The following is a 67,977-nucleotide window of genomic DNA, read 5'->3' as shown; positions in this document are numbered from 1 at the left end:
AAAAAAAAAAAAAAAAAAAAAAAAAAAAAGTAAAAGCTAACGTAGTAATGGGGGTTCCCTCATTGAAGGACTGGGTGACTCATGAATATATGCTATAGATTAAATTTTGACAGAAGAAAAGCAAGAAGGTTGCAATGGTTCAAACATTGTGTGATCACAATTGTGCTCTTAAAAAATATTTTATAGGACTGGTGTGGTGGCTTATACCTGTAATCTCAGCACTTTGGGAGGCTGAGGCATGAGGACCATTTGAGCCCAGGAGTGCAAGACCAGCTTGGGCAACATAGCAAGAACTTGTCTCTACAAAAAAATAAAAATTAAAAAAATAGCCTGTTGTGATGGTGCACACATGTAGTCCCAGTTATTTGGGATGCTGAGGCAGAAGGATAACTTGAGCCCAGACAGTCGAGGTTGTGGTGAGTCATAATCATGCCACTGCACTCCAGCTTGTGTGACAGAGTGAGACCCCAACCCAGTACATATATGCATGTATTCTAATTGTCTCAATAAAGCTAGGACATCAATTATAATTCAAATCTGGAGTTCCCTGGTGGTCTAGTGGTTAGGATTTGGCACTCTTGAATCCATTAAATAGAAATGTATTGGGTGATCTGCTGTCTGATCTACTTATAAATAGCTTGATCCCCCTCACCACAGGTTAGCCCACATGAAGACCTGAATCTGAATGAATTTGGTTGTGAACACTACTCCTTAAACTTAATAGGTGCCTGCTGTGGAGCATCCATTGCTCTAAGAATTCAACAAACATTCATACAGTGTTTTGCTTTTCCTTTGTGGCATTTTGGAAACGTGTGTGGAGATTTTGTATTGACCACTGATGGGAGGGCATTGCATGGAATGGGTGAGGGCCAAGGTGTTTTCAAACACATGCCAGGACACTACAAAGACAGAATATCTACTTTATAATAATCTGAGCCCAGAATCTGACTTTAATTTTTGTTTTGTTTTTAATTTCTTCATTTTTGTTTTTTAGTTGGGATCTTACTCTGTCAGCCAGGCTGGAGTGCAGTGGCACAATCATGGCTCATCGCTGCCTCAACTTCCTGGGCTCAGGTGATCCTTCTTCCTCAGGCCAACACCACCACACCCAGACATTCTTTTGATTTTTTTGTAGAGGTGAGGTCTCGCTATGCTGTCCAGGCTGCTCTTGAATACCTACGCTCAGGCAGTCCTCCTGCCTCGGCCTCCTAAAGTGCTGGGATTACAAGTGTGAGCCATCACTCCTGGTCCCTGACTTCAATGTTTATGTGGACAGAGAATTCTCTTGCACAATTCTTGAAAATTTTTATTCATTTTTAATAGATATATCATAGTTGTATATATTTGTGGGGTACATGTGATATGTTGATAGGTGTATACAATGTATAATGATTAAGTCAAAGTAATTGGAGTACTCATCACCCCAAATATTTATCCTTTCTGTGTGTTAATGTTATAATGCTTCTCTTCAAGCTATATTGAAATATACCATAAACTCTTGTTAACTATAATATCCCTATTGTACTATTGAATATTAGAATGTATTCCTTCTATCTGACTGTATTTTTGTTCCCTTCAACCAACTTGTCTTCATTTTCTTCTCTTTCTTCCCAACCTCTAGTAACTGCCTTGAGATCTATTTTTTCTTTTTTATAATTTAAGTCTCACATACAAGTGAGAATATGCAAAAATTTGTCTTCCTCTGCCTGATTTATTTCATGTAACATAATGACCTACAACTCCATCCAAGTTTGCAATTTTAATGAATCTTAGGATTCCCAAGAAAGCAAAACAGTGGCGAAAGGACAAGATAGAGTCAATGTAGCTAAAGAACAGCCATTGCAACATTGATTTTCTAGCAATTCACTTTATTTTATTTTGTTGAGTTGCAGTCTCACTCTGTATCTCAGACTGGAGTGCAGTGGCACGTTCATGGCCACCATATCCTCGACCTATTGGGCTCAGGTGATCCTTCTGCCTCAGCCTTCCAAGTAGATGGAACAACAGGCATGCACCACCACACCTGGCTAATTTTTTGTTTTATTGTAGATGAGGTCTCACCAAGTTGCCCAGGCTGGTCTCAAACCCCTAGGCTCAGGCAATCCTCTCATCTCAGCCTCCCAAAGTGCTGGGATTATAGGCATAAGCCACCATGCCCAGCCACTATTTACTTTAATTTACCCTCTAATCACTAGCCAAGGACAAAACCGACTTCCTGGAGGTAGCTATTGATAATTGCTTTTCAATCTCCTCCCCAACTTTTTTATATTGATTAGCTTTTCTATTCCAAGTAATTGCCTTAAGTCATAAGGAAAAAATTAACCTAATTAGCCCCTCCTGGCTTTCACGGATTTTTCAGATCAGCCTGGGCTTCAGGAGTATCAGCTCAACTGGTTGGCCAACCAAGCTCCTGAGAGGATCATCTCAGGGGCTGGTAAGCCTAGCCCTGGAAATGTTGGCTCTAATAGGCTGGAAAGCCAAGCACTGAGAGTGTTGCTGGGTTTAGTTGACTGTCAAGCCTAGCCCCCAGAGTGTCTCAGCTTCGCAGTCTCACCTTCTTCCAGCAGCTCTCCTGGTTCAGCTGGCTCCATTAGCTGGCAAACCAGCCTCTGACTTGCATGGCTCTTTGGCTCCTATGATCTTGTGCAGCTTTTCAGATGATCTTCTGCAGCTCTTAAGGTTGAAATTCTTGTCTCATGCCCAGGAAGAATGTGGGACACGGGCAACCATAAAATGAGAAAGCAGAATTAATTGAGAGGACAGAAAAACTCCCCAAAGTGGAAGGAGAACTGTAGGGGTTGCCAGTTTGAGGTGGAAATCTGGTGCTTACATAGCCCTAAGACTGAGCCAACTGGCTAGCACTAGCTGTGAGCTGATTGGTCAGCACTAGCTGTTCTGATTGGTCAGCACTAAGGACCAATCGGCAGGAGGTAGGGGTCTAATGGTAAGCTGAACTTGTCAGTGAGCTGATTGGTTGCTTTTCAATCCCAGCAGTGAGTACTTAAGCTCTAGCTTGAAAGACTCACACGGAGCTTGTTTACCAACGCTGAGACTGAGAGACCTGTCAAAAGTTTGCTATCCTACATTGCTCCAGAGGCCCTGCCCTATCTACCTATCTAGCCTTTCTCTAGCTATCTTCTGTCTCATTCCTCCCTCTAGAGTAGTAACCCTAGCTGCCTTTAGGGAGTGAGGACAATGACTGGCCTGGCTATTTCCTGCTGATTATGGGCATCATATGGGAATAGCAGCTAGGGATCCTCCAGAGGGTGATCTACAAGTCTTCAGTAGAAAGAAGCTTCCATACAAATTTCCATTTGCATCACCATTTGTAGTTTGATGGCCTCTAAGTGAGAAGAAGCAAACTTTACAAGGAGGTTAACTATATGTGAACCAAACACAAGCAACATAACAAAAGGAGCCATCGAGAAAAACCCATGTCCATATACTGGAAATCCCTAGAAAGGATAAAAAGGATCGTATCCAACTGTGTCCTAAAACTGCCTGTTCTTGTAAAGAGTCACTGATTTTATTATTGTTTTATAACCTGTAAAGTCTCTTCTATTTGGGAGGAAGTGTTAATACAGAAACAACAAGTTTCATTTAATAATGCACATGTTCCTCCACATTCCGCCATGATCATATCCAACGTTTGAATAATTATCCTGTTGAGTCACATATGTAATGGAGGGTGAGAGAGGGTGCTTATAAGTAGCTAGGACTAATGACACTAAAAACAGGAAGTCAAATAGAGTACGCATTTTGCCTGTTCCTGTGAGGCAAACTTCTAGGGAAGAAAACGATCCAATGGGTGCTCAGGATTAAGGAGTCCTTGATAGAGATGTCTAATGGTGCAAATCAAGATAAAAACAAAGGCAGCAAGAATAGGTAGATCTATCAGAAAGAAATTCATAGGCAGTTAATTAGTGGCACTTGCCTTTTACGATCTTTAGTTTGATTCTGTATGCTCTTCTGGGTCAGCTGAGGCAAAATTTCCTGGACTCCACGCTTTCACTCTAATGTGATGGATCCACAAGTTTATTCCGGTAACCTTTACTGAAGACAGCTTTTGGTTAGTTGGAAAGTTTTATCTCTTCTGAGGTGAAAGTTCTGGTGGAGTGTTTTAAGTAGCTTCTGGTAAGACTCCGTGGCTCAGCCTGTAATCTCAGCACTTTGGGAGGCTGAGGCGAGTGGATTGCCTGAGCCTGTGAGTTTGAGACCAGCCTGGGCAACTTGGCGAGACTTTGTCTCTACAATGAATCAAAAAAATTAGCCGGGAGTGGTAGTGCACACTTGTAGTTCTGGTTACTTGGAAGGCTGAGCCAGAAGGATTGCTGGAACCCAACAGGTCGACATTGGGGTGCCCGTGAGTGTGCCACTGCACTCCAGCCTGAGCGATGGAGTGAGATTCCAACTCAAAAAAAAAACCCTTCCATTGGCAGGAAGTTGGCAGATGAAGTTTGCCAACCTCTGATTGCAGCCATCCTGAAGGCTGAAAAATCTATCTCCAAGATGTAGCCCATTCTATCAGGAGAATATTGTGGTTTTATATCTTTTGAGAGGCCCTTCCAAATCAGAGAGGCCTCAAATGCATCAGAAATCTGGGTTTTTGCCAGGAGCCACAATCACTAGTAAAAGTAAGGTAAAAGGGACCTGAAAACAGGAAAAACGCCGGCTGGGAGCAAGGCCCTAGTAAGATGCGGCCATGACAGAGGCAAAGCCCCATGGATCCTGTTGATGGACCTTCCCTAACTTTGAAGGATTGTGTGCATAGGCTTGAGAATATTCCCTCTTTAATTGAGATAATAGATGCACAAATGGATGATGGCATTTGACAGCAAAAATTATACATAGGCATAATGGAGGTGAGATTGCAGCAAAAAGGGTGCCCTTAGAATGTGCAAGGATGTGGAATTAGCAATAAACCTATGTATAAAAATGTAAAAAGGGCTCAACAGCAAAACATTTCCCCCCTGAAGGGACAAGGGAATGCAAATTTTGCAACCTTTAGCTAAAAAGGAAAAACAAGTACTTCCTCACACCCTTTAAAAGTAACAACATTGACAGTTGTGATTGATGAGGGAGTGAGAAACTGAGACAGAGTATCTCCACAAACAGGCGTTTTTGGGAAAAACAAGTCACAGACATGCCTTTTGATTTAAGAAATATTATAGTTTAATTAGAAAGAAGGTTAAAATTAAAGTAAGGATTAGAATTAAATAGATAGCAGTTATAATTAAAAGATAAATGTTTATTATAGATGTAGGTATTAGTTAAAAATAAGGAATAGGAAATAATTAAGTTTTAAGGTAAACTTAAAATTATATACACTTAATGTAGGTTTAAAATTAAATATATTTAGGATTAGAAGTAAGATTAGTTTCATATATAAGTGTAGATTTAGACATGTTTCATTAGAAATATAAAATGTAAAATAGGTGATAAGAAAACAGCAAGTAATATAGATAAGGCAATTAGAATTAAGAAAGTTAAATTTTTAAATTAATAGTATTAAGAATTCATAGTAGGTAAGATAAGGGTGGTTATATAAAAGAGAAAAAGCAAGTCAATATATTGCCACTAAAAGTATATATAAGGGTAGAATTAAGAAAATAGATTAGTAAAGGAAAAGAAATAGAATAGCGAAGGGAAGAGATTCAGGTGACCTAGGGGTCACAGGACGTGGCTGATAAATTGGCAGCTGGTATTTTGTTACACCACCTGGTAGCAGGAAGAAACAAAATGAAACTTGTAAAGGTCAACTTTACCATAAACAAAAGAGAAAAAAACATGATGTAAACCTTAATGTGTAACATGGGATACATTTTGTGGGTAGAGGGGTCAGTGAAAAACTATATAAGCTTGTAAGAATTGAATAAAAATTGGCAGAGTCTTGAGCTCTCCCCAGGAAGAGGATTCCTGTCGTCTTTGTCTTTTCTTTTTCGCCGCTTCCCAATTCTCCCCAGTCAGGCCCTGACTCTCTTGTTGGAGCTGGTCTCTGGCAGATTTTCCTTGCTGCTAACTTGGCTGTTCAATCTGCTCGTCTATTTCCTTCAGCTCTTTCATCTGTTCCCTTTTGATGACCCTTACTATGTATTACTGCCACTTCCCAAGGGAGTAAGACTGAAGACAATGGGTTGCCAATCTCTCAATGGTATTTAGTAGAGGATCTATTAGCTGTAATAAACTGTCCTTCTTTCCAAATGGTGGAAGGGACATGAAGGATTAAAAAAGTATATTTGGAGTCAGTATCGGTGTTTACTGACTTCCCTTTGCTTAATTCAAGGGACTTTATAAGAGCAATTAATTCAGCTAGCTGAGCACTTGTATTTGAGGAAAGAGGTACACCTTCAATGCTATCATTGACAGTGACTACTGTGTACCCTGCCTTACAGATCCCTTACTCTGGCTTATTCTGTTATCTTTCTATATAACCTTCTACATTTACACTTTGAATTAACCCCTAGCAACTTGAATTAAAACAAGGCTATATTCCAACATGGATGGCCAGAGCCAAATGGCTGGCACCTGTGTTAATTCAGATATTAATTTGGGTTCCAGTGCCCTAATATTCACTTGGAGATGGTTGGGGTGATGATGAGCTATGCCAGGCACTGTAGCAGGTTTCCAGGTCTCCTCAGTGGCCATCATTCCTGAGCTAGATGTTCTCTCCTTCCTTCAGAAGAACGCATACCTGCTTTCCAACGGCTCTTTCTTGCCTGTACAGTGGACAAGGTCGTGGAGGTTTAGGCCTCTTTGGGGCAACCAGGCTTCTAGTGCCCCTGCAGATTATACCTATGGCAATAGACACCATCCCCTTAGCAGGTCCATTGTTGCCACATCTCTGTTGGGCTGTTATAGTTTTGTCACTAAAGACGACTACCAATTGAGATGCTTATTTTGTCCCTCTGGTTCTGCGGCCTTCTATGTTGGTATCCTATTACTTTTTTAATGTCTTGACTTGCATCCATGACAGTTAGCAGGTACACCTTGGAAATTCTGGGATGTAAATGCCCAAAGCTACTAGAGTTCTTGCCTTTATCTTGTGTCTCCTCTCTTTTTTGTGTGCTTCCTCCTAATCCTGTTATAAAAGACTGATGTGGCCGATTCCAGGAGATTTTCTAAAGTACTATCTTGTCCTTTGGCCGGCTTCTGCAGTTTTCTTCTGATATCTGGTGCTGCCTGAGTAATGAACTTGTCTTTTAAGATTAGTTGCCCCTTGACTGATTCAGGGTCTAGGGATGTGTGTTTAATCAAAGCTTCTCTCAACCTTTCCAGAAAAGCTGAGGGAGTCTCATCAACACCTCGGTCTATCATGGCTAACTTGGAATAATTGAGAGGTTTAATTCTGGTTTTTCTCAAACCTTCCAATATGCAAATCAGGAAATATTTCCTCTTCCATTCTCCCAACTTGCTATCAGGGTCCCATTTAGGGTCTTCCAATGGTAAAGCAGACATTGACTATTGAATAGGGCTCCTCCCCTTCTCTGGCACTATGTGAAATGCAAAGCTCATCTCCAAACCTCTCTGCCACTTGCAGACCTGCTTGTTTCTCAGTGGTGGTTAGGGTCTGGCCTAAGATCAGCATAACATCCTTCCAGGAGAGCTCAAATACTTACATTAAATTCTGGAAAGTATCTATATACTTGTCAGGGTCATCTAAAAATCTTCCAAGATCTTCCTTGGTTTGTTTCAAGTCTCGTAGGGGAAAGGGTTCCTGTACTTTACTAGGACCATATTCATCAAGCATCACTTGTGGAGCCATAAGCAATGCTGAAATTCTAGAATGAGAGTTTTTAGAGTGGGAATGGTTTGAAGTACAAGAAGGACCTTAATAAGGAAAGCAAGATGGACCAGGTGGAGTGACCTCATGAGATGATGCCTTCCCCAGTGGTGCCTTTGGGGTTAGCATCCCCAGTCCATTGGGACTATCCCTTGAGATGACTGCAAGGAGGGCTGAATTTATTCTACAGCATTGACAAAGTTCTGGATGTTCTCAATACAAAGAAAACCTGTACATATGGGACCTTGGACCACTTGCCCTGGCATATACAGAAACTATCTAGCTGCATGATTGCATTATGATTGATATTTTCCTCTGGAGGTCAGGTTTCTCCATCCTGCAACGTATAATTCAGCCACTCTTGGATGAAAAAATTTTAAGATGCTGTTTAAAGTCTGAGGATCAAAGGAGTCCCATGTCCCAGGATGCACACTTGAGTGCACACTGCAGATAGCCAGATGGCCTGTTACTCATCTGAAGGAGAGAAGCGAAAGAAAGGCGTCTCTAAATTTTCCCTCCTCCAACCAACATGCATGAATAAGGATCAAAGGAGAGTGCTCCCTCACTTTCCTGTCCTTCTCTTCTCATGGCTTCCCCTTGGATGTGTGCCTGGCCTCCACACAAGTATAGCAGCAGGGACCCTGATAGCAGGAATAGTCATGCGCACCTACACATTAATACCTGTCTTCTGTGCTGTTGACTCTGCCTCTGGCATTCCCCCTTACCAGACTAGGTCTTCAAAAAGACCTTGGAACAATTGGGTTTAAGAGCAGTATTCTGACAAAGAGGGGGCTATTTTCCATAGAGGTTCTGTGAACCTCTGGTCAGATCACAGTTTGAGCCCGGTTACAATGTTCAGATTGCTTTCCTAACAAGGCCCACATATATGGAGACATAAAAGTGCCAGCACAGGATCTTTGAGACAGTCCCTGACATCTTCTGAAAATCTTAAACCCAGTCAGCCAGGCATTTCAACATAAGGACTGCATAGCCAGCATGTGAAGTATCTAAGTTCTTAGGACAAAGCTGACAGTGTCCTCAAAGGGGAGTCTATCCATAGAGTCCCCAAATGTATGGACCTACCTTTACAAGACTTGAATTCCTCATACAAAGCAGTTTTTCATTCTTGTCAATTACTATACTTCCTAACATGAAAAAATGAAACCAAAGCTTCCTACCCTTTACCTCTTGGACCAATGGACACACCTTATCCTGAGCTCTTATTCGATAAGAATCAACTCAGTTGCCAACACTGTCTAGTAATTCCAGCTCCCTAAACTACAAAAATACCCACATCACCAAACACCAAGTGGGGACAGTACCCATGGCAATCTCAAAGAGAAGAAAGTGTGATAGGAAAGACTGGAAGCTTTCTTCTGACACCCAGTTGGTCTGTCGGGAATTGGAGTCAGCCTGGGAGCCTTTGGGTAACACCAAGGTGTAGCCTTGGCCAGATGCTTTCAATTACTTGCAAACTTCTTCCAATTCCACATGACAGTTAAACATCCATGAAAAGAAACTATATGAGAACAGGGCCAACATTCCCAAATCCTGAGGGTGATGGGGGATTAACCAAGTCCTCTCCAGCAAGCCTGACCTCTGCGTATTGTAGACTGGCAGCCACACTATTCAGCTGTCAGAGTCCCAGTAACTTGTTCTTTAGAGAGATTTAAAAAAACTTGAGGACAGAGATCCTCGGAAATGAAAGTAAAAAGATAGGTCTGCTTGGGCTGAGCTGAAAAGTCTGTATCAGTTTTGGCACCCAACATGGGGCTCAACAGAAGGGTGAGTTAAAGCAGACCTGTCAAGCCCCATGTTGGGTGCCAAAACTGATACAGACTTTTCAGGTCAGCCTGAGCTTCGAGAGTGTCAGTTCAGTGGGTTGACCAGCCAAACCCCAGAGAGGATCGCTGAGGGGTTGGTAAGCCTAGCCCCAGCAAGATCGGATGAATAGGAAGGGTGGGGCATGGGGATCGCATCATTTTTGGCCAAATACTCCTGAACACTCAGCATGGTGTTCCCAGGTGCGCTCGTCAATCACCTATTACGAAATAGGCAAACTCATTGAAAAAAATCTCAAAAAAAAATTCACTGAAGCCAAATGCAAATGTAACTTCAAAAGGAGTTTCCAAGGAAGAATTTGAGCACCTGCCTTTCTGACCATTACCTCTTCTTCTTCATGCAGTTGGTTTTTGCCTAAGTCTTATACTGATACTGTTCTTTCAATTTTATTAATTTTTTTGTTATACTCATTCATTTATTCATTTTTAGAAACAGGGTCTTATTCTGTCGTCCAGACTGGAGTGCAATGGCACAATCACAGCCGACTGTAGGCTCAATCTCCTGGGCTCATGCAATCCTCCTGCCTCAGCCTCCAGAGTAGCTGGGATTGTGGCCATGCACCACCATGCCTGGCTGTTTTTTAAAAAAACATTTAAGTCTCACTGTGTTGTCCAGCCTGTCTCAAATTTCTGGCCTCAGGTGATCCTTTTGCTTCTTCTTCCCAAAGTACTAGGACTACAGGGATGAGCCACTGCACACTTGGCCTAGTTTTTGTTGTTGTTGTTTTTGTTGTTTTGTAGAGAAAGTGTCTTGCTATGTCACTCGGGTTTGTCATAAACTCCTAGCCTCAGAGATCCTCCCACCTCAGCCTCCCAAAATACTGGGATTACAGGTGTGAGCCACTGCACCTGGCCTTAGATGATCTAATAGCCTAGAAACATTAACTGTCTGACCTTAAATTGTAAAGTTTCCATTTTGTAAAGTCACTGTGTGGGTTCTATTTGCAACCCCACCATACTACTTTAAACCCTTTCCGCGTCATCACAAACTTGCTTCTCCTCTTTGAATTCTACTGACGTCATCTGGGAGACACAAAATGCCCTGTATATGTAGGAAAAAGGCAGATGGGGCCAGCCATGGTTCAAGGTCTCACTTACAATTAGGTCACAATCTGAAGGGATTTGAGAGGAAGATTACAGTCCTGAGCAGTGACTTTGCATGCCAAATGAGAGTCAGAGTCCTCCGGAGGGCGTGTTAAAACACGGATTGCAGGGACTCATTCTTTTCCTTTGTAGTGGATTCAGAGACTCTAGAATTTGCAAGACTAGCAAATTCCCCAGTGGTGCTGACAATGCTGGTTCAGGGACCCTGCGTTGAGGACCACCAATGTGGGATTTCTTCAGACAGATTTTCTTTGTTGCTAATGAAAAAAAATCCCGCCTGCTATGGTCTGTCCATCTTTCCTAAGCTTTAGCCCCCTACTCTGCCTTGGAGAGGTGAATCCCCCCCCCACTCTCTCTCTCTCTCTCTCTCTGCAATTTACTTTCTAAATAAACTGTATTTTCTAATCTAAAAAAAACAAAAGAAAAAATCTCACAGCCTTCTAGTACTTGAATCTTTGAGCACAATTGAGCAGGTTATGGAAGATGTAAGCTCTGTTTATTCAGAAGAGCCAGAAGAAAGACATTTTAGAAACCTGGAGAGTACAGTCTTTATACTTTATTCTTCTTGGAAAAGAAGTAACTTTTCCCCTTTGTTTCAACATACAAAGAGATGACATTGCATTTCTTTTGGGAAGAGGAATATTTTATATTTAACAAGATTTAGTTTTGCTTTATAATTTAGCTTCATTTGTCCATTTCTGTCTTGGACTGATATGTATATCTATATTGAAACATGTAAAACATATATATGAATCTATCAATCATCTATGTGTATCTATCAATCATGTATCTATCATCTATTTATCTATCTATTTATGTATCTACCTATGTATCTATGTATCTATCTATCCATCTATTCATCCATCTATCCATCTGTCTCTCTCTTTATCTCTCTCTATATATATGTCTATCTATTTATCTGTCTATCTCTATCTCTCAATCTAATCTATCCATCCATTCATCTCTATTTATCTATATCTATCTATATCTATGCCTGTCAGCTATTTATATCTATGTCTCTATCATGTATCTATTTATCATCTATGTCTATCTCCATCTGTCTATATATCTATGTCTCTATTTCTGTATCCATTAATCCTTCCATCCACTTATTTATCTCTCTATATCTACCTATCCATTTATCTGTCTCTATCTATCTATCTGTCATCTATGTATCTATTTCTGTATCCATCCATCTCGCTATATTTATCTATTCATCCATTTCTATCTATGTATTTCTGTATCCATCACCCATCCATCTCTCTATATTTATCTATCCATGCATTTATAACTATCTATCTATCTATCTATCTATCTATCTATCTATCATCTATCTATTCCTATTAGTTACATACAAGTTTAGACCATTTTTCATGCATACCTGCTATGGTTTGAATGTATCCTCCAGACAGTATGTGTTGGAAACTTAATCCCCAGTGTGACAATGTTGGGGTAAGTGGCCTATTGGGAAGTGTTTAGATCACAGGAACCCCAGTCTCATGAGTGAATTAATGCTTATTATCAAAGAGCTTGAGGCTGCAAGTTTGATCTCTGTCTTTTTCACTATGATGCCCTCTCCCATGTTACAATGCAGCAAGAAGGCCCTCACCAGATACAGACCCTTAAACTTCTCAGACTCCAGAACCGTGAGCCAAATACATTTCTGTTCATTATAAGTTACGCAGTCTTCCGTTACAGCAACACAAAATGGACTAAGACAATATCTGTTGATTGACAAGTCCCTCAATCATTGTTCTCATCTTTTCCAGCAAAGGGAAATGGTTTCTGTCTGTTGTAGCCAGGTAAAATTGGGCATTCAGAGTACCTCACCTGGAGGGTCACACAAGCTGTTATTGTTATTGTTTTTCACTATGATGGACATTCTAAGAGCTACACCAGAAGTTCTCAAGGCCATGATAATTATCATTCACAGCACATTGTAGAGATTTGTTGTCTACACACCTGAGTTCAAAGTTCAGCTCTGCCTCTTCCTAGCCATGTATCCTAAAATTAGTCTTTTCTCTCCCTGAACTTGGGCTCTGAGCCATGTAGAGCATGCATGTCTTCAGGGTTTTCTGGAGGATTATAAACTTTAGTGCAAAACATCCTACCCAGTGCCCTGCCCAAGATTCTTAGTCAAGAGTCATTAATAATATTGTTAGTAACATAAAGGAAAAAAATCAGAAAATGCATATTATAATGTAAATATTAAGGACAATTCCAGAATGGAAAATTCGATTTAACCCAACAGAGACGTGACATATTTAGAAGCCTTCTTCTGCATGCATGCATGGACTCTTGAAAAACCAAGTACAAGTGATGTTAGATGTTGCTCAGATGCTAAAGTACTTATCCTAATGCTTCTGATTTTGTGTCAGACTTTGTGCAGGAGGATCAAAAGCTGCAAAGGAGCAGTGTACCCGCAGCTACCAAGACTTCTGCACTGATTCTGGTTCTGTAGCCCACAACTTACACCAGGGACAAGAATTAACCCATGACAGCAGTTTGGGAAACTGAACAGTACCCAGAACACCAGCTTCAACAGCTACGCCTATCACCTGGTCTTCTGTGACTTCCAATCCTCACCTGGAAAATGGGTGAATAAGTTCTCTTTTACCAGGTGTCCCTAAGCACCTAGTTAAAGCACTGGTTGGTATTCAACCAGTATCAGTCCCTCTGCACACCAGAGTTATTTTTCCACCTTCTTTAAAAAAAAACAACTATTTTAGGTTCAGAGGTACACATGCATGTTTGTTACATGGACGTATTGTAGAACAGTGAGGATTTAGTCTCAGGTGGGCCATTTCCCAGATAGCGAACACTGTGCCCCATAGGCAGTCTCTGAACCCTTTACCAACGCCCCCCGCCTCCTTATTGGTGTTCCCAGTGTCCATTATTTCCATCTTTGTGACTGTTTAGCTCCCACATATAAGTGAGAATATGCGGTGTTTGGTTTTCTGTTTCTGTGTCAGTTCGCTTAGGATGATGATCTCCAGCCCCCCCATCCATGTTGCTGCAAAGGGCATGAGTTCATTCTTTTTCATGGCTGCATACTAGTCCATGGTGTACACACACACACACACACACACACACACACACACACACACACATTTTCCTTTTTCAGTCAATTGTTGGTGGGCACTTAGGTTGGTTCCATGATTTTGCTGTTGTGAATAGCGCTGCAATGAACATATGAGGACAGGTATCTTTTTTATATATTGATTTCTTTTTAATTCAAAGAACTTCTTCTTCTTGTTAACTATTCTGGTAGTTTTTCAGTGACCTTTGACCAACAGCAATATATTTTGTGGCCTTATCTTTTGCAGTAATCATCTCTTACAAGTTGATCAATGCAACATTAAACCAAAACAAAGTTTATTTCTGCATTGTTCAAAGAATATATTATTTCACTTGCTGTAAAATATTATAGCATTCAGCAATGTCTCAAACATTGCTTTAAAGTTGACACTGTACACTGCAACACTATTTTCATATATATATATATATATATATATATATATATATAATTTTTTATTATCTTTTCTCTTTTTTTGTCAGTGTCTCACTGTGTCTCCCAAGCTGGAGTGCAGTGGCATGATCACAGTTCACTGCAGCCTTGACCTCCTGGGCTCAGGCAATCCTCCTGCCTCAGTCTCCCAGGTAACTGGAACTAAAGACATGCACCACTATGCCTAGCAAACATTTTTTTTAAAAATAGAGACGAGGTCTTGCCATGTTGCCCAGGCTGGTTTTGATCTCCTTGCCTCCAATGATCCTCCTGCTTTGGCCTCCTAAAGTGCTGGGATTGCAGGTATGATGGCTATCTTTTGTCTTAACAACACTGCATGAGCACTTCAATCTTAGGATTCCCTCCTGTCTTTCTGAACCGTTTCCTCACCCTCGCTTTGTCTGTTCATGCCCTGCTGCATGTCTTTTGATTCAACCCTTTTTGCATCCCCTGTCTATGTAGCTTCTGTTATTACACAGAGTTTTCCTCTCCTAATAAAATGAGAAAATCATAATTGAGGATTTTCCAAGGCTTATGGCAGTACTCTTCGTTCTGCCTGACCCTTCCTCTATGCTCCCATGGTGACGACTGCTGGAAAAATAAAATAAAAATCCGACTGGCTACAACTGCCTACGAGTATAATTCACCCCTTTCCCTTCCTTGACAGGGGCGGTCATTGGGATTTTGTCTTTAGTGTGATTCATCCTATAAGCATGTGGAAAGAGCTTTAGAGAGATTTGGGAGAAGTACAAGCTTTAGTGGGCTCCACCCCCAGCACCGAAGCCATCCACCAAGCCCCAACGAGCCCAGCTTGCTTTATTTATCCTGGCAAATTTAACTGCCGAGAGCGGTGGTGTTTTCGGACATGAAGTCTCTATCAAGATCAATTAAACTTTGGGACCAGTGAGAGGACCCTTCATCACATTGCGCATAAACCACTTGTGATGATAAAAGCGTACCCCCCAGGTCTCTTGTCTCTTGCCCACGTTCTTAATTTTGCAAAGTAAATACGTGAATTTCGCCTTCTCCCCACTTTTTCCCATGCTAGTTTTTGTGTCTGACAGCAGTAGCTGCAGGCTGAGTCACGTTCCTCAGCTCAAATTCAAATCTGAGTCCATCCCGAAGTTGCCTTTAGGAATATGTAAAGCTTTCTGGTGAAGGCCTGGGGAGAGGCAGGGTTTCAGGGCTTTCCTTGCGGTGGGCCGCTACCTTTAAGGATGTCCTCTTGCAGGCCAGTTAGGATTGTACGCAGATTGTAGCAGGATTCTTGACAATGGGCAGATTTTCTTCTTTGAGGTTGGATTGCCTGAGCTTGGGCTCAGTAAGGAAGGTTTTATAGGAAGCTAATACACCTTTCACCATATTTTTTAAAAATCTAATTAAAATCTCAATGGCATTTTGCTAGAAAAGATTAACAAATGAAATTTATCTTGAAGAAAAATGAGTAGGAATATATATGACACTATGGAAAATATTTTTTAAATATTCATTATTATATTAAAATGTTATAAAACACCCTACAATAAAAGAGAACAGAAACTGACATATTTAATGTGAGTGAAATTTTTGATCACTGAAGCAATGAAAGAATTAATATGTGGTGTTAGAATAATCTGTTTAATATTCAGGTAGAAAAAAATTGACCTTTGTCTCATATCACATACTCAAATGAGTGTCAAATGCATTGTTTTAATATTTAAAGATAAAAAATTATAAAAGCATGTAAAGAATACTTCATGTCAGAATGAAGAGGGGCTTTCTAACATAAAAAGGGTGAAAAAAAGACAGCTACAATTTTAAAATCACGATACTTCCAAAAAATGGAGCTCTATAAACAAAATTCAAAGAAAAATGATAGCTATACAAAAGCATTTACTATATTTAGAATAGGTATTATGCCTTATGTATTTGCTATACTTAGAACTATTTTATTTTATTTTGAATCAAGGTCTCACACTGTTACCCAGGCTGGACTGCAGTGGCACAGTCATGACTCACTTCAGACGGTTGGGGCTCAGGTTCTCCTCCCACCTCAGCCTACAAACATGCACCACTAAAATAGGTTAATTTTTTCAGGAGAAGAGGTTTTGCTATGTTGCCCATGCCAATCTCAAGCAATCCTCCTGCCTCGGCCCCCCAAAATGCTGGGATTGCAGTCATGAGCTACCGTACCTGACATTTTAAAATATGATTGCAGACTTTATTGTGTAGTTTCCATGTTGCTGAGTAAATTACTCTTGCTACTCAATAACAAAGCTAAACAGCTTGGTAGATAAAGAGTATATAATTTAGCCACACTGAGATACCTAGTAAGCATGGCCATCATTAGTAAACCAAAAAACAATAAATGCTGACACAGGTGCAGAGAAAAGGGAATGCTTCTACACTGTTGGTGAGAATGCAAACTAGTTCAACCTCTATGGAAAACAGTGGCAATATCTAAAGGAACTAGAAATTGGCCTTCCGTATGATTCAGCAATGCCCCTCCTGGAAATATATCCAAAGGAGAATCAGAAAAGACAACTGTACATGCACGTTTATTGACACACTATTCAAAACAGTAACAACATGGAACCAACACTTATGCCCATTGAAAGTATCAACATTTAGCCAGAAGTGGTGGCATACTCCTGCAGTCCCAGTTAATCAAAATACTGAGGCAGGAGGATTGCCTGAGCCCAGGAGATCAAAGCTGGGGTGAGCCGTGATCGTGCCACTGTACTCCAGCTTGGGCAACAGCGTGAAACCCTGACTCAGAAAACTAAAAATAGATACATAAATAAATGTAAGGCTCACAGTCTCCACTGTCAACATTCCCCATCTCAGAATTTCAGAGATTTAAAAGGGATTATACAATCAAGTTCACGAACTCATTCTAGAAAAAGTGCTACATACCTCATTGCTGAATATCACTAAAGTAACCTTCAAAGTACTCCCCTTTGGAAGCTATGCACTGACACCAGGACCTAGTCCACCAGTCAAAGCAGTTTTGGAACTCTATTTCTGGAATGGCCATAACAGAGTTGTCATCGTATGACCCTTGATATCTTGAATGTCATCAGATGTCTTGCTTTCAATATTTCCTTTATCTTTGGATAAAGGAAAAAGTTATTGGGGGCCAGATCAGGTGAGTAGGGAAGGTGTTCCAATATGGTTATTTGTACAGTGCTGCCTGCATAAGTGCACAATGGCAAGTTAATGAACTTAATTGTCACTCCTCAACAAATAATGATGTGTGGGGGATAAATGAACTTTAAACTTTAAACCACCTGGTTTGACTCATAAACCAAACTGAAATTACATAGTGTTGCACACACACTTAGCAAAGTCTGAGTGTCTTCAGAGCATTTCTCTTTGAATCATTTTCATATATTTATTTTTCTTATATTTCTACATGCAGTGATGTGTAAAAGATATAAAATGAAATAAAAGCTTTTTACAAAGACTCAGTATATTCCAGCTATTGTGTAAAAATGTTGGAAACTTGATCTTCTTCTACAAGCAGTGTCCAATTTATTTTATTATTGTGTGTGTGTGTGTGTGTGTGTGTGTGTGTGTGTGTGTGTGTGTGGCTACTATGTTGTCCCTTCAGCTATCTGGCACCAGGGTGGGTGGGCTTTTGTGCACAGGTCTGGTTTCAGCAGGGAGAATGTCCAGAAAGATGATTTTTTTCTTCTCCATTTTGGAATGTACTAAATGTAGTATTTTCTGTAAGAAAAATATCAGTAGCTATTTTTTTTTCTATCAATTGAAACCTTGGCTTTGCAAAAGTCTCACTTTTCCAGAATCAACAATAAGAAAATAAAACTGCATTGAATCTTAATCTGATCCTCTGAAAAATCCTTTTTATCTCTTTATTTATTTAAAATAGATCTCAACTTCTTACTATCATCCAGAAAGAAAAATATAAAAAGTTTATATGCGTAAGCTATTTTTGTAATCCTTCAGTGCCAAATCTTGAGGAAAAACTATAAACTCCAATTCCTTCATCCAAGCCCAGAAAATGTATTATTGTGTTATGTTGATATGTTTTACAAAAGCTTATGTAACATACAATAATGAAAAGGGACTGTGTGAGCCTTCTGTTATACATGGAAACAGTTAGGGTTTTATTTGCTTGTTTTTTTTTATTATTGACTTTAAATTCATGTTTCTGGACATTAATGAAAAATACCCTTGCTTTTTCCTTCCAAAAGCCGCATGTCCATATTTCATTTTTTGAATAGAAAGTTGAATTAAGTTTCCACTAACAACGCATGACTATTCTCAAACTTTTAAATGGCTATTTAAAAAAATTAAAATATACACATAAAACATGTTCTTAAAAGATAAAGAGGTCCTAAGAGTCTGAAGATTGTGAGTGGGACTTTATAGAAAATATTACAGTATGCTGTGATTAATAATCCAATTGAATTATGTCAGGGACTCTTGCCTTGGCTGCAGATGGCCTGTCTGTATCCTCACAGATGGGTGAACTTGAGTTGGGTCATGCAATCCCAATAGCCCTGGTCCTCTGATCTCAAATAAAGAAATAATGCTTAGCTTAAAGTATTGCTATACCATTTACATGGAAGTATAAGTTAACATGTTTAAATGTTACAATCCACTGCATAAGTCTGAGTTATCCTTCCATCAAAAAATAATAATAAAAATAATCACCTTAATAGATGATACTTATGGGAGAAGGCAAAAAACAAAGTTTATTTATAAAAAATTGCATATTGGTTCTCACACGTTTACACTTCAGTCACCTTCAAAGTACTCTCCATTAGATACAATACACCTATCAAGACGCTTTTGCCACAGTTCAAAACAGTTTTTGAATTCATCCATGTTGATGCCTTTCAGGACTTCTGCTGTTTTATGTTTCACCTCTTCCACATCGGCAAAGGTTTCCTTGGAGGACATTTTTCATCCAGGAAAACAACAAAAAATCACTCAGGCAAGATCAGGTGAATGGGGAGATTGGGACATGAGGGTCATGCTCTGTTTGGTCAAAAACTGCTGAACACTCAGTGTGGTGTGGGCAGATATGCTCATCGTGAAATGGGCAAATGCATTGAAATAATATCCAAAAAAATTCACTGAAGCCAAACGCAGCCTCTCACAACAACACTAGCTGGTACACGGATGCCGAGGGGTTCCTAAGACGCTTATCTAGTGGGGGAAGCCTGTACTACAAGGAACATGTCCTCCAAAAGATAATTCTGGGTTTTTTGGGTCCCCTTCATACTAAGGGTAAAATAAACCTCAGACTAACAGCGGCATATCTTGATAAGCATTGCTTTCTACTTTCAAGAGCAAGAGTAGTTTTCAAGGCTGTAGGATTATATCTCTACTATCCTATAATATCTCTATTTAGCCTATGTGATGTCCTTTGCAGGTGCCATGATTTCATGGGATTTTGGAACTCAGTTTCCTCCCACCTTGTCCATGTCCATCTTTGTGATTTGCAAGCCCTTTATTCACTGGGGGATGGGAGTAGAGACGTGGAAAAGCATCTTAGCTTTTTTACCTCCTGAGTATGGAAGGGACACACACCATTGGTGGAAATTTATCACATTTCCCCATCTTGATGTAAAGGAGCCTGGGAACTGTAGTCTTTGTCCGGGGAGTGACACCCTGCAACATTTTGCAATAAAACAGAATATGCTTGCAACTTGATGGGCAGTTGCCCCAAGATATTTGCATCATTACTAACACTTTAACAACATTTAGATGGTTCAGTAACTGGGAGTCAGATTTAGACCCCAGCTACAATGTGGCAAAATTGTTCTGTTGTCATATGTTTATTTGTGCGCTTGGGGTTGAAAATGTCCCTCAAGGTATGTTTTCCCTCCTGCGTGTGTGACTTTCATTTCATTTGTTGTTTTGAGGCAGAATCTCACTATATTGTCCAGGTTGGATTGCAGTGGTATGATCACAGTTCACCTGTGACCTCGACCTGCTGGGCTCAGGAGATCCTCCTGCCTTAGCCTCCCAATTAGCTGGGACTACAGGGGCCACCAGGCCCAGCTAATTTTTTAATAGAGATGGGGATCTCGTTTTGCTGCCCAGGCTGATCTTGAGCTCTTGACCTTAAGTGATCCTCCTGCTTCAGCCTCCCAAAGTGCTGGGATTACAGGCCTGAGTCACCACACCCACTTACATATAACTTCATCCAACTTTACATTTGGAATCTCATTTGCTCACTTCTCCATCTGTTATTATGTAACCTCCAAAGAGAAATGGAAAAAGACGTTCAAAGAACTACTCAGGCTTCATTAAGATATATGAAAAGAGTTGGATAATATTCAGGTGTATGGTCTTTTCTTTTATAGATGGAAGGCTTTTTATAAACAGATAAGAATCATGCTCAGATAAGATACTTGAACTGTGTCTAACAGATCCTGAAAGATACAAGGTGTGATGTGTTTATGGCATGGACTAAGTCTAGTCTGGCAGCAGTAAGTACAGTGTGAGATATGAGTGACTATTTTGTGTAATAAAGGATTCAACAGGTTATTTTAAATTTGCTGTAGTCATAAGCTCAAAAAACAAGTTTCTGAATCTTGAATTATATATGAAGTTATATATTATTTTTGCATTTACTATTTTATATTAATATAAAATATATTTATATGAATATATATTATAACATATTTATATAAATATGTTATAATATATATTTATAGACACACACCATTGGTGGAAATTTCCATTGGTGGAAATTCATGACATGACTCCACCTCAACACAAGAGAGCCCTGGAACTGTAGTCTTTGTCTGGGGAGTGAATGACAACTATTTTTATGAATATTTATATTTATATATAAATATATAAATATATATTTTGATATTATAAATTATAAAGATAAATATATAAATATGTATTTATTTATATATTATATATGTATATACTGTATCTATGTATCATCTATCTATTAATCATAGCTATTTGTCAGCTATCTATCAATCACCTATCCTATCTGTCATCTATCTACTTGTCCAAGACTAATTATTATTTTTAAAGTGACTCAAACAAATAATAAAATAATTTTCTAAGGTTAGTGTTTCTTTAGAAGAGGAAAATACTATATCAAGCACTGTGCTAAAGTGCCAAAGAGTTCCATTTAGGAAGAAAACTATTTCAAAAGCAAAATATTAATGATCCTTTTTGACTTTGCAGAGGGTGGGATGTGTCCCAAGGCTGATGTGCATGAGAGAGGTTGAAGCAAAGTCAGAATGTTGATGGCTCAACTCAGCAGAGTGGTTGAAATCTGGAGATTCACTGCTACCAGCTGAGGAAACAAGACGTTGCAACTTTGAATAAAAGTGGATCTAAAGTTTTCAAAGGCTGGGCATGGTGAATCACATCTGCAATCCCAGCACTTTGTGAGGCCAAGACAGGAGGATCGCTTGAGGCCAGGAGTCCTAGATCAGCTCTGGCAACATAGCAAGATCCCGTTTCTACAAAAAATATAAAAGTTATCCAAGTGTGGTGATGTGCCCCTGTAGTCCCAGTTGCTCAGGGGGCTGAGGTGGGAGGATTGCCTGAGCCCAAGAGGTTGAGGCTGTGATGAGTTGTGATCATGCTACTGCACTCCAGCCTGTGGGACAGAGTGAGACCATGACTCAAAATAAATAGTTCTCAAAGAGAAGGTAGGAGGCTGGAGTGAATCTTACAGAGAGAAGCTAGCACAGCAGTTTTCAATCTTGGTTGCAGATCAGACTCACCAGGACGCTTGCACAAAGAGCCACACCCAAGGCATTCCCCAGACTGATTAAATCTGAATTGCCAGCAGCAGCAGCAGGGGAAGGAAGAGAGGAACCCAGACATCAGATTTATCACATTCTTCAGATGATTTAAATGGAGAGCCAAGATTAAGAACCATGGAGGAGGAGCTAAAATTAACCTCATGGAGCTAAATTCCAAAGAAAGATGGTTTATGCATCAGTTTCTACTGCAGTAACAGATAACCCCGGTTTCAAAATAAGCATGCTCATATTACAGGTGAACTCAGTGGCATTCAGCAGGGCTGGTATCCATATCAGTCTTGTTCTGGAGTCTGGGTCACAGGGGCATTTCCTGCTACCCTCATGGTTGGAGGGCAGGAGACAGGGGGTGAAGGAATATTCCAAGACTCCTGCTTGGGTGGAGCTGATGTCATGTCCAGTCAAGTTCCGTTGGTCGACACATGTCACATGGCTGTGGGTGGAGTTGGAGATTCCATTGTCTCAGGCCAGCAGCTCAGTGGAAATGTGATCTAATCCACCTCAGATGGTGAGGCAGTTTGGGACAGACTTGAAGATCCTGATGAGTGCTTACACATACACACACACACACACAGCGAGAGAGAGAGAGAGAGAGAGAGAGAGAGAGAGAGAAAGAGAGAGAGAGAGAGTCAGAGACAGACACATACACACGGAGACATAGAGAGAGAAATAGAGACAAAGAGCAATAGAGATAAAGACAGAGAAAGACATACACACAGAGAAAGAGAGACAGAGACACACATACACAGAGTCAGAAACAGACACAAAAACACAGAGATAATCAGATATAGACACACAGAGAGACACAAATAGAGAAAGAGACAGGGAGAGAGACAGAGAGAGAAAGACACACAGAGAGACAGAGAAAAAGAGAGAGACAGAGATACACACAGAAAAGAGAGACAGAGAAAGACACAAGACACAGATAGAGACAGAAAGAGAAACAAAGAAAGAGAGAGATAGAGACAGAGCAGGAAGAGGTGGGAAGGATCCTCCCCCGAAGCCTCCTGAGGGATCTGGCAACAATTGCAGAGAGATAGAGACAGAGCGCCCGCGCGCACACACACACACACGCACACACACACAGAGAGAGAGACAGACAGACAGACACACACACAGAGAAAGAGGACAGAGAGGCACACACAGAGAAAGAGAGACAGAGAGGCACAGAGAGTCAGAGAGAGAGAGAGAGAGAGTCAGAGAGAGAGAGAGAGTCAGAGGGAGAGACAGAGAGACATACAGAGACAGAGAGAGACAGAAAGAAACAGAGAGAGAAAGAGACTGAGACAGATAGAAGACACACAGAGAGAGAGAGACAGGGAAACACACAGAGACAGAGTCATGCAGAGACAAAGAGAAACAGAGAGAGACAGAGAGACACACAGAAAGAGACAGAAAGAGAGAGACAGAAACATACATACAGAGACAGAGAGACACATACACAGAGGGAGAAAGAGAGAGACAGAGGCAGAAAAAGACAGAGAGGGAGCATGGACATCGTGCTGTTTTTGGTCAAAAACTGATGGAAACTCAACATAGTGTGGGCAGGTGCATTGTCACAGTGGAAGAACCAGTCACCTGTTTGCCACAATGTGGGACATTTCTCGACAAATTATGACGCAACCTTCCCAAAACTTCCAGATAAAAACTTTGAACATTGGATCTGGAGGAACAAATTCCTAGTATACTACCAGGGGCTGGCCCTCCAAAAGATAATTTCTGTTTTTATTTTGGTCCCCCTCATATTTTCTGTTTTTCGCAGTGACCCCATGAGTTGGACATGCCATACTCTCCTTCTTTCTCACAACTCTCAAAACAGGAGCACAGAGAGCTCAACCCCACATCAAGGTTCTAATGTACACATGGGGCGGTCTCACATAGTGTGGTAGAAATTAGCACAATGGGTCACCCCACAGAGGACTAAATCATATAATACACAGTGGGTCACAATAGATTTGCCAAAACACTTCAATAATAAGTGGATTCCAACACCAAAGACTCCACATATTCTCACACAACCTTGCTGAAGATTTTAATCATGAGGGATTCTTTCTTAGAGATTCTAATTGGTAAGAGATAGGGCCTAGTGTAGGGGGTGCACAGTTGGCCCCCAAAAGACATGTCCACATCCTAACCTCCAGAACTTATGAATGTGAACTGTTTTTTTGAATGTGAACTTATTTGAATTAAGTGTAAATGAGTTAAGGATCTCAAGATAAGCCCATCCTGGATCAGGTGACCTTAAGTCCAATGACCAGTGTCCTCATAGGAGATGGAAGAAGACACAGATACAGAGGAGGACACAGACACAGAGGCCATGTGGAGACAAGAAGCAGAGCCTGGAGTGATGCAGCCACAAGCCCAGGGATGCCTGGAGCCCCCAGGAACAGGAAGAGGTGGGAAGGATCCTCCCCCGGAGCCTCCTGAGGGATCTGGACACAATTGCAGTGGGTTAAATGGTGACCCCAAAAGATTAGTCCATGTCCTGATCCCAGAACCTGTGATGGAACCTTATTTGGAAATAGGGTCCCTGCAGATGGGATTAGTGAAGGATTTCAAGATGAGACCATCCTGGATCAGGTGGTCCTAAATCCAATGACTAGTGTCCTCACAGGAGACAGAAGAGGAGATGTGGACAAAGAGGAGGAGGCCAGGTGGAGACAGAGGCAGAGCGTGGAATGATGCAACCACAAGCCCAGGGACTCCTGGAGCCCCCAGGAGCTGGAAGAGGTGGGAACAATCCTTCTCTGGATCCTCCAGAGAGAGCACAACCCTGAGACCCATTGGCCTTAGCCTCTTTGCTTCCAAGACGGGCAGAGGATTAAATCCCTGTAGTTTTAAGCCTCCAGTTCTCTGGTCATTTCTTCCAGCATCCCCAGGAGACAAAAGTACCTGCAACTGAGGATTTTAAATCAATCCAGATGATTACCATCATGAAACCTAAAAGAGTCACAGATTTACTGTGTCCTTACAAGGCCAGATAAACTCTGTTAAAAAGGAGGCGGAACAAACAGAGACACTCAGGGTGGGAGTAAAATGAACTTTTTTTCCCCAAAATATAGTCAACTCCTGCTGGCCCTCCAGGAATTATCCTACTCCTCTGCAGTTTCACCTTGAACCTGTTCCTGAAGACATGGGTCTTCCATGATAAAGACTCTTGCAGAGTGAATTCAGTGGTGGAGTATGGGCATCTCTCAGCTAGCCCAGGGCGGAGCATGGCTTCCTTGTGATCACAACCCAGACCTCACAGAGAAGGGCTTGGCTTGGGAAAAAATTAAATAGTGACAACGAACTCTTGGCTGAGAATCTTGCTTGTGCACACAGATTCATAAGCAAATATGCCAGATGTCAGAAGTTGCCCATAGAGGAGAGGAAACAAAATCAACGATCTTCTAATTAGTGTGTTATTTACAAATAAGGATACCACCATATGTGATTCCAATTAATAATCTTCTCAAATCACATACATCCTTATTCTGAGCAAACTGGTTTAAATACCTCTTGCTATAGCTGGGTCTTGCATTGTCACAGTGGAAGAACCAGTCGCCTGTTTACCACAATGTGGGACATTCTCCTACTAGAACATTTAAATATTTGTAGTTGTTTCTTAAGGCTGGTATAACCAATCACCTCACACCGGGGCTTAAATCAATAGAAATTTATTTGCGTCTGGTTCTGGGAACCAAGAGGCTGAGGTCAAGGAGTCTCAGGGCCAAAATCCCTCCAGAGGCTCCAGGGAGAGGATCCTTCCCGCCTCTTCCAGCTCCTTTGGGCTCCTGGCATCCCGGGGCTTTTGGCCGCGTCACTCCAGGCTCTGCCTCCATCTGCACCTGGCCTCTTCCTCTGTGTCTGTGTCTCCTCTTCTGTCTCTTATAAGGACACTGATCATGGGATTTAGGGCCACCTAATCCAGAATGGTCTTATCTTGAAATCCTTCACTAATCTCATCTATAATGACCTTATTTCCAAAGGTCCCAACCACAGGTTCTGAGGGTCAGAACATGGACATATCTTTTGGGGCCACCACTCAGCCCATGGCAGTTGTGTTCAGTTCCCTCTGGAAGCTCTGAGGGAGAATTCTTCCTGCCTCTTCCAGCTCCTGGGAGTTCCAGACATCCCTAGGCTTGTGGCCACATCACTCCAGGCTCTGCCTGTGTTTCCATGTGGCCTTCTCCTCTGTATCTGTGTCTCCTCTTCTGTCTCTTATGGGGACACTGGTCATTGGATTTAGGGCCACCTTAAACCTGAGGTGATCTTGTCTTGAGACCCTTCCCTTAATTATATCTTCAATGGACTTTTTTCCAAAGAAGATCCCACTCTGAGGTCCTAGGTAAAGATGACTTTTTGCATGACATTATTCCATCAATTATAATATCGTACCACATTCAATCAAAAATGAAACACAATAGGCCACCCCACAGAGGGTTAAATCATATAAATACATGGTGGGTCTCAGAATAGGTATGCCAAATATGTCTATTACCTTTTATCTGCTGGTAAATTCCAGGTCTCCTTGCTGTAGTGTTCTTCATAACGTTTGTGCTACCAGGAGATTATGTCTTCCCTCCCATTCATCTGATTCTACCTGGCCATTCTAGTATTTAAAAATTTTATTTTTTAGTATATAGAGAGATGAGGTCTCCCTATATTGCTAAGGCTGGTCTCCAACTCCTGGGCTCAAACATTCCCCCTGTTTCGGCCTCCCATAGTGCTGGGATTACAGGTGTGAATCATTGTACCTGGCCCCATTCTATTTTTGACTCAGCCAAAATGCTATGTCTGTCATAAAAATGTGTCTTAACCTACCATCCGACTTGGTCTTTGAGTCCCCCAGGACCCAAATGATCTCTGTACAATCTTTAATGCTCCCAAGAGCCTCATTAGTCCATCATCTCACGTGAACACAAGGATATGGGTCTATAGAGTGCTTCGACCATTTCTTTTCCAAGTAAGGTTGCATCAAGATGTGTCTGCCAGAGGAATCCTCTATATCTGGTTGGCTTTACCTTTCTGGGTATCAGTTTCTTCATTGATTCACTGAGCCAGGCAGTGCAAGTGAACATGTTTCTAAAATTCCAGCAAAGTATTTCTAACCAGGTATGACACAGTTCCACAGGGAACATGTATCCATGTCGGGAGACATTTCTGGTTGTCACAAAGAGGTGGGTGCTCCTGGCATCTGGTGGGTAGGGTCCAGGAACACTGCTCAACATCCTACAGTGCACAGGACGCCCATCCCAGAATTATCTAGCACCCAATATCTACGGTGCTGGGGCTGAGAAATTCATTTTAGCATGAGAGACTCTGCCAATCTTTGTATCTATCTGTCTGTCTATCTGTCTATCTATCTATCTATCTATCTATCTATCTATCTATCTATCTATCTATCTACCTATCTATCATCTGTCTATTCATCCTATCTATTTGTCTTTGTCTATCTATGTCTATCTATCTATCCATTCAACATCCATCAGCCATCCAACTATCCATCTATCAGTCTATCTCTACCATCTATCCCTTTCTATCTATCTGTCAATCTATTGATGAATCTATCTACAGCTATCAATAATTTATATATCTATATCTATCAATAATTTATCTATCTCCTATCTATATCTATTATTTGCCTATCATGTATCTTTCTATCTACATCAATCACCTATTCATCATCTATATATTATCTATCACCTATCACTTATGTATCTATCTGTCTATCATTTATCTATCATGCATTCAACATCCATCTATCATCCATCTAGCTATTATCCATCCAACATCTATCAGTCTATCTCCTGACTATCTCTATTTATCTATCTCAATCAACAATCTATTTATATATTTATCAATCGCTTATCAATATCTATTATTTACTTATCTTCTTTCTATCTATATCAATCACTTGTCTATTCATCCTCTGTATATTATCCATCTATCTATTGCCAATCACTTATCTATCTATTTATCTATCTATCCATCTATTGACCTATCATTTCTGTATCTCCCTAATGAATTGTCTATGTCAATGGCTCTCAGCTAGGAGCAATTTTGCACCATACAGGGATGGTGGGAATTTAGCAAAGTGTAGAGACATTTTTTGTTGTTACAACCTGGAGGGAAGGGGACAGTACTGGTCTCTGATGGATGGAGCCCAGAGACACTGCTCAACACCCTACAGTGCACAGGACACCCTTCCTCAGAAAGCTATCAGCCCCAAATGTAGCTCACACCAAGACTGAGAGACCCTGCACCCGCTGAAGGGCCCATAATATGGGTGCAACCACTTCATGCACGACCTGTTTCCCAGCATCCTCAGGTCCTCTCCCAGTGCCCGGCCCACAGCAAGGACCGTGCAGCTCTATTTAAGCAGATAAGTGGGTTCATAAGTGAGATACTCCATGCTTCCCACGGAGTCACAGAAAAACCCAGTGTTCCTCAGTTTCCAAGACTGACTTCTCTAGCCACTGGTGAAATTGCGTTTCTTGAAACACCGAGAGACCTATTTCTTGCCAAATATTTATCTTAAGCTTGCTTTTTTTCTTTCTTCTCAGGGGATGCAAAAGAATGACAGCTTTGCAAATTTGAGGTATGCCAACACGTGTACCCCCAGATGTCTCTTCAAAATAAATAAATAAATAAATAAAATTGAATTAAAAAAATAAATCCTACAGCACTGTTTCCCAATCCACAAATTTTCTTGCTGTATATTAGAGTTGCCATAACATGGAACAAAGCAGCAGACCCTGCCCTCCTGTCTGACAAAGAGGTCATTGAAATCACTGTCTTTGACTCAGTTTCCTTGCCTGTCAAAAGCTTGTAGGGAATAGAATAATTAAAATAAGGTGAATACAATTATTTTTTCCGTTTTCTTCCTTACATCCTTTCCTTTATTTTCTTTCTTTTTCTTTTTCTTTTTTAGAATCAGTGTCTCACTCTGTCACCCAGGTTGGAGTGCAGTGGCACGATCATGGCTCACCACAGACTTAACCTCCTTGGCTCAGGAGATCCTCCCACCTCAGCCTCCCAAGTAGCTGGGATACAGGCACCATTACCCTGGCTAATTTTTTGGTTTTTGTAGAGATGGGACCTTGCTTTGTTGCCCAATCTCAATCTCCTGTGCTCAAGCGATCCTTCTGCCTCAGCCTCCCAAAGTGTTAGGATGACAGACATAAGCCACTGTGCCTGACTTAAATTCATTCAGTGCTCTTTGCCCTTGAAAACATTACTGTCGCCAGTGCCTGGTTACTTGGAAAATATTATTTTATTATCAAATGTACAGTATATTGACCTTGAAAATACAGTAAAGCGATCATGGAAACAACAGCTTTCCTACTGTCCACAGGTGCAGACCGACTCGTGGTTGGAGACGGAGAAGCTGGCTGAATCTGATTGACATCTCAGACCCTGCAGAGAAGTGTCTGAGCTTTTCTGGAAGACTCTGGATCAATTCTGCGGGGTCATGGCTGAGTTTTCTCCTCCTCCCCCATCTCCCCCTACTGCAGCCTTTAAGATAAACTTTGCACACAAGGAAATCCAATATTCCAGACTTTCCCAGTGTTGGACTTTCCGGTGATCACAGAATTTGAAGGAGGTTAGGGAAAAAAAAGTTTTTTTAATTGCATGTCCATGTCTGCTGTAATGTATCCAAGTCTTGTAAAGACCAATAATTTATTATTTTTAATGAGATAGAAAGCATTTATCTTTCTAGTCTCATCGTCTGATTAGAAAGAAATATATATATATATATATTATAAAACACTATATTAAAAATGAGTTCCAGGGAGAAAGAGTTGAGTTTGTTTGCTTTCTTTTTCCTATAAAATGATAGCTGTAATGTATGAAATTGGGGATTAAGAAAAAAATCACTCTGGTTCTAAACACAGAGGAAGAAGAATGGAGTTTAGAAGTGACAGATAAAAATAAGTGGCAAGTGAGTTCAGCAAACCCTATCATTTAAAAATGGCACCTGGTTAACCAGGGGAAACATCTTCCATGGGGCAGGAGACATCGTCCATCTCTGTGATTTATTTTTTAAGTGAATGCTTCTTGAGCATCCCACAAACATTCCTGAAGACAGCTAAGTGGCATTTGCCAAACAGAAATTGCAGCTGGAGCCCAGATGCCCTGAAGCCTATGGTGTGCTGTCAACACGAAAGAAAGCTCCCAGCCAGGCTGAGTCCTCCTTCTGGAACAAGCCCAGGCAAAGGTCAACCTCAAGTTGAAACCAAATGGGCATAGGAAGCCCATGCCCCGTGATGGTCCTTCAAGACATCCAATGCCCCACACCTGCTGTCCCGACAAAGGCAGCTTTGTCCTGACCTTCCTAAGCAAAAACTCCAGAACCTGCGTTCCCCAGGGGACATCTCAGAAGACATGGATGTACGTGGTCTTGGAGTCACTGCCCAGAATGTTCCTAGCCGTGCACTTGTAGAAGCCGGCATCCCTCGGGGTGGCATGCTGGATGGTCAGTGACCCTTGAGGGTGAAGGAATCTGTTTCCATAAAGACGGGCCTGGGCGCCTGCCATCAGATGTGACTTGTCAGGCAGCTCCCAGGTGATCTCAGCTTTGGGAATGCCCATGGCCATGCAGTTCATCTTCACTGTGTTCCCAGGCCGTGTGTAGATGACTGGAGTGGGCTCGCTGGTGATCCTGGGGGGATATGCTATCACAATGACTGGAATGCTGGTGACCCAAGGGCCGTAGTCTGTGTCCACCCTGCAGGCGTATGTACCCCGGTCGAACACGGAGGCCTCGCGCACTGTGAGGGTCCCGTTCTCCAGGAGGGAGAAGCGTCCCAAGGCCTGAGTGCCCTCCAGGACCACGCCGTTGGGCAGTGTCCAGGACAGATGTCCTCGCCGGGCCCCTGGGGGAGTGCAGGGCAGGTTCAGTGTCTCCCCATTGATGATGCTCACCAGGTTGCGGTACTGGTTGCTCACGTCGGGTCTCAGCCCCACCTTCAGTGACACCAACCTCTCTGTGTGGCCAGCGGCATTCCGGGCCACGCAGCGGTAAGCTCCAGCATCCCCTGAGGACAGGCCACTGATGTGCAGCCGGCCATCGGCCTTGTGGAAGAAACGATGTAGCCGCCGGCTGGGCTGAAGCTCTGTGCCATTGGGAAGGACCCACAGCAGGGTGGGTGAGGGGGCCCCAGACGCAGAGCAGTTGAGACTGATGGTGTGACCAGCTGCAGCCGTGATTTTCTCGTTCACGGGGTCATGGAACACGGGCTTCTCCATGGGGTCCAGCACGGTCAGCTGCACGATCAGCCTGGCCTCCCCACCCTCATTGCGACCGATGCACGCCAGCTGCACTGAGTCACTCTTCCTCAGGCTCCTGATGTCCAACGTGCCATTGGCATGGATAGTTACCCGGTTTCCGTAGTATGGTGCGGGCAGGACCACACCTTCCGGAAAGGCCCACAGCACCCTTGGGGGAGGAACACCCTCAACTTGGCAGTCGATGATTTTGCGACTGCCCCCAGCCGCCACCTCGCGCACTGTGGTGATGGCATTGGGGTTCCCGTTGATCTGGGGAGGCTGGACATTAACATGAACCCACACCGTTTTCCGGTCCTCCCCAGCATTGTTCCTGACCAGGCAGGTATAGTTGCCGCTGTCCGAGCGCTGGGCTTTCTGGATGAGGAGGGTGCCATCTTCATAGATCTGGTACTTCTCGGAGGATGCAGGGATCAGTCTGTTGGTCGGGGACAGCCACATCACCGTGGGCGTGGGCTCACCCTTGGCATCGCAGGTTACGGTGACCACATCACCATAGGGGACATGGACCACCAGGTATGTCTTGTTCCGGATGGCTGCAGGCTCAGTGACCACCTTGACATGCACTCGCATCTCGTCCTTGCCGACCTGGTTTTCGGCGAAGCAGGTGTAATCTCCAGCCTCCCTCATCCCCACCTCGTTGAAGTACAGTGTCCCATTGTTGAAGACCACGTAGCGCTTGGTACGGCCACCACTGTCATCCGATTGCATCAAGGAGTTGACCAGACTCCCATCCGGGAGGCTCCATGAGATCTCTGGGTTGGGCAGGCCAGTGGCCACGCAATCAACTTTCAGGTCGCCCCCATAAAAGACCCTGTGGTCATTGTCTTCTTTGTGCTCTATCTTGGCTGGTTTCATCACCACATTCACCTTGAGCATGACATAATCATCACCGACCTTATTCCGGGCCACACATAGGTAGTCTCCGGCATCTTTGTCTGTCACTGACTTCACCACCAGGGTCCCATTGGCAAACGCCTTGACTCTGCTGTCAAAGCTGCAGAGAAAAAGAGAAAATGAGGAGATGTCAGCTTCCCAAAGGCTCTGTCCTGGGTTTAAGGCCACTGGAATAAAACAGAAAACATGTGACTCTCATCAGGCCAATGTGCCGGGAAGGCAAAATGCCCAGTGGATTTTACAGCCTATGGGAGATTGTGTCCACACTTGAAAGTGATTGACTGCAAGCAAAAACCCTCTAATGGAGTCTGGCCTGGTCTGGAAATTAATAAAAGGATGTGATCCGAAAGTCAAAGGTGTCACCCTGTTCCTGGGACCGTGTGTGGGTCAAGCATTTGCATGACAGAGTTTACTGTAATGACAAAATCAGATGAAATGCCACCAGCATGGAGAGAATGGATCTGAGTTCACCTTATAAAGAAGTTAAGTTGGCTGGGTGTGGTGGATCACACCTGTAATTCCAGCATTTCGGGAGGCCAAGACAGGATGATAGCTTGAGCCCAGGAGTTTGAGACCAGCCTGGGCAATATAGTGAAATCTTGTCTCTAGGGGGAAAAAAGCATGTAGGTGTGGTGGCACATGCCTGTAGTCTCAGCTACTTGAGAGGCTGAGGCAGAAGGATCTCCTGAGACCAGCCTGGGCAACATAGTGAGACCTCGTCTCGACAATAAATCAAAAAATTAGACAAGCATGGTGACTCGCACCTGTAATCCCAGCACTTTGGGAGGCCAAGGTGGGAGGATTGCTTGAGCTCAGGAGTTTGAGGTCAGCCTGGGCAATATAGTGCAATCTCATCTCTACAAAAGAAAAAAAAGCTGGGCGTGATGGCATGCACCTATAGTCCCAGCTACTCAGGAGGTTAAGGCAGGAGGATTGCCTGAATCCGGGAGGTTGAGGCTGTACTGAGCCATGATCATGCCACTGCACTCCAGCCTGGGTGATGGAAAGAGGACCCCAACTCAAAAATAAAAATAAATAAACGAATAGAGTGGTTAAGTTCTCCTTGGGGAAAATGTTTTAGACATTATTTCTACTCTTGGCAATTAAAAAAAACAAGTATCCCAGCATCAGACAGTGAAGAAGTTCTAAAATTGATCATGTAATGATGGCTATACCTGGAGTTTCAAACTTAAGATTGGATTATTCAGAAGCTGGTATCAAGGCTTCTGCTTTAATCTATAATTAAAGTTAAAAGACACCTGAAACCCCAAGGCTGGTGTGTCATTCCTCTTCCTGAATTCCAAGCACCTCTGAGCTAATATTTTCAGTTTAAAATAGGCAATGCAGAAAGAATAATAGAAAAAAAACAACAACTTCTTAGGCATATGACAGTTTTACAAGTACTGGGGTGTCTTTGAGACATTCAGAATGAATGTTTTGAATTAACTGGTGAAAAAACTCAAGAGGTTCTACCTTTAAAAGTATCCACATTGAATTCTCAATTGCACATACATTATAATGCAGGCCTTAATATTTCTTTTTTTGATTTCTCTAGAGACGAGTTCTCACTCAGTGACCCAGGGTGTAGTGGTGCGATCATAGCTCACTGCAGTCTCCAGCTCCTGGGCTCAAGTGATCCTTCCACCTCAGCCTTTCAAGTAGCTGGGACTACAGTCATGCAACACCAAACCTGGCATTTTTTTAAAAAGATGAGGTCTAGCTGTGTTGCCCCAGCTGAATTCAAAGGCTCAAGCAATTTTCCCACTTCAGCCTCCCCAGTATTTGGGGCTACGGGTGTGTGTCACCACACCTAGCCAATTTTTGTAAAAATTTTGTTGTCGAGATGACTTTTCCCTATGTTGCCCAGCCTTGTCTCAAACCTCTAGTCTTTAACCAATTCTCCCATCTCACTCTCCAGAGTAGCTGGGATTACAGGTGTGAGCCATTACACCTAGCAATACTATTTTTCTGATGGCATGTCTACTATTGAGAGAGAAGATAGCTAGAAAAAGGTTAAGCACAGGCAGGGTAGGTCCCCTGGTAACAATATAGTGAACTTCCCACAGGCCTCCCAGACTGTAGGTTGGTAAACAAGCTTCCTAGGAATCTCTCAGACTAGTGCTTAAGTACTCACTGCTGGGATAGAAAAACAACCAATGAGCTTGCTGCCAGGTGCTGACTAATCAGCTCACCATTAGGCCTCTATCTTCTGTTGATTAGTCCTTAGTATTGACCAATCAGTACAGTTAGTGCTGACCAATCAGCTCACAGCTAATGCTAGTCAATTGGCTCAGTCTTAGGGTTATATAAGCACCAGATTTCAGCTTCAGACTGGAAACTCCCTTCAGTCCCTTCCCAGTGTGGGAGCTTTTCTGTTTTCTCAAGAAATTTTGCTTTCTCAATTTTCTGGCCATTGGTATCTCTCATTCTGGGCATGAGACAAGAAACCCACCCTGAAGAGCTACAGAAGAGCCACAGAACTGAAGAGCCTTGCTGGCTACGATGGAGCTGGCTGAACTGGGAGAGCTACCGGCAGAAGAAGAGATTACAAACTGAGATACTTCTGGAGGCTGAAACCCTTTCAGGGCTTGGCTTGCCAGCCCATTAGAGTCAATACTCCTGGGGCTAGGCTTACCAGCCCACTGAACTGACCCTCTCTGAGGCTCAGCTGCCTGATCCATTGAGCTGACATTCTCAAAGCCTAGGCTGACCCGAAAAATCCATATCACTATGGTGTCATAGATTTTTAAAAACTTAATTTGCCAATGCTTGAATTCAACCTAATCATTGTTAATAAAAACACCTACTAATAATGGTCAAATATGCTGTATTTTGGGCCATGAGTCAGTAAGTAAGGAATTTGATAGGTGTGGAACAGGCACATTTTTAATGTGTCTTGGAGTTTGAATCCAAAAGTCTGCATGGTAGCTCCTGTCTGAAAACGTTCTGAATCTTCTATAACAGTGACCCCTGGCCCTAGTTGTAATCAGATCAACTGAGCAAATATGAAAAACACAGATGCCTATCTATCATAAGGATTTTGATTTCAAGAAGTAAAGCTCCCACCTGTGTTTTTTGTTTGTTTGTTTGGGGTTTTTTTGTTTGTTTTTTTTTAGTTTTCAAATTTGCTTTATTATTTTTAGAGTCAGAATCTTGCTCTTTCACCCAGGCTGGAGCGCAGTAGTGCAATCATAGCTCTCTGCTGCCTCAATTTCCTGGGCTCAAGCAATCTTCCTGCCTCAGTTTCCTGAGTAGCTGGGACTACCAGCATGCATCACAACACTCAGTTAGTTTTTTAAAGTTTTTTTGGTAGAGCCAGGATCTCACTATGTTGCCCAGACAGGTCTCAAGCAACCTCCAGCCTCCCAAAGCACTAGGATTACAGGCATACGACACTGTGCCCAGCAATATCTGTATTTTTAAGTAGTCCTGTTATGTAGAGACAGGGTAAAGAATCCAATCTTTGATTCAACTCCCATGATTTTTTAAAAATTACACTTGACTAAGAATATAATTAGCCAGAATGTAGTAAGAATGATGCCACAGAAATCATAGTGTATGTTTCATTTAGGATGTCTGTGGAGGTATGAACAGAATGATTCAAAATCCTGATGGAACTGGATTCTTGCAGTGTTATCCATTCAGCATGGCCTCAGCCATGCCGTCAACGGAAAACAGTTATCTGAATAGCAGCACACTTGCTCAACTGGAAGGCATTCCAGGGTAAATGGGGTATGTGGTATTCTGCACTGATTGTGCAAGCTTTTCTGGGCACCACCAAGACACTTGACATTTAAAATACAGGCTGGGAAAAGACACCTTAGTCTTTTTCCTGCATTGCAGAGTCCAGGAAGGGAAAAGAAACTTTAGAATGCTGACTTTTCTCCCATCCTGGAGAAGGACCTCATGCTGAGCTGTTTTCCTGTTTTAGCTGTTGAGTGCTGAAGACTCAATGAAATCCAAGATGTCACCGCCACCTCACCGTTAATTAAGGTCAAGTTCATTTTCTCTATCCTCCAATGTCTCTGTCCTCCATTCTTTCTGAAATGCTTATTCATGAGACATGAGCTGTTTTGGACTGAGCCCAGGGCTTCTCAGCCTTGGCACTACTAACATTTGGGCCTGGATGATTCTCTGGGGTGAGCCATCCTGTGCATTTCAGGATGTGGGCAGTGCTTCTGGGATCTGCCTACCAGATGCCAAGCGAACCTTGTGTCACAATTAAAATATGTTACCAGAAAAAGCCAAGTATCTTCCAGGGTAAATCTCCTGGGATGCTAACAACTTCCATAGGTAGATACTTTGGTAGATAGGTAGGTAGATAGGTAAGTAGATAGATTGATAGATGATAGGTAGGTAGATGAGAAGATTGACTTATAGTTGGATTGATTGATAGTACACAGATGAGATAAACAGATAAGATAGTTGATTTATAGGTAGTTTGATAATAAATACATGATGGAGAGAGAGATACCGATGGATGGATGGAAGAATGAATAGATAATAAAATAGACCAATAATGATGAATGAAGGATGAATAGATAGGTAGAAATGGATAAATAGATACAAGGGGGACTCCAAAAAACCTAGACTTTGTAAAAACAAATTGTGTATTAATTCTTACATGTTTAAACTTCAGTCAGCTTCAAAGTACTCCCCGCTGGAAGCAAAATACCTATCAAGACGCATTTTCCACTGCTCAAAACAGTTTGTGAGCTCATCCATTTTGATGCCTTTCAGTGTTTCTGCCGTTTTTTGTTTCACCTCTTCCACACTGGCAAAAGGTTTCCCTTTGAAGATTTTGTTCATCCAGGGAAACAAAAACATCACTAAGGGAGAAATTGGGTGAATAGATAGGGTAGGGAGTGGGAGTCATGCTGTTTTTGGTCCAAAACTGCTGAACTCTCAGTGTGGTGTGGACAAATGTGTTATCATGGTAGAAGAACCAGTCACCTGGTTCAACTTGGAACGTTGCTTCTGAAAATAGTGACACAACCCTCTCAAAACTTCCAGATAAAAACTTTGGTTGACTCTTGGATCTGGAGGAACAAATTCCAAGTGTACTACAAGAGGCCCACCCTCTAAAAGATAATTTGGGGTTTTTTCGTGTCCCCTCTTGTATAGATAGATGGATAGATAGATAGAGAGATAGATAGATGATATAGATGGGTTGATAGATAGGATGGATGGATAGCTAGATAGGTGAGTGGATGGATGGATGAGATAGAGAGAGGTGAATAGATAGATAGATAGACAGATAGATAGATATGAATGGGATAGATAAATAGATGCTACAGATAGGTAGATAGTATGAATGGACGGATGAATGGTTAGACTGAGTCGTTCATGCTATGACAGGGTTTCTCGGCCTCAGCACTGTGGACATTTGAGGGTGGATGGATTCTTTTCTGTGGTAGGGCTTCCTGCACACTGTAGGGTGTTGACAAGCAATCCTGGGCTCCAACCACCAGATGCTACTAGCAAACATCCCAGTTCCCCAGCTGTGACAACCAAAAATATCCCCAGACATTTTCAATTGTCCCCTAGGGGCAAAACTGCCCTCGGATGAGAACCATTGACATAAGTCTATATATTTGGCAACTGCAGTCGCTTGATTAGAAGGTGACTTTTTTTCAACAGCTGACACATTTTATAATTCCAACTGTGCTATCCTGGTGCCTTAATAATAATATTTTTCCATGCTTTCATGTATTGCTAATGTAATATTAAAATAAAGCCTAAGACCTATATGTATTTTGTTGAGATTAACAAATGGAAATAGAAGTAACCTAAATTTTTTTTACCTCATATAACATTTTTAAATACAATTAAAGGCAGGGTGCAGTGGCTCACACCTGTAATCCCAATACTTTGGGAGGCCAAGGTGGAAGGATCATTTGAGGCCAGGAGTTCAAAGATCAACCTGGGCAGCATAGAGAGACCACGGCTCTACAAAAAATTTAAAAATTAGCTGGGCACAGTGGGTGCATGCCTGTAGTACCAGTTGCTTGGGAGGATTGCTTGAGCCCAGGAGTTCAAGGTTGCAGTGAGCTAAGATGACACCTCTGTACTCCAGCCTGGGCCACAAAACAAGACCCTATTTCTAAAATAAATACCATAAATAAATACAATTAAAAATGTAATTATTAAAAGAAAATTTTCCTTATTCCATTTTTTTCTGTCATTTTTCTTCCTTCCTTCTCCTCTTCTTCCTCTTCCTCTCTTTCCTCTGTTTTCTTCGTTTTCTCCTCCTCTTCCTCTTTTTCTCCTCTTTCACTTTTTCCTCTTCTTTTTCTCCTCCTCCTCCTCTTTCTCCTCTTCTCCCTTCCCTCGCCTCTCTCCTCCTCCTCTCCCTCTCTCCTCTTCCTCTCCCCCGTTCTTCTTTTTCTTCTTTTTCACAAAGGTTTGGAGTTGGGGAATGTAACGAGTAAGGCACTCACCAGACCCCAGCTTACAAGGCTAAGGTCTCACCGTGTGAACATGTGCAGACGTGGAGCCACCTACCTGAAGAGCACGTCAACCACCCGCTTGGATGGCAACCTCCAGAGGATGCGTGGCCAGGGGTCCCCCGAGGCGCTACAGTCCAGCCGCAGGGTCCCCCCATACCTGACGTCTGTGCTGCGTGCTGAGGTGCCGGTGATGCGCGCATTGGCTGCAGTGCGCTGCACAGCCAGCTGCACGGTCCTGCGTGCCGAGCCCACCAGGTTAGCGGCCACGCAGTCATAGCGGCCGCTGTCCTTGGGCGCCAGGTTGCGGATATAGAGGGTCCCATTGGGGAAGACGAACAGGTTCCCGTGCAGAAACTGCGATGGGCGCACCTGGGTGCCATCGGCCAACACCCAGCGCAGGCTGGGCGGCGGTGCAGCCTTGGCCGTGCAGTGGACGTGGATGCTCAGGCCCGGGGGCAGTGAGATATTCTCCGATTTCTCCTGCTGGATGACAGGGGGCAGTGCTGCCACGTGCAGGCGGATGGCCAGGCTGTCCGCACCAGCTGCATTGCTGGCCACACACTTGTAGACTCCTCTGTCTGAGAAGGAGGCCTCCTTGATGGACAGCGTCCGGTTTTCGTGCAGAGTAACGCGGCCCTCCATGGGGGACACGGCATGCCACACCCTCCCATCTGGGAAGAGCCAGGAGATCTGGGGGGCCGGAGTCCCCTTGGCCAGACACTCCATGGTGATGGTGTCGCCCAGGTAGACGGTGACATCCTGGTAGTGGGAGGCCAGGATCTGAGGCTGCTGCACGGAGACCGAAAGCAGGAGTGCCATCCGGTCCAGGCCATGCAGGTTGCTGGCTGTGCACACGTACTGGCCCCGGTCCTGGACCTGGACCTTCCGAATGATCAGTGTGCCATTTTTAAGGACCTCAAAGCGTTGGATCCTGGTATTAGGAGTCATGAGAGCTCCTGCAAGGAAAACAAAAACAAAAACCCACATGTCATCAACTCTGACTTAATCCTCCTTTCTAGGAGTATTATCAGTTCATTAACCTAATTCTCCTCTTTCAGGCCCAAATGGCAAGATCCAAAGTAGGAGAGATACTGTTTTGGTGGTGAACCATCAAGGAAATGTAAAATCACAGTGAGATACCACCTCCCTCCTGTGAGAATGGTTATCATCAAAAAGACAAAAGACCACAGTAGAGGCTCACACCAGTCATCTCAGCACTCTGGGAGGCTGAGGTGGGAGGATCGCTTGAGGCCAGAAGTTCGAGACGTCTAGGCAACACAGCAAGGCCTCATTGCTACAAAAAATGGCCGGGCGTGGTGGCACATGCCTATAGTCCCAACTATTCTGGAGGCTGATGCAGTAGGATCATCTGAGTCCAGGAAGTTGAGGCTGCAGTGAGCTGTAATCGCACCATCATGCTCCAGCCTGGGTGACAGAGTGAGATCCTGACTCAAATATATAGTGAAAAGAAAATCACTGTACACAGTTAAATTAGTTCAGTCATTATAGAAAACATTATGGAGGTTCCTCAAAAAATTAAAAATAGAACTATCATATGATCCAGCAATCTCATTAATGGGTGTGTGTATACATATTATATACATACATATTATATATAAATTATAGTGATGGGGTCTCACTATGTTGCCCAGGCTGGTCTCAAACTCTGACCTCAAGTGATCCTCCTGCCTTGGCTTCCAAAAGTGTTGGCACTACAAGTGTGAGCCACCCTGCCTGGCCTTACCCATATGTTTGCATCTGGGGTTTGGCTGACCCTGGAGTGACTGCCCCTGGCAGGATTAGCTAATTCCTAGAGAGAGCAAACAGCTACCTGTGAACGTGCCCTTTATAAGCAAACAGGCCAACCCAGAGCCCACAGCCCAACTACCTCTTTTATAGGGTTTTCACACTCTAGCCATTACACTCCTGCCACAATCACCTCAGGGTCAGGTACCAGATAGGGACACTCCCACATGCTCCAGAGTCTGCTGAAATTTTCAGGCTCTCAATTCTAACCCTCACCTCTTTCTTCCCATAGAAACTACCACAATAAAATGTGCTTGTCCACAGTTCCCCCCATCTCTCTGCTTACTAACCACTCCTGATGCTTCTCCCCGTGACCCTGCATGCTGGGATGTGTTCACGCTTTTTGGGATCTGTGAGCAACAGACTACTTTGTCCATGTCCACTGTGCCCTTTTGGCTTCATAATATAGGCCAGGTGTGGTGGCTCATGGTTATAATTCCAGCGTTATGGGAGGCCAAGGCAGGAGGATCGCTTGAGGCCAAGAGTTTGAGACCAGCTTGGGCAACATAGTAAGTTCTCATCTCTACAAAAAAATCAAAAAATTAGCCAGGTGTGGTGACACCTGGAGTCTCAGCTACTCAGAAGGTTGAGGTGGGAGGATCACTTGAGCCTAGGAGTTCAAGGCTTCAGCAAGATATGATGTGCCACTGTACTCCAGCCTCAGTGACAGAGCAAGGCCTTGTCTCAAAAAAACCAAACTGTAAATAAAACTTCATATTCTTCAGATGAGGTGGACTCCCTGTGGCTGATAGAAACACTCAAATTCACAAGACAAGATTGGTCATGTGCCCCTTGTTCTGAGAAAGGCAATGCTTCATAAACATCCTGCTCGGTGTCCCAGACTTCTGAATTGAAGCTTGGAAACCACCCAATGAAGGCTCAATGCTTTCGACCAATCAGAACTAAACAAATTTGAATCCCCCATTTTTGTAAACAGACCTGATGAAGAACCAGGCCAAGAATGAACCCTATTGAAGCCAAATCCTTTCTTTGTTTTACAGAGCACCCATTTTCATTATATTGAAGATTGTCCCTTTCCAATCTGCAGATCTTTTTTTTTTTTTGAGTTGGAGTCTCACTCCATCACCCAGACTGGAGTGCAGTGGCCACTCCCGGCCACCGACCTGCTGGGTTCCGGTGATCCTTCCGCCTCAGCCTTCCAAATAGCTGGAACTACAGGCACGCACTACCACGCCCAGCTGATTTTTTTTTATTTATTGTAGCGATGAGGTCTCACCAAGTTTCCCAGGCAGGTCTCGGACCCATGGGCTCAGGTAATTCATTCACCTCAGCCTCCCAAGGCGTGGGATTACAGGCTGAGCCACCAAGCCCAGCTGATCGTTTTTTAATTAAAAAACCATTTAAAAAACAAAGATTTCCACTGGGCATGGTGACTCATGCCTATAATCCCAGCACTTTGAGTGTCCAAGGTGGGAGGACTGCTTGAGAACAGGAGTTCAAGACCAGCCTGGACACATAGTGAGACCTTGTCTCTACAGAAAATTTAAAAATTAGCTGGGTATGGTGGTGCACACCTGTAGTCCCAGCTACATGGAAGGCTGAGGAGGGAGAATCGCCTGAGCTCAGGAGATGGAGGCTGTGGTAAGCTGTGATCGTGCCACTGCACTCCAACCTGGGCAACACAGTAAGACCCCACCTCCAAAAACGAGGAAAAAAGAAAACAAAGGTTTCCCCTTTTCTTCTACAGATCTCATGATCTTTTTTGTTGATACCAAAATATAATAAAACCTTCATTTTTAAACTCCAGCCCAGGAGAACCCTGAGTTTCAGTACCCCTTCTTCTTCCATGTTGCCAGTTCCTTCTTGAGTCTGGGCTTCACTCACAGACTACTTGCTTCGTTCTGACTCTTGCTGATAAGTTTCTCTGATGTGGGAGTTCTGGATGGAAGATTTAAATGAAGACTTCAAACCCTGGGAGCATTCCATAATCTTCATTCTCAAGTGGAAATATTCATTTTCTCTGACAAGGCATCTGTGTTCTCCCCATGAAAATGCTATGTCCATGGGTGGATGTTTCCAGGGCAAAACACTCACTGAAACATGGCCACTATTCTGGTGTGTTTACAGAGCTGCCAAGACCATGGCTGTCCTTTTCGAAGATAGGCTTGGCCAGGTGAGTCACTAGGTGAATCTATCTGCCCAGCCCACTAGGTCCTGGGGTGCAGGTCTTGGTTGGTGCCGGTATAATCTCCCTGCCTTCCAAGCAATGAGGCTACAAAATGGTCCAGCTTTGTGTTCCAGCCCTCCTGAGTGACAGGTGACTATGCTCATGGACATACACCTGCTGATGTCCACCCCTAGAGTCCCACCTCCTGACCAAGGCATTTTTTGCTTCAGAGGTCCAAGAGTGCTTGTCTATTTCATTTGGGAGAGGAGAACCATTAAAACTTCCTCCCAATCTTCCAAGGGCGGTTGCAAGGGGGACCCCCAAAAAATGGAATTATCTTTTGGAGGATGGGCCCCTTGTAGTGCAGGCTTCTGCTGCTAGATAAGTGTTCTAGGAACCCATCAACAACCATGTACCAGCTGGCGTTGTTGGGAAAGGTTGCATTCAGCTTCAGTGTATTTTTTTAGAGATTCTCTCAGTGTGTTTGCCCATTTCATGATGGTTGATTGACGAATGCACCTGCCCACGCTGCGCTGAGTATTCAGCAGATTTTGACCAAATTGGCATGACCCTTCATGCTCTACCCTCCCTATTCACTCAATCTCACTCCAAGTGACTTTTTTTGTTTCTCTGGATGAAAAAAGTCCTCAAAGGAAAATGTTTTGCTGATATGAAATAGTGAGTTCAAAAAGTGTTTTGTGCAGTGGTAAAAGCATCTCAATAGGTGTATTGCATCAAATGGAGAGGACTTTGAAGATGACTGAAGCATAAACATGTAAGAGTAAATACAGAACTTGTTATAAATAAATTGCATTTGGGGGAGATCCCCCTCATATAAGTTGACCTCATAGTTCTCTCTGATGCTGCAAGAAACTTGTTGATTTCTTTTTCTGGAAACAAAGGTGTGATACAATCACATCCTGTTGCTCCATGACATTAGACTGCAACATTCCGTGGATGTGAGCCAAATCTCATTCTACCTTGCACTGAGATAGAACTTTCTAGAAACAAGTGCTCACTAACAGAAGAACAGTCAGCATTTGGAGCCAATTGCTGGAAATATAGAAGAAAAATATGTGTGAATGTTTGGTGAAGCGTCATGGTCCAAAGTGTATGTGAATTAACCTGGGGAATGGAAGATCCTAAGGATTAATTGGATCTCCCAGTAAGGGAATTGGTTCCTTCAAAGGCATAACCTTGAAAAGTCCATGGGGTCTGCTGTCTCCTACTTCAAGAAAAATTCATGAAGAAATCATGAAAACCTACAACTTCAAAGGATGAGCTGATCAAAGAAGTAAACCTTTCCCCCAGGCTTAGAGCCTCTGTGACCCTCTGGAATGTTTCCAACCTTTGGAAGACAAAGTTGTGCAAAAAAAGGTACAGTTTTGCTAGGTGCTAGCAGCATAAATCATTCCTGGATTATCCAAATGGAGAAAATTCACACACACACACACACACTTCTTTCATCAGAATCTTGGGCTGAAAGAGACAGTTGTGCTGACAGAGAAGACATGGGTAAAAAGAAAAGATAAGGTCTTTCAAGAAGGCTGTGGTTTTCAGATGTTATTTTCTTCAGTTACCTAGAAATTGTTTTGCTGTTCAAACAAAGCAGATGGTCAATATGATACATCTTTGGGCGCTTTCATTTAATTGTAGATCATTGTTGTAGGCAGAATTGTGTCCTTGAACAAATTATGTGTTGAAGATCTAACCCCTAGTGCCTCAGAATGTGACTGCATTTCAAGATGGGATCTTTAAATTGATAATTAAGGTACAATGAAGTCACTAGAGTGGTCACTGATCCAATAGAATTGGGATCCTCATAAGAAGAGGAGAGGAGGACAAAAACATACACAAAGGGACAACCCCATGTGGACACAGGAGAAGATGGTGTCTACATATCCAAGGAGAAGCGCGAGGAGGAACCAGCCCTGAGACTCCTTGGCCTCGACTTCCAGCTTCCAGGATGAGAGAAGACAAATATCTGTTGTTTAAGTCACCTGGGCTATGGGACTTTGCAATGGCAGCCTGAGCTGACTAACACAATCACATCTCCGGGTTCAAATAAAAGAAACACCTGATTAGGGCTTAGAAGATTAGACAATGGTTTCTGACCAAGCTGACTTTGCCCTTGAAAGTCATTAGGAGGGAAAAGGTGATTTGTAGAATCCTACTCACATCTACTCTGCCTCACATGGTTGACTGAAAGATACTCTACTGAATTGACGGGGAAGACTTAAGAGGCTCCATTATGGGATATTCTGAAGCCTGGGTTATTCCCTACCCAAGAGACTATTAAAGGTTTCCATGGCTTTGACAGAATCTCACCAATTCCTCTCTGCAAAGGAACACTCTTAGATCTAAGCTCTCGGATGTCTCCTCCCATCCCACCAATGGTTCTGCCTGGAGTCCTAGTCTCTAGTATTGTCCTCTTCCATGGACAGTGGATACAATGTAGACACCCCAACACCTTACCTGTGGAAACCTTTGTCCAAGTAACAAAAGGCTTGGGTTTCCCTGTTGCCTCACATGGGAACACAGCATCTGTCTCAGCAGTGACGGACACGGTCTGTGGGGATTTTGTGATGATCTGCGGCTTTTCCCCAAGGGTCCAGAACTTGGATGCAGGCGGTCCTCCAGCAAAAAACTTTGAGCTGCTCTGGTGGAAGCCTACTGAGGACTGGGCGGAGGACGTCACAAAGGAGATAGAGCTCCGGGTGGAAGTGATCAGGGGGATATTCTGTAAGTTAGTGGAGGGTGACATCGTGGTCCGGGGAGAGTGCAATACTGGAGGTGCCGGAGGGCCAAAGTCCATGTGAAAGATGCCCTGGGAATTTATCCTATTGTAGGGACCTGGGTTGACCTTTCTCTCCCTTGTCACTGGGGTGGGAGAGCTGGATGTCTGGGGCTTCTGAGTGACTCCCAACTGTGGGAAAGAAAGAGTCCTGTTGATGAAGAAAGGGAATCTTCCGCTGGAATAATGAGGCGTTCTTGAACTTGGAAGTTTGCTAACTGGGTGTCTTGGCTCAGGGAGATCATTATTTCCACGCACTTTGGAGTAGTCATTGAACTGGTCAGTTCTTGGGTCGGGAAACTTACCAGGAATGCCAGGTTTAGACATGTGCAATGGAAGAGGAGTTGTGGTACTTGATAATCTTGGAGTCGTCAAGTGTTCGTTCCCCGGCAAAGCCCTTGAAGGATATGCAGTTACTTCTGGTTTGTTGGTCAGGTGATGGGGTGGCTGGAAGGTTACAAAATATCTAAAGGGGCTTTGTATGGCCACATCAGGTGGTCTCACTGTTCCCTTTGGTGGGACAGGTTTGGCAAGGACTCTGGTGGGTTGATGAGAAGGGTGGACTCTTCCATCCAGGTGTTGACTATCTGGACCATGTGGTAGACTATTTTTGCTCCTACCATCAAACACTTCCTTTCCCAACGCCTGATTTGGGGACAAGTTAAATGCATTCTGGTAGAAAGTGGGAGTAGATAATTCATTTGGCCTCAATGTGTGCTGAGTCAATTCACTGTCCATTGGGGGTGCTTTGGTTTCTGGGTTCCCCACATAATTCAAGAAAACATTTTCCTTGGGATCTGTAAACGTCAGAGAGGTTCTTGAACTCAGAAGTGCTGGCTCAGTGGTAGTTTCTGCCAAAACCATAAGAGTCGTGGGTGAGAAGGGGGAGGCTGGTTCTTCCGCCAGAGCAGGAGTAGAGATGTGATTCTGTGGTCTGGTTTCAGAAGAGAGAAGAGCAATAGTGGTTTTATGATGTTCTTGAACATGAGTGGTGGTATCTGCGTGACTTGAAGACGGCTCTTTTTTTATGCTTGAGAGAGTTGTCAGAGCACCAATTTCTTCCCATTGAAGTGGTGTGGAGACCGTCACAGAAGGTGAAAACTCAGAAGTAAAATCCATATCTTCCAGCCCTTTAAGAACAAGGTTTTTCCCAAAACTGGTGACAGATATGTCTGTTTGCAGTCTCCCAAGCTCAGAAGTCCTTGAAGGGCTCCAGGTTGGCGATTCTGGAAAGCCCAAAGAAGAGAATTCTTCCTTAAATTCTTCCACAGTGGAGACTGAGGACTCAGAAGTTGATACAACACTAGTGATTGACTCTATGGGTACTAAAGTATCAATTTTATAGTTGTTGACATCTGTGAGACTATCATCCTTAATTTCTTTCCCATCTGATATGGGTGTATGTGTGACTGAAAGTGTCTCTTGGATTTTAGGGTGAGGTGATCTTATTTTTGTGGTAGTTGTATAATCCTCCACTCTGGTGATGTTATATGAGTCTTCCATTTTCAGAGAAACAGTTCTAGACAAAAGAATAGTTTCTGAACTGGGAGTAATACCACTGTGATGTTTATTTTCTGATGATACACTGGGCATGGATACAGATGCTTTTGAGCTCTCTGTAGAAGTGGTATGTCGATGCTTGTTTGGCTTCCTTCCATGTTTCCTTCGTGGGGTTCCCTTGGACACAGGCTGTGCATCCTTCTTTATTTCCAGACGTTTGGGGATATTCACTGTGTTATCAACAGAAGATGTAGGAGCCAGCAAACTCTCCACTTGTTTTGGAATCTTAATTTCAGATGCTTGAGTTGGTTTAGTAGAAAAAGTCTCTATTGGGGTAAGAGTTGTTGGGGTTTGCTTATGCTGGTGGTGGAATTTGTGGGGGCGTAATCTCCTCCTTCCATTGGGTCTTCTTCGAGAAGAGTGAGTGACTGGAACTGATGGTGAACCCATCTTCTGGCCTGGTGTTGTCACTGTTGCCATCATGGTGTCTTTGGCCAACAGGGTGCCAAGTGTGGTTTCCCTAGGCGGCTTAAATGGAGAGACATTGTTCATCCCTCCCAGTGAGGAATCAGGTACAGTGATAGAAGTGATATCCTGCCCCTCACTCTGAGAATTTCTAGAGTTTGTGAGGTGTCTTTCTAACATATCTCCTTCCTGTGCTGTCCGAGATTTACCCTTTATCTTCTTTTTATTCAGTGTGTTACCTTGAGTGCTTAAATCACTTTTCAGAAGCTGGATGTTGTCTGTGTGTCCTTGTAGATGTGATTGAGCTGGGACACCTGCTTTCCCTAAAGTGGGATTGTCCAATGTCTCAGAAGTACTGGAGTCAGCAACCCATGCAGTAGGGGTTGGAAAAAAGTGGACAGAGGTCTGTTCTTTCATCTTAGCCTCATCTGGGTATGAATTAGTCTCCAAATCTGGGTAAACGTATTGCACAGTTTCAGACTCAGTAAAGGAGGTAGCATCCAATGGAGGCTCATACTCATTTGATGTAGGCTCTGGCACAGATCCAACATCTGTTGTAAGCCAATGCCCTGTTGCTGTCTCTTCCTCGGTGGGCTCTTCATAGATGGTGTCCAGGGTCTGTAGAGTGGGAGAAGATTCATAAGGTTCAGATATCAGTGTCGGGGTTTCAACCCACTTCGTGGCCCCTTCAGTGGAAATTATCTCCTCAGTCTTCTCAGAAAACTCATCCTCAATAACATCTTCTGGGGGCACATCTGCTACTTTGGGTTCAGAAAGAATGACTTCATTGTGGTTGTGTTCTAGTCCCATCCTGGCTAAAGACATGGTACTCAAAACCTGCTCTTCCTCACCAAATAAAGACATATCTGCTGAGGACTCTTCAGCACTGGCTGCTGCCTGCACAGGTGCTGCTGAGAGGGGAGACACAGCTGGTGAGAGAGGTGTTACTTCTAGATGCATGGATGGAAGAGTGGTAGTTTGAATGGCCTGGGGCACTTCTGTGCCCTTGGGGAGATTTTTCCCACGGACTCTGGCTAAAATATCGGCCCAACGCTCTGGATTAATCTGCTTGTTCGCCATGTTTATCCTCCGTCTGGACTCAAACACTCTGCGGCCTTCTGCGACATTGGTCTCCGGTTCTTTTTCAGAATGCTTCCAGAGTTTCTGTTTCCTTCTTCCTTTCCTGACTTTCTTGTCTCCAAGGATGGCCTCATCCTTTGTTTTGATGAGTGCTTCTTGGTCCTTCGGATGCAGAACTCTCCTTGAAGTCTTTCCCTCTCCCATGCCAGAGCCCCCTTCATCCTCCACAATGTCTTCTCTCACTCTGGAAAGAGACTTTGCGCCAGGACGTCGGCCTCTTTTGGAAGACCTGCCGGGTCCTTTCTTATGCACTGTAATTCCCACTGTAAAATGGTCTGCCCCTTGTTGGTTGACAGCCACACATCTATAGTAACCGCCATCACTGACTTGGACCTCTGGGATGGACAGAGTTCCATCTGCCAGCATGTACACATGTGACATGTTAGCCAAATTGTTAACTATCCTTCTGTTTGGGAGGATCCAGCTGAGGTGGGCTTCGGGTATTGCCAAGGCACTGCAAGGCAGCATCACAGACTCCCCCGGGTCCTTGTGAATTGTCATCAGATCTCTCTCCAGTGAGGGCTGAGTGGAAGGAGACTGCACAAAAACCCTGTACATCATCTGATCTGTTTCATCCCTGACCTGTGCAATGCACTGGTACAAGCCTGAGTCAGAAGGCTCCATGGATTTAATTTTCAGCCAGCCACTGCTGAGGATAGAGAACTTGCCCTCCCGATCATCCATAGGAGCTTTCAGAATGGAACCATCCGGGAGCACCCAGAAGATAGATGGGCTCTCAGAAGCTTTCACATTGCAACTCAGCTGGCATGAACCCCCTTCCAGGATGGTCTCAGCTCTCTGCACTGCCGTGCTGGGCTCAATCATCACCCAGCTTCTGCTCCGAGCCTGGCTTGTGTCTTTGGAAGATAAAGTTAGAGAGTGCTCAGCATAATAGGAGAGCAGGACCTTCTTGGCTGTGCTCTGACGTCGATTCAGCTGGATGTCTATGGATGGCTGCATGACCCATTCTGGTTCTGCAAGGATCTGGGCTCTGACGCCAGTGTAGTAAAGGGCATCATCATCAATGTCTTGCCGGTACTGGTAACTGACTCTGGGGTCTTTGCTGAGCATAAGTTCTCGGTGCAGCTTCACAGGGACTTCGCTGTAATACGCTATCAGCTTCCACAGCTTTTCATAGTTTTCCCGAGTCATCGGACACTCAAAGTCCAAGGCGACTGTTGCATTGATACTGATCTCTGGAGGATCCGTCTGGTTCAGGTGAAGTCTGTACACATCTGTTGGTTTCTTGATGTCACAGACCAAGTTGACCATGTTCCCATGCTCGTCGGTCATATTCAAAGAGATATTCCACAGGGGGAGTTGGAACTTCTCCAAAACAAGCTGGCTGTCACCATCCTCCTCTTCTTCCTGCTCCTCTTCACTGCTTCTGCTCTTGTTCTGTCTCAGAGGAGACTCAATGGAAGGCTTCAGGCAAGCAATGTCATTCAACTTGTGAATCTCTTGCTTGTACAGCTTCTTGGGACTGGAACACATGGCACACAACTGACCGCCTTCATAAGCTTTGTCCTTCTTACACTTCAGAACCCCTAAAACACATGAGCAAACAAATAGTGAGCAAAAGTGCCAAAGAATGTCATGCCTTGAACGTGGGTGGAGGATAAAGTCTCCATCTGCTTCTCTATCATCCAGGTGTAACTCTATAAGAAGGAATTGCACTCCTGACTTGACTCTGATGCTTCATGTGTGACTTTAAATCACAGTTTTTACCTAAAACCTCACTAAAAAATGGGCAAAGGGCATGAACAGACACTTCTCAAAAAGAGACATACCAGTGGCCAACCAATGCAAAAAAAAGTCCAACATTGCTAATCTTCAGAGATATGCAAATCAAAGCCACATGAGATATTATTTCATGCCAGTCAGAATGGCCATTATCAATTAGTCAAAAAACAATAGGCGTGGGCAAGGATGAGGAGAAAATGGAGCGCTAAGACACTGTTGGTAGAGATGTAGATTAGTTCAAACTCTATGAAAAACAGCCTGAAGGTTTCTCAAAAAACTAAAAATGCAACGACCGTATTTGATCCAGTAATCCCACTCCTGGCTATCTATCCAAAGGAAAAGAAATCATTATATAAAAAAGACACCTGCACCATATGTTTATCACAGCATTATTCACAATGGCAAAGCCATGTACTCAACCTAAGTGTCCATCAACAGAGGACTGGATGAACAAAATGCTATGGACTCCTATTCACTCTTAAAAAATAATGAAAGTATGTCTTTTGCAGCAGCACTGGAATTGAAGGCCATTATTCTAAGTGAAATGACTCAGAAAAAAGTCAAATACTGCATATTCTCACTTATAAGCAGGAGCTAAACAATGTATATATACAGACACAGACAGTGGAATAACAGATACTGGAGATTCAGATGGGTGGGAAGGTAAGAAGGAGGTGGGAGTAAAAAATTACTTAATAGGTACAATGTTCACTCTTTGGGTGACTGATACCCAAAAAGCTCAGACTTCACCACTGTGCAACATATCCATATAAGAAAACTGCACTCCTTAAAAAATGTAAAGAATAAATTTTAAAAATTGATTAAAATTTTTAAAATTGCAGTTTTGTACAGTGTATGATAACTAACTAGTGTTTTATCATTACTTAATACTGAGTAATAATTGCTAATGTTTTTTATTTCAATCTTTTCAGGTAAAAGAAAAAGAAACTTAATTTACAGCATTATGCAATTTATCTTCTGCGAAAGTCCAAGAGAATCTATGTAAACAATTGCAAATCATGAAGCTATTTCCCTGGGTGCAGTGGTCGACAAAAGGAAAGGAGGAGAGAGGAAGCGAGTGAGAGAGGGAGAAGGCAAGAAGAAAGGGAGGGAGGGAAGAAGGAAAGAGAGTGAGGAAGGAAGAAAGGAAGAATAGAGGGAGGAAGGGAGGAGAGAGAGAAGGATAAATGAAGGAAGAAAGGAGGGAGGGAAGAAAGAAGGGAGAGTGTGGGGAAGGAGAAAGTGAGGAAGGAAGGAAAGAGGGAGAAGGAAAGAGCGAAGGGAGGGAGGGAAGAAGAAAGGAGGGAAAGAATGAAGAAAGGAAAGGGGAAGGAGTAAAGGGAGGCAGGGAGGAAGGGAAGTAGGAAGCAAAGAGGGAGGAAGGAAGGAAGGAAGGAGGGAGGGAGGGAGGGAGGGAAGGAAGGATGGAGGAAGGAGAGAATGAGGAAGGAAGAAAAGAGAGCGAGGAGGAAGGAAGGAGAGAGGCCGGGATGAAGAAAGGAAGGAGGAAGTGAGCAAGGAAGGAGGGAAGAAGAAAGGGAGGGAGGAAGGAAAGAAGGAAGAAAGGACAGAAGGGAAAGAAGGAAGGAGAAAGGAGAGAAAGAAGAAAAGAAGGAAGGAGGAATGAGGGAGGAAAGGAGGGAGGGAAGGAGTGAAAGGAGGGAAGGAGGGAAGGAGAGAGGGAGGAAGAGAGGGAGGGAAGGAGAAAAGGAAGAAGAGAAAGAGGGAAGGGAGAAAGAGAAGAAGAAGAGAAGGAGGGAAAATCATCCTTGTTGCAGACCACAATTTATTTTCTTGCAACTTCTGCACATGGGTCCTTCTTGTTCTCTGAATCAACACTCAGTATCTCTCTCCAGTCTGTTAAAGCGTGTTTTCACAAACACCTCCAACGTCCCCACAGTCTGCTCTTTTTCAAACATCCTTGGATAATTCCTCCTGGAACATGGGCTCACAGACCCTTCCCCACTCCATCTTTCTACACTAAGCTGGACATCCCTCTCCAGATATGCATTCTATGAAAATCCAAGTCAACTGTATGTAAGATTTTCCATGACCATGGCTTTCCACTGTACCAAGGGACAGATGCACTTGTGTGATAAGATGCCCGTGTCTTAACATCTCTGTGGTAATGAACCATGTGTGCATCTCCTACCTTCCTGACTGCCTACTTGGATTCTATCCAATGCAGGGTGAATACACCAACATGAGGACCTTGGAGCATGGAACCTTTCCAGCAAGGTCAAAGAGTGTGTGGCTAGGACTCCCTTTCCTCACCTCTGGACCTAGCATCCCATTCCAGAAACCACTGCATGTCACAGTCGCAGGACCACGGATTCCCCTGCAGGTAGAGGTTCTCCAGCAGCGGCATGTTTTGAAGCATGCCCGTGGGCAGAGTTCGGATCCTGTTCTCAGCCAGGTAGAGGTGTCGGATGGTGGAGAGCCTGAAATAATCCAGGAAAGTAAAGGTAGAGAAGGTGCTGGGGTGCAGCTGGTGGAGAAGGTTCCCCTCTAGGTGGAGAAGCCTCAGGGACGTCAACCCGCTGAACGCTTGTGGATGGATGAACTCGATCTTGTTGTGGTCAACGTGCAGCCGCATTAAGCTCAAGAGCCCTTGGAGGGTCCGCCCCGTGATCACCCTTAGCTTGTTGTAGCTGAACTTGAAAACCTGCAAAGACAGGGGAGCACAAAACAACCCTGTTTACAGCATATGAGGGGGACCCCAAAAAAGACCCTGAATTGCCCTCCCTATTTTGTAGGGTGGGCCCCTTGGATACAGGCTTTCTCTGCTAGGTGAGTATTCTAGGAACCCATCCGTGGACTAGTCAGCATTGTTGAGAGAGGCTGCGTTTGGCTTCCGTGAATTTTTTTTGCAGATTCTTTCAATGTGTTTGCCCATTTCAGGATGGGTGATTGATGAGCACATCTGCCCACACCGTGCTGAGTGTTCGGCAGTTTTTGACCCTAAATGGCATGACCCCCGTGCCCACCCTCCCTATTTTTTTGTTTCCCTGGATAAAAAAAATCCCCAAAGGATAATGTTTTGCCCATGTGAAAGAGATGAAACAAAATACTGCAGAACCACTAAAAGGCATCAACATGATTGAGTTCAGAAACTGTTTTAGGCAGTGGAAGTGCTTTGAAGGTGACTGAAGTTTAAACATGTGAGAATAAATACACAATTTTTCATAAATAAATTACATGGTTTCTTTGGGTCTCTCTCATAAAAAGCGACAGTCAAGAGCAAAAACCAGCACAAAGATCTGGAAAGTAATGACACTGAGCTTGTTTTTCATGTCAGAAAATAGTCATTTATGGATCATTAGGAAGAATTATAAAATTTTCTTTCTTTATGATGGATCTTAGAGAAGCACGTTCAATCCATAGCACAAGGACCACATGCAGCCCAGGACAGCTAGTCACACGGCCCCACAAAGTCTTGCAACATTATGTGTTTCTTAGCATTTATTTTCTTCATGATCCCATGCATAGCTCTATTTTTGAAGTTCACAAACACACCTTATTCATGACATCACTTTTCAGCAGCACATACATTTGTGAGCAGCTATTTTTAATTATGAAGCACACAAAGAGAAAAATGCAAACAAACATTGCTGACAAGCACCTTGAGAATGCACTGAGAATTGCAACCCCTTCCATCAAACCAGATGTCAATAGATTCATTTTACAAAAACAAGGTCAGATTTCCCACTAGTTTTTACTGTTCTTATTTTTCTAAACTTTGTAATAAAAATATTTTTAAAAGAAGTCTTATTATGCATATATACTAACTACATTCTATACTTTATTGTGCGACCCAAGACAATTCTTCTTTACTCAATATGGTCCAGGGAAACCAAAAATTTGGACACCCCTGCTTAGATGATGCAAGGAGGGATTCTCATCAATGCCCAAGGCTTACCTGCAGGGAGCTGAGGTCCCTTAAAGCCCCATCAGGAATGCTTGGAATGTCATTGCCATGAATCATAAGTAGTTCCAACTTGGTCAGTCCTGCAAATGAGGTTTCCGACAGAGCCTGTATACTATTAAACCTAAAAAAGGATGATAATAATTAGACGAAGAAATAGCAGATTCTTAAGTCTTATGTAAGAAACATTTCCCGGCCTGCCCAGAAGCAAGTTAGCAAGATGATGATTCTGAGATCATATGAGTGCCATTCCCAAAATACACACACTCGTTCATGACCTTATCCGTCTCTGGAATCCAAAGAAAAGGGACTCTTTCCTTCTAACTAACTTAAGAAAAAAATGCATTAGTCTCCATTCAACCAAGAAATGGTCACAGAGATTTGTGACTTGGTATATGCTAGTGTAGTGAAGAAACTTTCTGGTGGCAATTAGTAGAATTTAGAATGCTGAATGAGGCTGTTTCCTATGGCTTCTTGTCAGAAACCCTGCACTGAAGTGACAATAATAATGTCTGAAGTAGCAGTAATAACGAGTGCCAGGTGGCTAGCAGGAATGGAAAAAAAAAAAACAGACAAACAAACACAGCTTTGGGAGTAGCTTTGCATATAATAAGAAGGAAAAGTGGCTGGCCACAGTGCCTCACACCTATAATCCTAGCACTTGGGGAGGCCAAGGCAGTAGTTTCGCTTGAGCACAGGAGTTCGAGACAGGCCTGGGCAACATGGAGTGACTCCATATCTACGAAAAATAAAAAATATTAACCTGGCATGGTGGTGTGTGCCTGAAGTTATAGCTACCCAGGAGGTTGAAGTGGGAGAATCACCTGAGCCCAGGAGGTCGGGACTGTGGTAGGCCAGGATTGCGCCACTGCACTCCAACCTGGGAGACAGTGTGAGACCCTGACTCAAAACAAACAAAACAAAACAAAACAAAAACAAAGAGTGCTCTGTGCTAAGGCCAAATTGAAATATTGACTGCCAAAACATGAACACGCTTATTTGTTATTTCACAAGGACACATTGCCATGTCTGATGGGTTAGCTGAGTTATTTGTAAATAGGCTGCTTTAAAAAAATATTTTTGGCTTTGATGTTGCATATATGTTGATCAAGATGCTTTCTTGACCAGTTTAGAAATCTTTCATTGCTAGGTTGGTAGTGACAAATGTCAGCCCTCAAACTTGATCCCTGGAGACACAATCACAAAATGAATGCAGAATCCTGCATATTGCTGTTATATCCATGTTTCTGCTGGGATGCAACTCCTCTAGCCTGACATTATTGATTGCTCCTCATCATCACTTAAATAAAAGGAAATCAACTCATAGAAAATACAGGTTGCCAGCTCATAGCTAAATGCCGCAAATTCTAGCCAGTTCCAATGCTCTCATGAGCTCATACCCAGACCCCAATGGCAAAGTCAATAGAAAAACTCAACTGGGTATCAACTTCCCTAAGAGTCAGGCTTAAGAAGGACCTTTCAGTTACAAAGTCTTACTTGCAGGAGATTTATCATCTCCACCGCCAAAAGCATTTCACCTTGATTGCTTCAAACACTTCAAAGACCTAGTCTCCGAATTGCATTGTTATTATTTAAGACCAACATTCGCAAATAAAACATCAGATGAAATTAAACGTGTCCTACCAAATTGCGATAATGTTGCCTGGATTTGAAATGGCTCACTGGGAATAAATAGCAAAAAATAATTCTATTTCCTGTGGAGAATGTGACATGATCCATTCCTCTGGCATCTTATCAGCTGAGCTCTGCTCTATTTAACAGTGGTGAGCGGTGAAATATTAAAATAATTGGGCTCAAAGCTATTTGTGAATGTTATGGTGATGCCTTGGGTTTCATAAAAGGTAGGAAGTTTCACTGGATTTAAGAATTTTCTGCTTCAAATCATTTGTACACTTTACCATCTAAAATCCATGAAGCAGGAATGCTCTACTAATTTCCTCCAAAAGAAACAGAGATTCTGAGAGTGTCTAATTTTTTCAAGGTCACATATCAAGTACGCAGAGAAAAAGGAGTTGAATCATCTCAAAGTTATGTCTTTTCTATTTCATAGTGCTATTTTGGGCTTATTAAAACAAGGTGGGAGCTTAAAAATCCTGCAAACAAGCGCAGCAACAGCAACAAAAACATCCTCAGTATAAAGAACAGGAAACTAATGGAGAAACCGTCTTCTCAGAATACACAGTCATTGCAGGTGAGATCTAGATAACTTGAGACCAAAACTTCCACGTGTATACAGAGACCATTAACTGAGGTGCAAGAGGCTGCAGATACTTGCTTGACACTATTTTATTCAATGAGCTCCAATGTATGAAACTCAAGTGTCTTTTTGGAGGACAAAACTCCCCATAAGGTAAAGTAAAGACAAGTAAAATCCAACAGCTTGAGGCTTTTCTCATGATGTAAATGAGTGAGTGACCCTCCTTGGTGGGTAAATTTTTAAGTAAGAGAAGAAAGAGATACGTTTTCCCGATGATGAGCTTAGCAGTTTTCTGCAGGTGTTGACCACTGCAGACTGCGTGGGGAATTGTGGTTCCAGTTTCTAGATCTTTCTTGTCATCTAGTAGAGATGCAGTTCCTAGAGGTGTGATAGCACCCTGAAAAGGACTCATGTTTTGAGGACAGAAATGCCTCCTGGCTACACAGATAAGTTAATTGACTTTCTTGGACCTCAACTTCCTCATTAGTGATGCTACTGACAACCCTTTTTTCAGAGGGCTGTGTGTGAGTTACAGAATATTACAGAATATAATCTCAGCTGGTACTGTGTTTCAAGGACGTCTGGAAGTCTCTGGAGGGAATGGTATCTATAACAAGGCAGAAACTAGGGAGAGCAAAGGGAAATTTGCTGCAAAATAAGACACAAAGGAAAATACAATAGGCATTAACCACAAAAATTAGCAACAAATTTTGGAAGATCAATGAAATGATGACTTGAGGACAGGAGTTTGAGATCAACGTGGGCAACATAGTGATATCTGAACTCTACAAAAAAAAATTTTTAATTAGCCAGGTACGGTGGTGTGTGCTTGTCATTTTAGCTACTCAGGAGGCTAAGGAGGGAGGATCTTTTGAGCCCAGGAGTTTGAGGTAGCAGTGAGTTATGATCACACCCTTGCCCTCCAGTCTGAGTGACAGAGCAAGTCTCTGTCTCTAAAATAAACAAACAAACAAATAAATAAATAAATAAATAAGCAACTAAATGTATCTAGACTGAGAGGTGGTATGAGTAATAGGTCATATGAGTAAATATGTTCAATGTCGACATAAATCTGCAAATGTTCAAAAACTAATATATATTCAAAAATAACATAATAGTACAATGACAATAAGAGTAAACACTTCCATTCAATTAGTCTATTTTTTTTAAATTTTGGATGCAGAGGGTACCTGTGCAGGTTTTTTGCATGGTTATATTGTGTGATGGTGAGGTTTAAGTTTCTGTGGCATCTGTCTCTCAAATAATGTGCCTGGTACCCAATAGGCATTTTTAATGACCATCTATGGTTGCCATTTTTATTTTTAACAGAACACCTTGCTTCTTTCTTCTTATTTAAGCACACACAGCACACAACAGAAGGCCAATAAACTTGCAGTGTGGGTCTGCTGATGGCATTCTCAGAATTCTTCAAAATTTTGTCTCTGAGTGAAATATCAACATTTAAGAATAATCTCATGCACCTGTGTGCAAAACAACATGAGTCTAAATGTATGTTTCAGAGAAGCCTGCAAGAAAAAATCTAACTGAGACATCTAATTCTATTTAAAAGAACTTTTTAAATCTATTTCAGCAAAATTACCACACAAAAGCAATGGTCATTGCTCAAGACGCATCTCACAAATAAAGAACAAAGCACTGGCACATATTACAATGTAGATGAGTCTGAGAATTATGATATTAAGTGCAAGAAGCCAGTCACTCAAAGTGATCTATCTTATGAGTACACTTCCATGAAATGTCCAGTATAGCCAAATTCATAGAGGCAGAAAACCAATGGATGTTTTCTAAAAGATGGGAGGATCGAGAGGGGTTGAGGTATGACTGCTTAATGGGTGTGAGTTCTCTTTTTGGGGTAATGAAAATATTTTGTACCTAAATAGAGATGATGGACTCACAAAAGTATGAATATAGTCAATGCCACTGAATTGTAGACCCTAAAAGGATGACTGTAATATTACTTCAATTTTACCTGAATTTGAAAAAAAAAATACAAAAACAATGTATAGGTCAACTTTGTAAGTGTCTTCGGGGTGAAGTTAGCTCTGAAAACTACCTTGAATGCTTTCAGACATGGAGAAATAAAAGGAAAAATTAGACAGATGGTGTTTAAGGTTCCCTTTGTATGAAATGGTGCCTGGTGCTGGACCTACCTACACGAATTTATCTTGCAAGATATAACTTGAGCTTTTAGTGTTTTCCAGAAACTCTTCTGGGCAAGTTAACAAAATTGGCAAGAGCCCAGATTTCTTAGTGAAAAGGGTGACTGAAAAGATAAAAGTATTGAAGATAATTCCAGAGAGTGATCAATTATATTAAATAAAGAAATTAAGGGACGGGGAAAAGGATGGGATGGATATGAAGGCTCAGTGTCCAGGACAGGGCTCTCTGGAAGGCTGCGACTTGAAGAACTTAACTTATACACCCATCCTGCAGCAGAGCATTCTTACAGGAGGAAATGAACCAGAGATTTTCATTGTTTTATGCAAAAGTACATGATTTGGTTCCTTGGCTCTGATTAGAGACTTTTCTCTGGTGCTATCCCAACGTTTCACTCTGTATTAGTCTGTTACTAGGACTTAGAGTCCCCAGGGTTGAGAGTGGGGAATCCATTCTCTTTCTTCAATCTACGTTCCAAGATGCCTACTTTTCTTCAGGAAGATTAATTCGTGGTCCACTTGGGCTTGGCTTTATCACTTTAGTAGAAAATTCCACCGTGGACAATCAGGTTGTTTTGTGGTGTGTTTTAGAGTTGAGAGTTCTTGGCCATCAACTCTGTGCTTTGGACATGTCAAGCTTTCCAGTTCTGGGGCACATTCACTTGACTTGTCTTCTGTTGAGTCTGCCAGCCAGGAATTTTTAGCTAAGATGTCTGCCAGAGGACAGCTGTCAATGCCTGGAGACAGTTTTGGATGTCATAGCTAGAGAGAGTGAATGTAATTGGCATCTGATGGGTACTGGCCAGGGACATGCTGAACACCCTACAGTGCATGGGATGATCCCACCACAGATAATTATTCAATCCTAAATATCAATATTGCTGAGGTTTAGAAACCTTGCCTTAGCATGAATGACTCTGTTTGTATCTATTTATCTATTTAGCCTATCTATTTATCATCTATCTATCATCTATTTCTATCTATCATATATCTATTCATCCATCCGTCATCCATCTATCATATCTATCTATCTATCATATCTATCCAGCCTATCTATTATCTATCAATCATCAATCAGGTATCTATCTATGTGTCTGTCATCTATCTATCTTCTATCTATCATGTGTCTATTATCTATTTATCACACTGTCTGTCTATGTGTCTACCATCTATCTATCTATCCATCTGTCTATGAGGGGGGAGCCAAAAAAACCATGAGTCATCTTTTTAGAGGGCGGAGTCCTTGTAGTACAGGCTTCCCCCGCTAGGTAAGTGTTCTAGGAACTCATCAGCGCCAGTGTACCAGCTAGCATTGCTGTGTGCCACAATGTGTGGCAGCTAGCATTGCTGTGCGCCATACCAAGCTGTGGCAAACAGGTGACTAGTTCTTCCACCATGGCAATGCACCTGCCCACACCATGCTGAGTGTTCAGCAGTTTTAGACCCAAAGCAGTATGCCCCCATTCCCCATTCTCCCTATTCACTCGATCTCACCCTGAGTGATTTTTTTTTGTTGTTGTTTATTTGTTTCTCTGGATGAAAAAAAGTCTTCAAAGGGGAATGTTTTGCTGATGTGGAAGAGGTGAAAAAAAACAGCAAAAACAGTAAAAGGTATCAAATGGATGAGTTCCAAAACTGCTTTTAGCAATGGAAGCAACATCTTGATCAGTGGATTGCATCCAACAACGAGAACTTGGAAGGTTACTGAAGTTTAAACAGATAGGAATACACACACACACACACACACACACACACACACACACACACACACACAACTTTTATACATAAATCCCATTTTGGGGGATCCTCCCTCGTATCTATCTATCTATCTATCTATCTATCTATCTATCTATCTATCCATCTATCTATCTATTTACCTATCTATCATCTATCTGTGGCAGTAGTTCTCAATCACAGGTGAATTTGCTTAAAACATTTGACAATATCTGTAAATGACTTTTTGTTATCACAACGGAGGGAGGGATTGTTACTGATATCCAGTGAGTGAAGGCCAGGGATGCTGTTTTGCCTCCTACAGTGCACAGGACAGCCCCACAAAACAAAAAATTGTCCTATTTAAAATGACAGTAGTGCCCTAAATGTCAATTATCCTGAGGTGAAGAAATCCTGTTCTAACCCTGGGTAGTTTACAGGCAGATGCACCTCCTCCATTGGTTCATGCTTATTGAGGATTCAACCACAAAATCGTTATGCAATGGTGAGCACAAAAATGAAAATCAATAGCAGCATCAAAACGTTCTGACATTTCTTGGGACCTGAGGTCTATCTAGATAGGACGGTTATCTGGTGAGTAGGTGGGATTAACAGGGGCTGGGTTACCTAGGAGCTTAGAGGACGTGGGAAGGAATTTGTTTTCTTCACTCCAAGTGAAACTGGAAGAGATCGCAGGGTTTTAAGGAAGAGAATAAGATGAACTGAAGTATGTGTAGAAACAGCCATATTGGCCACGACCTGGAGAAGGAGTCAAAGGTAGTCAAGAGAGGAAGGAGGAGACAAAAAGAGGTGAATCCTAGAGGGGTGCTGGGTCCAAGGCCAAGGTGGAGTAGCAGAGATGAAGACCCATACATCATTTCCAAACATTTTTGGAGCAAGAGCCAACAGGCATTGCTGAGTGGTGGAGTCAAGAATCAAGACAACTTGGAGGAAGGACTTCTGCTTTGACAGGAGCAAATAGCTGGATTTGTTGTTCGCTGAGATGGGGAAAGTTGGGACAGGCAAAGGTGGGGGAAACCATCCGAAGCTACTTGTTCCATGTGATGCTTGAGATTTCAGGGAGGATCCAAGGTGAGATTGGAGCCAGGACCAAGATGGAGATCCCTGGTCCACACTCAGGAGACATTGGCCCACTGCCTCATGAAATAAATCCCTTGGAGTAGACAGAATGACTCAAAGAGAACCCAGAAGGAGGAGGCAGGTCTTGAGGTGGTGGAGATGGGACTTGAAGGCTGGATTTCTTAAATGGGTCAGAAAGAACCTGATGTTTCTCAGCACATTGTCTTTGTCACCAAAAACAATCAGGTGTGATTTGACATCCAACTATCATGGTAGGTGCCAAAGTGGAGAAAAAGTGGAAATGCACAAAAATGGAGGATTAATGTGACTGAGTTCCCTCCAAACCTGAATAAACCCCCTGTTCAAAGAAGATGCCTAAGGTCTGGGATGAGGCCATATCAGTCTTATGCTATGATCTTCCTGGTACATGTTTCTGGGGTCTATGGATGCAGGTGTCAGATGTCAGAATGGGGAATGTTAGTGTCAGATGTCAGAATGGGGAAGCCCAGGGAATCACATCACTTGAGTGCAGGGAAGAGAGCAGGAATCGTATACTCTAGGGCATGCATGAGTCTTGTTCTGTCCCCCAGGAGTACAGGATTCCTCCTCTCCTCCCTGCACTCAAGTGATGTTCAAGTGCACCATCATGGCTCACCACAGCCTCGACTTCCTGGCCCCAGATGATCCTCCTGTCTCAGCCTCCTGAGTAGCTGGGATTATAGGCCTGCACCACCATGCCCAGATAACTTTTTAAACATTTTTTTGTGGAGTTGAGGTTTAACTATGTTGCCCAGGTTGGTCTCAAACTCCTGGGCTCAAGCGATCCTCCAGCCTTGGCCTTCCAAAGTGCTGTAATTACAGGCATGAATCACTATGCCCAGCCCTTTATCATCTGCTGATTGTCAATTGCTGGCTACATAACAAATTAAGTGAAATGTTTATGTCAGACAACATTTGAAAAATTGCGTTACAGGTTCCAGTTAGTACCAAAAAGCAGAATTTAACATAAAATAGATGAGTAGGGACATTGTGGAAGTTCCAAAATACGTCACCAAAAGAAGGCTTTTAACCAAGGGGGGAAATTTTTTTTAAGTCTATACATCAGAAACTGAGTGGATAATTGTTTTTTTGTTTTCTAAAAAAATATTTGTATAGAAATTTTCAGAGGTTGCCCAGGCAGGAAGCAGCAGTGCTAACAGAGAACCCTCATAACAATTGTGTGGAAACGGTTTCATTAGCTCAAGGCCAACAATCTCTCATTCCTCGAGGGTCTTATGCTCCCTCCAAACTGCTAAAAGACAAGGCAGATCCTGAGTTTTATTTGTTAGATGCTGCCTTTGCTTCCAATCCCCCCCCCCAAAATGAACAATGTTCACTTCATTATCATGCTCGTATGACATGATGAGTGATTTTTAAAAAGTAATATATTGATTCATGTTACAAACTAGACCAGATGAAAATAACATATGTTAGTGCTGTGAAGCAGTTCCATACGGTTTTCCTTTCTTGTTAATATTTCACAAAACCAACTCTAAATATCACGATGGCACCAATAAGAACAAGAAACATTTTGTTATCTTTGTTTTATTCCATCATCCAAGCCTTTAAGGCACCAAAATTCATTGTTTATTGTGAGGGTTTTTTTTTTTAATGAAACTATCAGAAATTCTGTTCTAATTTAGAGATGAGTTAGCTGTCCCATGTTCACAAAATACTTCAACTTAAAGATGGGTGGGAAGAAAAAAAAATCACAGAAACTGTAAATCAGATGAAACAGCTTGACACATAAGAGTCTTGGTGTGGCAAGTTTAAAGTCATCAGATGAGTAGACTTCTCTTTGGGGAGGATGCATGCCTGGACCTCCTCACCTCGGACTCTAGCCTGATAGTCCCAACCCCCATAGGCACACAGCCATCTGTGTAGGAAATACAGGAGAAAGCACTTATGCCTTATTCCCATGCTTTTTAGGGAGTTTCACCAAGCCCTGTCTGACAGCACCTCTAGATGTGTGACCTGCCAAAGGGTGGGTTTGTGGGATTACATAGTTTCCCACAGTAAATGAGACCACATGTTGAAATGGTTCAAAAGAAAAAAACAACAATATTGCACACTAGAAATTGCAAGAAATAAAGTAAATTGTTGATAAAGCTCTATTTTCTGCTTTGCAAACAACACATGCTCCATCTTATTCTGGTTCAAGTGAGTTTCAACTTTTTTTTCTATTTTTCTTACTCCCATTAGATGCATGGCCTCTCCTAATAAATTATAAGATTGCATGAAAGGATGCTGACTTGTGGGTTAATATTCTCTCCTCTGGTGAAGCCAAGTTGTTTTTTCTTCTGAGGTTTCTCCACTGTGGTTTGATTTTCAGACAGTCAAATCATAAAGTTTCCTGAAATTTCCTTGAGAAATCTATTTAACAGTCTATCACCACAGACTGGGGAAGTTTCCAACTTATTATGTCTACTTTTTATTCTATTGTTCTACCAGTGGGCCTTACAGTCAATTGATGCAAGATTTTTAAAAAAAAATTCAGTGGTACAAGGTGTCCAGGCACGTTTACAATTATTTGCTCACTGACTCAAGTTTAGCCATTTCATTTTATTAAAACCTCCTCACAGTGGACATTCATGAAACAAAAATTTTTTAAAATGATAAATAAAGTCACTAAAAAAGTAGAAATGTAATTTAATTTGTTGTTTTCAAGACGGTAGAAAATAGCTAATACATTTTGTTGAAAAAACTCCATAGGATATTTGATTATTAACATGGCACATGAGTATTTGTGAATAAAACATTAGTGTGTACAAAAATGAAATAAAGGCATAAAAGTTCTATCTGAAATGCTGCAAAAAAAATACCTCTTAAGAAGATACAATTATTTTAAACAGGCAACATAAAAAAAAAAAAAACTCTTTCATTGCCTCAAAGTCATAAGTCCGTCATCCAAGTGACTTGCAATGTGTCACAGATGAGCTACTTATTCTTTGTGTTAGTCTTAAATAGCTTCTGGAGTCTCTGTTTAAATATTCTTCATACACTTAACTGTATGTCATATGCACATGCATGTACAACATATTCAATAAACGCTATCCAGGAAATTCCCTGACAAACTAAAGTTGTTCATCACGCTCTGTGAATAAATCTTACAACTGATGGAGAGATTTAGATGGTCGTCCAAAAGCACTGTGCTTAGTAACCTTGTTCGAAACTTTGACCTCTGTTCCGCCCATCTACAGAGTGACCCATGCAGGCTAGACAGATGCACCCAAGTGTATGCAAACACTCACAAACACGCGCACATAGACACGGAGAATGCGCCCTGAGGACGTGGTACGAACCCCAAGTTGATCCTCTCCACGTGCTTTGCAATCCCTGCGGGCACAGCGGCCAAGGATCTGAAGGTGCAGTGGACCTCGCTGGGAACATAGCAAGCGCAGGGGTGAGGACAGGCCAGGGCGGCGGGCGGAGAGCCCCAGAGCAGGATCAGCACCACGGAGAGAGCCCCCCAACGCGCCCGCCTGAGCATCTTGTCCGAGGGCGTCGTCCTGGGATACCTAGTGAGGAGCAAGACAGAGATGCGCTTATCCGCGGGGAGATACACTCGATTTTAGCCATTTGGAACGTCTGAGTTTTGCATCGTGGCTTTAAGCTGCCTGAGACTTTAAATGATACATTCTAGGTACACAAAACAGGGGAATTAAGAAAGATGAAACTCTTTATTTTCCCTAAACTCTCACTATGTATTTTAATCATTACTCTAGAATATAGCCTTAATAGAATATATTAAAGATTATATGGACTTGGATATTATGACTTGGAAATCTACTGCCTTGTGCTCTACAAGCATGTACATGGAACACACACACACACAGAGAGAGATTAAGAGGGAAGAAAGGAAGGAAGAAGGGAGGGAAAGAAGGAAGGAAGGAAAGAAAGTAGGGAGGGAGGGAAGGAGGGAGAGAAGGAAGAAGGATGGAAGAATGGGGAATAAGAGGGAGGGAGAAAGGAAGGAAGAGAGGAAGGAGGAAGGAGAGAAGGAAGAAGGGATGGTAGAAGGAAGGAGGGAAGGGAGGAAAGAGGGAAGGAGGGAGAAGGATGGAGGGAGAAAGAAGGAAGGAGGAAAATAGGGAGGGTACAAAAGGAAGAAGGGAGGAAGGGGGAGGGAGGGAAGGAGGGAGGGTACAAAAGGAAGAAGGGAGGAAGGGGGAGGGAAGGAAGGAGGAGGAGCTGAAGATGAAGAAAAAGAAGAGATGGAAGACAGATAATGCTATCCATGTTTCTATAATAAAATAAATAATTAGAGGCTCTGCTCTGCCTCCAACGGCAAGACTAAGCCACCATATATTGTATATAGTTGAATTTTGAAATTTTCTTAAGAAAGTTGTTTATATCAAAAATATTGTCTCTCCTTTGTGATATTCCTCAAAGTCTTAATTCTATCTTTTAAACGTTCTTAAAGAGGTATTCAAAGAGGGAGAATCACCCCATTATTTCTGGGTTTGTTTACTATTCTTATTTTTCCTCTTGGAAGAGCCAAAGGATTTTGATGACATGGGATCATTTTTTATCAGGAAGGAGATTTAGGGAAACCGCCATAAAATCGACCATTCAATAAAGAGAAAGAAACTGCCTGGTATACATTCAGGCAAAAAGAAAAATAAATAAAGTAAGTCACTTTTTAAAAAGTGAAAATGCAGATAAATGTTGGGCTACATCTGCTAGCTCATTCAGAACGACAGTGGTTAGTTTTTCCTCATGCTCCTAATCCCAGCACTTTGGGATGTTGAGGCAGGAGAACTGCCGGCGGTCAGGAGTTTGAGACCAGCCTGAGCAGCATAGCGAGAGCTTGTCTCTAAAGAAATAAAATGGAAAAGTAGCTGGCTGTGGTGGCTCACCCTTGTCATCCCAGCACTTTGGAAGGCTGAGACAGGAGGATTGCTTGAGACCAGGAGTTTGAGACCAACCTGGACAACATAGCGAGATTCTGTCTCTACAAAATAATAATAATAATAATAATGCTTTTTTAAAATGCTTTAAAAACAATGATAGGGAAACAGGGACAACACAACAAAGAGGTGCACCTGCCCAGTCGCCGGTGCTAACCGCGTATAACAAACTCTTGCAACCGTTAAAGGAGCTCAAAGCGGTTCTTCTCTTCAGCCTGCGGGCGTCCCGCCGTCAGCTGTGGGCGCGCAGGCAGCTTTGCCAAAAGCCAGTTGAAGCTCCACCTCCCAGAGTTGGAAGGAATTGGCTTCTCAGTTCTGCAGAAAGAGGAGGCTCCTTGCTCGCCTCCCCGCTCGCGACCTCGACGCTGGGCCTCCTCCAAGAGCCTCTGGGCCAGCGCCCCGGGCCTGCGGACAGACTTGGCCCAGGCGCGCCAGCCTTCAAGGCTCACTGAATGCCCCCGCTACTTGGAGACCCCAGGAAATCGTCCCAGAGAACCCCAGTCCCAGGTGCGCGGAAAGTCGAGACCCCCGGAAACAGCTGCGACCCCTGGGAAGGCAGGGTGGGCGCACGGGGCTGTCTGCCTTATTCCTTGCGGGGGGGTGGGGCGACTACCTGGAGTCACCGGAGAGTGCCCTGCGGCCCTGACCAGCTTCCAGAGCCCGCTCGGTCGCGCGGGTCGTCAAATGGCGCGCTTTGGGGAGACGGCGGCTAGGGTCGTCCCCGCGAGTCTCCGCCACTTGGGACTCGGACTCAACCCCCCTCTGTATCTCTAATGATGACTTTCCCAGTGTTTCGCTTGGCTCGGTGCACTCTGGGCATTGGTTTGCCTCTTTTCCAGGGACAACTTGGGTCAGAGAAGGAGGAGGGGAGGAGGAGAAAGAGGAGGAAGAAGAAAGAGAGGAGGAGGGGTGGGAGAAGGAGGAAGAAGTGGGGGAGGAGGAAAGAAAAGCGGAGGAGGAGAAGAGGAGGAGAAGAAGAGGAGGAGAAGAAAGAGGAGGAGGAGAAAGAGAAGGGGAGGAAGAGGAGGAGGAGGAGAGGCTTGGAGTCCCCGAGTCGGAGGACTTGGAAAGAGACCCCTGGCGTGTCCTTTCCCGGCTCTGACTGCAAGACCAGAGTCAGCTTCCCTTTGGAATCCCATAGGCAACTTCTTAGTAACAAGAGACTTAGGGTACAAGGTACCTAGAGAGGGTGAGGGAGGGAGGCAGACGTGGAAGATCTGGGCGTTCATGACCCCGATTCAGAAGCACCCTTTTTTGAGGAGTCCCCGCTGACAATTCAGCTCCTCAAAATAGTGCCAGGGAACAGTTCAAAGTGTCCAAGACCTGTGTGCCCCAGTTCCCTTGGGCGACTCCCTGCACCCCACCCCCCCACCCCCACGCGCCCGGGCCCTCTCGGTCCTCACCTGCCCTTGGGAAGCCGCCACGCGCGGGAGTACTGTGCCCGGAGCATCTGCGGGGCCGGAGAGCGCGAGTCACGGCCTGGAGTCCGCCAGGGCCATGCCCTTCCTGGGGCCGGGGGCAAGGCGGCTCAGCTTCCCAGCGCGGCGCAGCGAGCCGGCGCCCTTTTATCCCTGGCGCCGCCAGGCTTCCCAAGTCCACGCCTCGGCCCACCCCCACCCTGCCCCACCCCGGGGAGACGGGGCGTGAGGGCCTAGCCAAGGGACCCTGGCCGCGCCGCCGCCGCCTTTCCGAGCGCTCAGCCCTCCTCCCGCGTCTTCATCGCGCCTGGCCAC

The 67,977-nt window shown here is 43.2% G+C and overlaps 1 protein-coding gene across 1 annotated transcript; it reads right to left on the bottom strand.

Annotated features, from left to right (window-relative positions):
- Window positions 1-30,323: 30,323 nt before the first annotated feature.
- Window positions 30,324-64,824, bottom strand: MXRA5 (matrix remodeling associated 5). Its single transcript, XM_008074037.1, has 6 exons — window positions 64,637-64,824; window positions 54,102-54,231; window positions 52,457-52,847; window positions 45,016-49,986; window positions 38,662-39,562; window positions 30,324-32,257 (listed from the first exon to the last, which is right to left on the bottom strand). The coding sequence occupies exons 1-6, from the start codon at window positions 64,822-64,824 to the stop codon at window positions 30,349-30,351; spliced, it is 8,490 nt and encodes a 2,829-aa protein (XP_008072228.1). The 3' UTR covers window positions 30,324-30,348.
- Between the last annotated feature and the right edge of the window lie 3,153 nt (window positions 64,825-67,977).

Source organism: Carlito syrichta, unplaced genomic scaffold (genome assembly GCF_000164805.1).
Source record: "Carlito syrichta isolate Samal-C Ts95f unplaced genomic scaffold, Tarsius_syrichta-2.0.1 Scaffold316281, whole genome shotgun sequence".
NCBI lineage: Eukaryota > Metazoa > Chordata > Mammalia > Primates > Tarsiidae > Carlito > Carlito syrichta.
Note: the sequence above shows the minus strand (reverse complement) of the source record. Positions and strands in the feature narration are given on the sequence as shown.

Bases quoted from the DNA above. Each gene is read 5' to 3' on its own strand.
- MXRA5 (XM_008074037.1), bottom strand. From the start codon at position 64,824: ATGCTCAGGCGGGCGCGTTGGGGGGCTCTCTCCGTGGTGCTGATCCTG. The intron at 52,848-54,101 runs GTAAGCCTTGGG...CTGTCTTTGCAG, and splicing joins GGGACCTCAGCTCCCTGCAG to GTTTTCAAGTTCAGCTACAA. The intron at 49,987-52,456 runs GTGAGGAAAGGG...CATGTGTTTTAG, and splicing joins ATGGGATGCTAGGTCCAGAG to GGGTTCTGAAGTGTAAGAAG.